The sequence below is a fragment of the Gasterosteus aculeatus genome, chromosome 16 (assembly GCF_964276395.1).
Source record: "Gasterosteus aculeatus chromosome 16, fGasAcu3.hap1.1, whole genome shotgun sequence".
Taxonomy (NCBI): domain Eukaryota; kingdom Metazoa; phylum Chordata; class Actinopteri; order Perciformes; family Gasterosteidae; genus Gasterosteus; species Gasterosteus aculeatus.
In genome coordinates, this window is record NC_135704.1 from 7,151,938 (window position 1) to 7,222,587 (window position 70,650).

At 46.1% G+C, this 70,650-nt stretch overlaps 4 protein-coding genes and 1 long non-coding RNA gene across 8 annotated transcripts; 2 read left to right on the top strand and 3 right to left on the bottom strand.

Annotated features, from left to right (window-relative positions):
* Nucleotides 1-4,482: 4,482 nt before the first annotated feature.
* On the bottom strand, nt 4,483-8,196 carry LOC144388734 (uncharacterized). Its single transcript, XR_013452955.1, has 2 exons — nt 7,804-8,196; nt 4,483-7,523 (listed from the first exon to the last, which is right to left on the bottom strand). It is a non-coding gene; the product is annotated as an uncharacterized LOC144388734 (long non-coding RNA).
* Nucleotides 7,877-22,099, top strand: dcbld2 (discoidin, CUB and LCCL domain containing 2). 4 transcript variants are annotated; one of them, XM_078090176.1, is made up of 15 exons: nt 7,877-8,318; nt 10,772-10,944; nt 11,656-11,793; nt 14,978-15,029; nt 15,115-15,187; nt 17,133-17,266; nt 17,414-17,454; nt 17,596-17,811; nt 18,115-18,239; nt 19,013-19,163; nt 19,249-19,398; nt 19,503-19,596; nt 19,684-19,733; nt 19,891-20,025; nt 20,272-22,099. In XM_078090176.1, the coding sequence occupies exons 3-15, from the start codon at nt 11,730-11,732 to the stop codon at nt 20,679-20,681; spliced, it is 1,695 nt and encodes a 564-aa protein (XP_077946302.1). In that variant the 5' UTR covers nt 7,877-8,318; nt 10,772-10,944; nt 11,656-11,729; the 3' UTR covers nt 20,682-22,099. The 4 variants fall into 4 exon arrangements, with proteins under 4 accessions (XP_077946302.1, XP_040057003.2, XP_077946301.1 ...); XM_040201069.2 differs by having other exon boundaries at nt 7,896-8,318; nt 10,772-10,996; XM_078090175.1 differs by having other exon boundaries at nt 8,313-8,542; nt 10,772-10,996.
* tmem30c (transmembrane protein 30C) lies at nt 21,301-24,823 on the bottom strand. The gene is made up of 7 exons (XM_040201070.2): nt 24,287-24,823; nt 23,953-24,069; nt 23,660-23,767; nt 23,218-23,308; nt 23,016-23,147; nt 22,731-22,943; nt 21,301-22,601 (listed from the first exon to the last, which is right to left on the bottom strand). Exons 1-7 carry the CDS (start codon nt 24,482-24,484, stop codon nt 22,414-22,416), a joined length of 1,047 nt encoding a protein of 348 aa, XP_040057004.2. The 5' UTR covers nt 24,485-24,823; the 3' UTR covers nt 21,301-22,413.
* Nucleotides 24,824-24,962: 139 nt separating this feature from the next.
* cmss1 (cms1 ribosomal small subunit homolog) lies at nt 24,963-47,934 on the bottom strand. The gene is made up of 10 exons (XM_040201072.2): nt 47,805-47,934; nt 27,229-27,359; nt 26,803-26,874; nt 26,574-26,706; nt 26,418-26,477; nt 26,248-26,350; nt 26,092-26,152; nt 25,917-26,004; nt 25,741-25,829; nt 24,963-25,294 (listed from the first exon to the last, which is right to left on the bottom strand). The coding sequence occupies exons 1-10, from the start codon at nt 47,851-47,853 to the stop codon at nt 25,211-25,213; spliced, it is 870 nt and encodes a 289-aa protein (XP_040057006.1). The 5' UTR covers nt 47,854-47,934; the 3' UTR covers nt 24,963-25,210.
* On the top strand, nt 40,898-45,138 carry LOC120833696 (filamin A-interacting protein 1-like). The gene is made up of 2 exons (XM_040201068.2): nt 40,898-41,119; nt 42,465-45,138. Exon 2 carries the CDS (start codon nt 42,740-42,742, stop codon nt 44,852-44,854), a length of 2,115 nt encoding a protein of 704 aa, XP_040057002.1. The 5' UTR covers nt 40,898-41,119; nt 42,465-42,739; the 3' UTR covers nt 44,855-45,138.
* Nucleotides 47,935-70,650: the final 22,716 nt, after the last annotated feature.

Consider the following 70,650-nt stretch of genomic DNA (forward strand, 5'->3'; position numbering starts at 1 on the left):
AAGGTATTGCACATAAAATAGCTATTTAACTTTAAACCATTTGATGTTCAAATGCAGTATAGAATGGCAGATTCCTCCTTTTTAAGGAACGTTGTTCCTTATTGCCATTTTATGCAGATCTACGGTCAATGTTTTGCATTGTTTCTCTGCACAATAAAGAGCTGTGAGATGCAACCTTTTGTGGTAACTGATTCTACTTCTCAATTCATGGCGTTTGAAAAATCTGTAATGAAAAAAAATTAGATTTGATACAGAGTAAATTATTTGTAATTATAGTGGTAAATTTCAGTGAGCAGTGTCAATGGGTGGTTAGAATTTTACACTAGCTGCAAAATGTACCGTGTAGGAAGTCCACTACCCTCTTTTATTCCAACCTTTATAACTGTTTGACATGTCAGAGCTCAAATATGGAAGAAAAAGGACGTCCAATAAGTTTAAAGATGACAGAGACGTATCATCAGCGGCGGGAAAACTTTCCGACCTTTTACCTGAAGTTGAAGACGACTTGCACTCGCTTTACCGCTCCGTTGTTCCTGCCCTCACCCGTGGTCATGAAGGATGGGTCATGACCAAAAGAACTAGGTCACAGGTACAAGCGGACAAAAATAATTGATTAGAGAAATAATCAGCAACGTTTGTCTTTTACAGACTTAAGTACCATTTTAAAAAAACTATCACCATTTTTCAAAGACCACGTTGAGTCGTTTACCGACAAACAAGAGTATTTTTACAGGTCTTCCATCAGTCTTTTTAAAGATACCATCATTCATTTCAAAAACTACAATGAGTCGCTTACAACAGTCTTTTTAGGAGACAAAGAAATAGTAGAGAGAAGAGAAGAAAAGGGAGACGTCAACATCAACGTGCCTGAGACTGGACACCAATAAGAACACCTTCCTCCATCTCCCACTGCATCCACCCCATCATTCTACCCCCGCACCCCCCTCCCTGTGTGTGTGTGTGTGTGTGTGTGTGTGTGTGTGTGTGTGGGGCAACTGGCAGCTAACTGGCAGCTAACTGGCTAACACAGATGATGGCACGGAGGTGTTTTCTCCCCATCCCCCAACATTCAACAACTCAAACATGAATTAAGAACCCTTTAGTATCTCAAAGAACCTTTTAACGTCCCAATGAGCCATATGTAAAACATGTAGAACCATCTGGTAGATAGAATGGTTCTTAAGAAGGTGCCTTCTGTGTAGTTACTTTACACCACATCTTTCTATCCTTTGCACAGTTTAAATATGTATAGTACGAGGCTATTTGCTGATTTCTTTACAGTATATCTAATACATGATGGCAGGGATAATGAACTACTTACACAATATTGCTTAGTTGTTGAGTCCAATCTCACCACCAAAACCAAACTATCCGACCCAGTCTGACTGTATTAATGGATGAACCACTGCAAATGATGTCCGTGCCTGTTCCATTCAAAAGAGTATCATCCGACATGATGTATCTTCAAAAGACTTTAAGCTCTGCGGAACATAGTTGAACACATGACGGAAATGGTCTTTGATTATCAAAGCATATAAACATGCTCAAGTCGAATCCCAAGACACAAATCAGCCTGAGAAGGTACATTAGTAGGACATACTGGATTATCTGATGTAGTAATATATACTATACATGCACATAACATGTTTCATATACTGTACAAGTATTTGTGAACAGACGGGCTTCCTAGACGTTGACCTTTGAACCTCAGACAAGTATGGATATCCGTCCAGTCTTGGAGGATGGAATAATTTCTTCTCCCATTAAAAACTGGTACCAGAACAAATAACACTATGGCATTGCCTGCCACCTCATTGTAATTGGAAAACTTTTTCCTTTTTAGTTAAGAACCTATATGTATTTCATTTTTCTTCGGAAGCTGGTTTACCAGAGTACAGTTTTAAAGAAGTAAGATGAAGGTTCCCTGAGCTGCTTTCCCAGGAAGATGAAACATTTAATCATGTGTTTGAGAAATGAGTGAATTTGGCCTGGAAAGGTTTACATGGGGTCCCTGTTCAGAAAGAAAAAGAAAATACACAGCACCTGGAAAAGGAATGTGTACTGAAAGCCAAGGAGTCCGTCCGCTCAGGTTCAAGCTCTGGGCCTTGAACCAAGACGAGACATTGCAAGGCATTTAAAAAAGTGAAACAAAAAGCAGTTAAAATACTTTGTCCCAGCTTTAAACTCAAGTCACCGTCATCTGCAATGTAATGTTATCCATTAAAGCAGCGCAAACTGCACCTCACTGCACTAACATCAGTTAACAAAATATACATAATTCACAAAGCATGTATTGTTTTGTTTCTATGTTTAATTAAGTGTTTCAATTTTTTAACATCATCATTGTCAATTCACCACAAATCAAGCTCTATAACTGATTTGAAGATAAAATTTCTTTTTAGAGTTAAAAACAGTGTGTGTGTATACAGACTACACCACAGATACACCAATTAATAGTGGGTGGCTGGGGGGCATATGAACAGTAAATTAACAAGTATCTTTCATTATTGATTGATCTTATTTAATATTAATCAATTATTTAAAATCAATTGTTAGTTTGATTGATTTACAACATGGTTGCTGTATAAAATGCCAGAAAACATTAAGAAATGTCTGTCCCAGTTCCAAATGTAAGAGCTGCAAGTTGTAATCTCCTCAAGTTCAACGGTATTTACTAACAAAGAAATAAATACAGAAAAGCAGCGACTTTTTTGGGGGAGTTTTTCCTGTGCCGATGGTGGGTTTCGGGACAGAGGATGTTGTATGTGTACAGACTGTAAAGCCCTCTGAGGCAAATTTGTAATTTGCGATTTTGGGCTATACAAAATAAAATTAATTGAAATTGAATTGAATTTAGATAAATTAGTTGTTAGAGCTGTTAACTTGAACTAAACTAACTTAACTAAAAATGATTAACTAAATGAAGCTGTGTGTGTGTGTGTGTGTGTGTGTGTGTGTGTGTGTGTGTGTGTGTGTGTGTGTGTGTGTGTGTGTGTGTGCGTGTGTGTGTGTGCGTGTGAAGGCGCGTGTGTGTATGTGAGCGGCACTGCCAACGATCCTCTTCGATCACAGTAAACAGGGTGAGACAAAAGGTCAAATCACGATGGACCGACGCGTCGCTATCATGATCTGCAGAGGCCCTGGTGTAGGTCTGTTTGTCACTTCCTAAAACTGAGGTGTTTTAAGACGTTTAAGTCTACAATGCTTTCTGGAGGCTCTCCGCGGTGACGTTTTTACCCTGTGGATGGAGCAGTGGATCTGTGTGTTTGTGCTTTGAGTGGCGGATGTACGTTCTTTAGTATTTCTTTTCTGAAAAGGCACAAGTGTGGATAACCCTGATGAACAAAGACAACTCCTCTAAGCTCACAATAGATACCATAGCTCAGACAAACATTTGGAGAATGAGAAGAAGACGCCACAAATTCTGTTGTATTTCAGCGTAAATCAATTTCAGCTTGCGTCACTGTGTGTCGTAGTCTTTGTGTTGTTGCATGCGTCTGTGGGGGCACAGAGTGAAGAATGAGCTCCTTGTCGAGGGGTTCATTGGTACGGGTTCCCAGTAAAGTCTGTCTATTTGTGTTAGGAGGTACGTAGGAAGCTGAGTGTTTGATGTGTGCGTCAACCGTCCCACTGGAGGGTGCTGTGCTGTGGACAGACACTGTGCTTAATGGTTCCAAAGCTGCGGACCACCAGCCACGATCTCCCCTCAGGCCATCAGAAGGATATTGAGGCAGAGGTGTTTGTTTAACGAAACGAAACATACAGACTGAAACCGGCAGCTCGGAAAAACCACGTTTCCTTCCTCACGGCTCAAACCGAGACGCTTAAGCTGTGCCGTCCCTCCGTCTGTGACGATGGATGGAGGATGACGTCCATCCTCACGTGCTCTTGTGTAGATGCCCAGACACACAAACACAAACAAAGTTACACGCATGGAAAACACTTGCTGATCCAGTCACCGAGACACACACACACACACACACACACACAGCTTCTGCTCCCTAAATAACCAAACCTACATTGATGGGTAAAAATAATGGCGTGCTTCACACACATTGTGTTAAATGGAATGTTGGGACTTATTTTCACTACTATTTTGTAAAATCTGTGAAACGTGTCTAAACTTTTATGTGCAGCACCATACGTTTTATGTGTAACATTCTTAGCTTCAGTCAGGCACAGAGGCCTTGGATAAATGTAATACAGTAAGATATGTATCTGAAATAGAAACAAATATAGTATATAATGACAAGCAACCATAAAATGGAAACACACACACAGTCATGTTTTTATGATTATTAGAGACATTACATTGACTTAGATTCTGACCCGAACATAAGCATTGCCAGCATAGTCCCAACCCTTGCCCTAACCGTCAACTCACTCTAACGTTGCTCTATTACCAAACAAAGTCTTCACCCTGAAGTGAAATAGTTGACGTAATGGGGATGTGTGTCCCTGAAAAGAAGGTGTGACACCACAAAGTGTAATCGAATTTATTTCACCACAGGTAAAACGCATTCACAACCACAAATGCATCACGTCAAATTTATCTTCCTTGAAGAATGATTATATCCTAAACGTTAAACCCAAACCACAATCCCAAAACACAGGAATTAGACAAACAATGATTTACATGAGTGATTTGCACTTACTGGTGCCCTATACTGGCTCCCAGTGGAGGTGGTAGTTGCTGCACACATTTCACAGGCAGGAGCAGAATTCATTATTTTTTTTAACTTACCATATAAATAAAACTGCAAAAAATGACAAATTAAATCAAACGTTTTCCTAGTCACTAATTTTGTCAATACTGAATGTGAAGATCCTCGAGTCACTTGTTGGCTATTGAACCAGCCAGAGTGCTGCTTTTCAGAGCGCCCCGCGGTCGCTGTCACCATGGAAACGCTCGACCCTTTGGTCACTGTCACAACCGTGGCTGAATTCTTTAAAGTCCGATCCTGTCTTTACAACCGAGTGTGTTGGAATAGCAATCAGCTCCCTCCTGCATCTGTTGACCTCCCCAAGCTGACTGGTCAAGAACAGCTACGTGGTGAGACTCAGAACATTTGCTGGAAATGCCGTTAATAACCTGGTGACATACGGTCTCTGGTAAGTGTTCTGCAGAGGTGTCCATCTGTGTATGAAAGAGGGAACTTTCTTTCTAATCACGTCAGTGAGCAATGGTGTTGGGGTTCAATGACATGGTCATAAAGATAAACGCATTTGCAACGATAGAGAGATAGAGAGGTCCTCAACAAGGTGACAAAACGTTCAACACTAGAGAAGGAAATGAATGAAAGTTTGAGTAATCTTTATAAGCAGTATTGGCATTGTAGTAGAAGTGGGCTGATCAACAATCATATGGTGACAATAAAACTAAGACCCGTTTTGAGTAGCAACACGCGTGTAAACGTGATGAATCCAAGAATGGAGATCGATCGATCATATTCTGCACTAATGTACTATATACTACGTTAAACATCAGTTATTGCACAGAATATTTTCAGTACCTCTCAGTTGCTGTTTGTTTTATTATTTGTATATTTCATTAACTGTTTTGGCCTCTTAATGTGCTTTTATCTGTGGCTTTTCTCATTTCTTTTTTTGTGATTAATTATGTATTTGTGTATTTATATAAGTAGCTGATGCAACACTGCAAGTCATGAAGTACTCGTGGCTTTGTGACGCCCTGCCTTTGCAGTGCAGGGGAGTTTGGTTGTGCCCATTGATTCCTGTTTCTGGATCAGCAGGTACAGACCTGACCATGGCATGTGATAACTAAGCTCCCACTAACTGACTTCTTTCCTCCCAAAAGGCCGCGCCAAGTCTCCAATGGTCTGACGTGGGAAAAGAAAGAAGACATTAGTTTAATTAAAACTGTCACTATCTAATCCACACTCAGTTTGTTTATCATGTGAGTAAAAATCCGAGGCTTATATTAATACAATAGGGAACGGATACTGCTGCATTCGGCCAGAGGGTGAATAAAACCAGTTATAACAGCGTGTGACCACCGAGGGGCACGATCTACTTTCAGCACTCCTTCCTCAGCGCACAAAGCGCTCCAGCAGAGGTCCCCACTGGAACAGTTGATCACGGTCCTGGTAACGACAACTGGTTATTATTCTGTAGACATTATCATCAAATGAACCACTTTAGAGACCCTCAGTGTAGCCCAAAAACACAGAAATGTCTTTTTACCGGAAATGATTGTGTTAAAAGTGAAGAAGACGTAGCAGAACTGAAATAATGGATGAATTTGGACTTATCTGATATAACCATTGGTTTATCCATACATAATGCAATGCATGATAGTGACCATGCAAAACTGTTTTTAAACATTTACGCTTATAATGTGTGATATTTGTTTTGACTCCAACACAACACCACCATAACTGAGACCACATATCTACAGCTGGACCAGCACCTTTCCACAACAAGAACCTTATTATGCTCCCAGAAGCAGCTCAAGAAAAACACAATTAACTGTCATGTATCCTCCTGAAGTCACAGTGAACTGCTGATGGACCCGAGGAAAACGATTCAGCTCCAGAACATGGTTCAATATAAGAGATTTTTACTTGTGAAGCCCAACTAAATAAAACTGTTCTGTCAGCCAGCCCCTTTCTTTCAACGTCCTAAATGTTTTTACATTATCATAAAGATGTTAACTCAATTATATATTTTAACATTGAGCTCATATAAGTGGCGGAGAGAAGTTTCTAAAATGACCTATGATCTGATATAAGTATTTTTACCCAGTCCTGACAAAGTCAACAAAAAGCCAACAATTAGACCCGTTGTAACTTAGTTAATGGTGGATCTTCTGCATTGAGTTCATCGATTAATGCATAATTTAATATCAAATATTTCTCTCTATTCTCGTTAAAAAAAAGCTTTGCGGTTATTAAATGTACCGGCAGGTGTGTCAACACCTTTAACCCGGGTTCTAATAAAGTAACAACCAAGAAACAAACAAAAACTAATTTGAAGAGGAAAATGAAAGGTGGAAAATCTCCAATTTGCTGCAGGGATATTTCACTGTATTCTATATTAGGTGTAATAACGGTCACCTACCTTACCGTATGTTATCCATATTGAACGTGTATGATCATTTGTAAGAAGGCTCTTCAGGGAGGTGTCCTGAGAAGCCCGTCGCGGTGATTATATCGGAGTTCCCCTTGAGCCCTCGTGCGAATGTGTCATAGCAATACAGACAATTCAAAAACAGGCCGAGGGCGTGTGAGAGAACGTAGAAGTGGACAAATTCAGCATGAGTTACTATTTGGCTGCATCTCAGAACACTTTCTAACACCCTCGTGGACATCTGCCTGAAGTAACACAAAGATCACTCTCACACACACATACACAGATGCACACATCCATAACAAAAAATAAAAACCTCTGGATGATGTGACACATTACTCACAGGCTGCAGGCTAAACGTGTGTTTGTTGCCCCGTGTTGCTATTGGTTACTTCTGGCATTTGCTTCCCGTTGAAGCTCCAATCAAGGCTGAACTGTAGAATAATAATAACACGAACATGAAGGTACCCGCAAGTTTGCCATCCAGTCACTAATTAAACAAAGTTGACTTATTCCTACGGTCTCACAGTGCATTTGGTCGCCTTTTAAAATGCATGCAGACCTTTATAAAACAAGAGAAATATTGTACTTTTAAGACCACTACATTTATTCCTTCCTTACACCTTCCTTACTCTGAAATGTCCGATTAATAACTAAAAATACAATCAACAATTAAATTAAGGTGTAAAATTTGAAAAGACTATATTTACTCACCGCTGTTGTTCACTGAGCTCAAGAGTATTTCAACACCGCGATAAAGGATCATTCACGCCGCTGGGGGGACTCGGGTGTGCCGGGGCCGGATCGGGGGGCGGGGCCTCGCTGGAGGAAGTGGCTCCTCGCGGCTCGGACGTGTGTATCTGCAGGACGTGTGTGAGCGCGTGGAGCAGTCACCTCCACCGGGGAGAGCGTCGCCAACCACTGGAGCGCCTCCTCCCACAATCCCCCCACCCCCACCCCACCCCCACCACCACCACCACAAAAAACACGACGAGCGAAACACGAAGAAGAAAAAAAGAGCAAACAACCCGACGCGCGAGCTCGCTCTCCGTGGTCTGTTCCCGTCTCGCCTCGTCCACAGGTTGAAGCGGCGCGGCGCTACGATGCATTCGGACTGCAGGCTGCTACGGGCAGAGCGGTAATGGGGGGCGCGGACCCGGCGGCGGCCGGGGTTCTCCTCCGGGCGATCCTCGTCCTGCTCGCCGCGCGGGGCGGTCGAGCCCAGAAAGGTCGGTGACAACTGGAGCGGCGACACGCGGCCACGGTCGGGTTTTTAAACGGCGTGGACGCGGAGAGAGGCGGCGGGGGGGTTAAGGGATTGTGTTTACATCGGTACTGTCTTCCCGACCTTACGAGGCCCCGCTCGGGGGAGGGCGGGGGGACCGGTGGAGAGGAACCAGGCGAACCGGTTATGGGAGGAAAAAGAAACGTAAAGTAACGACCGCTCGTCCTGGTAGGAGCTCGCTGAATGAACGTTGTGGCGTTTCGGGATTCGTTAAACGTTAAAGACACAGTCTATCACTCGTTGGCCTCCTTCTCTTTCTGTCAATAGTTTGTCTTTTTAATGGAGTCCGGCTGTGCGGCTTGGGGCCTCGTTGCTCGCGCCAGGTAGTTAATAACTTAACGTGAATGTACGTGGGTTTACTGTTGTTTAGTCGCCCTTGAGAGCTGGTTGGCAGTGGATGTGAATCTCTGTCAACACGTGGACACATTTTGTCATAACTAAGATTCGCACGGACAGAAGCGAGTGAAAGAGTCTCCTGGTGTTTTGTGTCATCGTGTGAATCCTCCTCCGACCTCTGATGACCAGAACAGCGCGATGGATTGGGATTGTTGTGATTTTGCATTTTATTTATGTATTTTTAATTTGACGAAGGTAATCCGAACTGTTGGACCTGTTCAGTATTTGCGAGTCAAGGGTTGCGAGGGAAGCAGCTTTTGTTTTTGTCCTGTTCATCTGGACAGTGTCCACCGAGGGGCTCTTGCGTAACTTTAGGCTCCCAGAACCTGCACTCGGCACCCTGAGGCGTGACCGTGTGTTATCTCAGTCCACTGCAGAGGGGACACTCTAACAGACCTCGTCCTCAACTAGTCCGCGGCCCGGTTGTTTGTCTAATGGGATCAATGACCCGCCGGGGCGTCTTCCATTCTTGCTCTTATCTTGGATTGTGTGATTCCATCAGTTTGAGGTTCCTGCAACATGGCCAGATGTTTTTGATATGTTGCCGTGATGCTGCTTTCGTTCCACGGCGGGCTGCAGGGATTTTCTCCAGTGGATTAAGTTCATTTAAAATCCAGATGTCTCCGACTGTCCCGGTTTTCGTCCTTTTTTACCCCAAAATATTGAGTTTGCTCACAAGGCAAAGTAATACTGCAGCTACTCACATTCAAGGAGCTGGAAACAGAATATTTTGGCTGTTCTTTTTTTCTTTTGATGATTCCGAATTGATCGATTGTACAAATACTTGAAGTCTACTACTTGACAAACCCTCTAATATTTTCAGCTCCAATTCAAAGCAATTTACAGTTGTTAAATGTCGTACTCGCAATCAATTTGAGGTTTTTATATCTTGTTTAATGACTCCGCAAATTGATGACAGAAGTTCATCCACCAACCATTTATGGCTGCGTCGCTCTTATCGCCTCGTCTACAGGCGCCTCAGACATCAATTACGTTCTACACTTAACAGATGGAAAGGCCCTTTTTAGTGAGGGCCGTCTCTAATTATACTGTATCCAGTGTAAAGAGACACAAACAAATCCCCAAACGCACAAAGCGGTGCATCTTTGTCTTTATTACACGGCCTGATCCCTTTGTGTGCCAAAGGAGAGCGGCGCTGCTGATTTATTGATGTACAAGAACAAACGTATGCGCTGTGAGGTAGATCCTTATCAGCCAGAGATGGTCAGCAGGAAAACACAAGGAACTGGGGGGGGGGAGAGATATTTGAGATCTAGGTGGGATGTTTCTCTTATCAGCAAATCCAGTGTAGAAAAAAATAAATACTGTTTGAAATATTCAGTATATTAGAATAATATTTCAAAATGTTTGAAGTGTATAAAAAAAATGCAATCAATAAAATCAAGTCAGTTTATGGCAAAAGCAGAAAAGCGTTTGGTTGGTGACTAGTTTTGCTTGTGGATTCCAGCACACTTCATGTAGTTGCATTTATAATATTATTATTATTCAAATTAAAATGCCATGCACAAAAAATTTGAACAGCATCTGCTTTCTATCACGCTGACTGAATGAGGGCTGAACGTTGCATTTACAGCTACGAAAAGCAAGCAGAACACCCGCGTTCTGTCTCTCTCTCCAAGTACTACGGACAACGCACGTCAGACGCCGCTGTCCTGAAGTGACCCGTACGTGAGAGTCACATGGCTTCCAGCCAACGATGATGATGTTGTTTTTTCTGTAGCTAAATTCCAAACAGGGAAAGTCTATGAGTGAAACAGAATCAATCAAACTTATTTCAGACTCAAGGGACAGATAGTAAAAAACAGTAAGTAAAAATAAAGAAATACATACACGGTCACACGTAAAGTACACAGACCTACAAATACCTCGTGAACAGACAACCGTACGGATCAGATTGGACTTTTACTCCGCTTGTGTGCTTTCTCAGTCGTGTCCATTTTTTCTCTCCCTCTCTTAACTGTGTTTTGTGTTGTCCTGCAGGTGATGGCTGTGGCCCCAGTGTGCTTGGCCCCAGCAGTGGGACTCTGTCCTCCCTGGGTTACCCGGGGACATACCCCAACAACACGGTGTGCGAGTGGGAGATCAGCGTTCCCCGCGGCGACCGGGTCCACTTTCGCTTCGCGGAGCTGGACGTCGGAGACGGCAACTGCCAGGTCAGCTACCTCCGCCTCTACAACGGCGTCGGGCCCGAGAGGAGGGAGATTGGTGAGAGACAAACGGACACTCAATGCAGTGAAGAAGGGCTTTTGGTATGGTTAAATAGAAAGAGGAAGCCAGGCTGGATCCTGGCTACAATAAAAAAAGAAAAAACGATGTATGTTTGTGCTGCCTGCAGTGATGCTTAAATCATTTTGACATTAGTGAGTTTACCGAGTTGACTCTCAGGGTTTTTAGGGTATGAAGCCCGTTACTTAACGCTTCACAGCAGGTTGTTTTTCTTTCCTTTTAGCTGTGAAGATATTGGATACGGGGCCAAAACGAACCCTTTGCACTTTTCTCACTGTGATCCTGCAAACATCAAGTATTTGTTTGCACAATTGTCAAGAAGTCAAGCTGCTGCAGAAAGCCGGGTTACTGGAGTGCGTGTAGTCTTAGACGTGATCGAGTCGCTTGTGACACAATGACTGCCGATGAACATTAAGCTTAATGGGACCAATAGATTTAGTAAGTTTTCCCCTTCGTGCCTTTAGCCACGCTACTTCCACCCACCGCTAGACAAGGGTTCTTCCAGCGCCAATACCGTTCATCGAATATATTATTATGTGTTTTGTTTTGTTAAAACTGAGACAAGCTTGTTTGACCGACCCAAATGTCTCTCTCTCTCTGTCTCTCGCTCTCGCTCTCGTTCCCTCCGCATCTCACAGTGAAATACTGCGGGCGAAGTGTGAAGGTCAAAGAGCTGATCGAGTCCACTGGAAACCAGGTCACTGTCCAGTTCATGAGTGGGAACCATCAAGGCGGACGTGGCTTCTACCTGTCCTACTCCACCACCAAACACTCGGGTAAGGCTTTTGTAGTGCGCATGTACCAACACAGTGTTTGGGTGCATTATTCTCCGGATCGCCAGGGGCTGCACGGACTGAAGATGACTGGAGAATCAAAAAAGTGTAACCGGCCCAAATCCCTAAACTGACCTCCGCTGTGCAGATGAGGGATGCTGATTATCTTATTATCTTAAGTCGTATCTCATATTCACAGAGTACTTGTTTGCCTTGTATGAGTCCCGGAGAAGGAAGTAAAGTCTTAGGCTAACATTCCAGCGATGACCACGCTAACGGGAACATGCTTATGATTTATTTCACTTAATTAGTGGGTGAACTTGTTCCACTTAGCACCGAGTATAGCTGAGGTAGACAAGTGTGTCATCTCTTTTGTTTTGTTCAAATACAGTGACCTGGGGTCCGTTTCAGGAAAACTCAATGAACGGAAAATCTGGCTTGTTTGTTTCACAAAGGGAGGTGACTAAAGCTCAGGGTCAGTCGCCATGGTAACTGAGCCTGTGAACATAACTTGGTCCATAGCAGGTTTTCTTCAACAAACCTTGAGTTTCTTTCACCGTCTCCTCCCTCTGACAGCAGCCCAGCCAATCACTAAAGTGTTTTCTCAAACATGGCGCGTCTTTTTCTGGACGATCCTGTTGATGAAGAAGCAGTTTTACTTCGCAGGGTGTTAAACACGTCGGTAGAGAATCAGGCCCCGATTAGATATATTGTCATTTCCAGATGACTACTTGTTTGAACGGTAACGTTTTTCTCCAGTCCATGAAATATGTACATGACCTCACCCGTCCTCATATAACTAACGTCACTCATCGTGGACGTGCTCTCACATACGAGCACCTGCATCAAACGCATTACAGGTTCAATACTGTTGTACCTGTTTTTACCTGCGATATTGTTCTTGTGATTAAATATGAGCACGGGTGTGTATTTCAAGCCTGTGTGTGGTGAATTCAAACAATGTAAAACATGTCATTTTCCCACTGGGAATTAGTAAAACGTATGGATCATGATTAGTGTTGACCCGAGCGTTCACACTCGCCGCACGCCTGCATTAACGACTCCAACTCAATAAGGGTGAAGTACGCCGACCAATCTTTTTGTTTTTGTAGTTGTTGCCATAGTAACTCGTAGTATCGTGGCTCCATTCATGCTGCCTTCATACCGTGGTGGTGCACGCGCTGAGTAAACCTACTCCGAGTTGATTGAACCAACTCTAAACAGCTGTTCTGAAACCCCAAACGCCGAGCTTCCCATCTCAGGGTGAACCAACTCTGAGTTTAGGGTTTGACTTTGTTAAACCTCCTACGTGAAACGGACCCCTGGGGACCATCACCATCTGTGCAGACTTTAAATACATGTTATTATTTCAGGGTAACTTGTGTTTGACTGGTTCCATTCACTCCGAGATCCCATCATGCGTCGCGTTTTAAACTGGGTCCCCTGGCTTGTCGTGCATCGGGCCCCCTGAGGATCTCTACACAATATTTCAGTAAACGCAACACTATGCATTTTGTAAAATGCGGCTCTTATTTTAGTGTCTGTGTTGTGTCGGATGGGGCCGACCTGTTTTACCGGGGCGCAGACGACGACCTTTTCCTTTGATCGTGTAGGCAAAACCCCTTCTAGTGTGAGCACAGGGCCGTGTTGAATACAGAAGAGCGGCACGAGCAGATGTGTTTATATTGCCTCCACTGTGCCGCCTGCGTTTGGCCATATTGGAGGTTTACAGCCCTCCGTGTCTAAGCGCAAAAAGATGATGAACTGCTTTATTGTTATTGCATTGGTGGTTTGCGGTTGTGACTTTCTCACACTCGGCCGCTGAAAGATGGCTATGAGGAGGAGACAGGCCTGTGGACACGGGGACATTTAAGAAAACCGGGTTATTGAGAGAAATGGAAATGATATTTAGTCATTTAAAGACCACCTGCCTGTTAGAAGCTGTTTATTCTTTCTCTAACGTGATGCCATTGCAGAAGTGTCTCTTTAACACGCGGGCCTCATGGCTGTCCCGTCCCTCAGAAGCAGCATTAAGTGGTATTAGCATTAAGTATCGAGTGATATGTTCACCCTTGATTAGTGCACAAATAACATAACGCAATATGTTATTCGTTGTTGTTTAACAGTGGTGAACGCGCTTCCGATTATCGAGGTCTGCCACTCATTATTTGTAAAAGGCTCTTTTCTTGTACGGTTGAACAATGGACGATCCCTTCTCTGAGCGAGGAGGCACGTTTTGCTGTCTGTGCCATTTGGAGCTAAAAACCAATATAGTTGATGATAATCGATGGTACAGATGTAATCCATCTGATGAACAAATACCGTGGCCACTCAGTGCTTCTGTTCCACGGGACACGGAGACCAAGTCCGAAATGCATTTTCTGCTCATTAAGGCTGTAATTGTGACTTTAGCCGGCCGCGCTTTGTGGAAAATCTTTAGATAAACGGATAATTGAAGCCACAAGAAGGTGTGCGTGTGTGTGTGCGTGTGTGTGCGCGTGTGTGCGCGTGTGTGAGTGAGTGAGAGAGAGATGGTTGTGTCTGGTCGCCCCGCTACTACAGAGTCACACAGAAAGGCAAAACAAGTCCATCACATGGACCCCGACTACACCGCCCCTTCAAAGAACCGATGCGTGTCTTTCGTGTCCTGTGGACAGTTTGCACAGCTGAGCCAATCAGTCGCCGTGGCGACTTGTGGGTGTATTTTGTCAGTCTGAGTCACTGGTTGGTTTTCCCGGATAAATGATGTTTTTCTTTTATCTGTTGGCTGGAGACTGACCACCACCGAGGGGGGTTGCGTTCCCAGAAGCCCTCAGCAGCCCGTTGAGCCGGTGTGGTGGGCGGCCTCGCTGCTAAAATACTCGTCAAACACAATTTGACATGTTTGTTGAGCTGAAACCTACTGGACGATTGGGAATATTTGATGTTTTTCTCATTCATGTTGGATGCATTAACCATAAGTTTTGAAAGAATCCTCAGGATAAAAATGGCCCGTTTCCGCTATGAAACGGGTATCGGCGAGCTTCTCTCCCCTGTGCAGTGTGAATGTGTCATGTCGGTTCTTGGAAAGGCTTCTTTGGGAGAGAAACAGGAAGAGAAAATGGGGCTGTGTGGGAGGTGAGGGGGGGGGGGGGGGGGGGCGACATGCAGAGAAACCAGTTATGACACTGTTGGTTCCTCGTTGCAGATCTAATCACCTGCGTGGACAAAGGGACGGATTTCCCCGAGGCAGAGTTCAGGTAAAGAAAGGACGTTTCTGTGTGGATATTTGTGCGCTGGTCGTGCTGTTCAATATTCACGTGCGTGTCTTTTTTTCCCTCTTAGTAAATACTGTCCGGCTGGCTGCTTGACTTCCACAGAGGAGATTTCTGGAACTATGCCTAACGGATACAGAGAGGTGAGGACTTGCACGCGTTTCTTTTGTTAATCCCCTCGTGGTCCCGCTGGCGTCGTGGGCCCAGGTGAGTCACGGTGCCCTGTGGTCCGGTGCTGTTGGGTCGCTGTTACCTCACAGAGTCCAGACTGCCGCCATCAGCTTACTCATGCTTTCGTGGCGCTTCCCAATTGTTTGTTTTTGTTGCCCACCGCTGCTGGTCTGCACATCTTTCTTGTCTTGTCCTTTGGGCCTCTGCTCCAGAAAGTGAGTTCTGCACCGATGACCTCACAGCCCGCCCCCCCACCTCCCCAGACACACACACACACACACTCCACACGGCACGTGAGGTCATGGGCGCCGAGTCTCCGGTTGATGACTTCATGCTCGTAGCTCGGGAGGGGTGTTGCTGGCTGATGGGAGGACAGGGAGGAGCATTGGCTGGGGGGGGGGGTGGGGGGTGCTTTGGGGAGTGAGGTGCCCCACAGGAACAGAGGAGGGGCCGAGGTCAGCGGGTGAAAGGGAGGTGAGATAATAGTTTGGCTGAAAATAATAAGCCTCTAATCCAGTCCAGCTGCAAGAGGGCGCTGAGCTCGGCTGAGTGTGTGTGAGACAAAAAGCCGGAGAGGGTCAGTGAGAGCGAGAGAGACCCTCCGTGTTCACGTGCACACGTCTTCCATGTGCACGGGTGATTGCCTGTGTTTCAGGTGTCATATGATAGTGACTGTGGAGGCCTGTTCCACCCTGTCCAGCGCCTGCAGCTTACTTTCTCTATTCTTTAAAAAAACAAAAAAACCTAAATCTGGAGTTTCTTACTGTGATCAGCGTGCTGCTTTCTCTAATTCCACATACTGTGTGTGTTAGCGCGGTTTCCTCTGTCGGAGGCAGGGCGCGGCGGTTCAGAGCCCAGCGCTGTGTTTGTGTTAGCGGCCTGGTATGGCGCTCTTTTAGGATGTGCCGTTTGCTTTTTGGGGAAGTTGGAGAGTCACGGGACAAGTGTTGATTGCCCGAGGCAGCATTTTACGGTGTGTGTGTGTGTGTGTGTGTGTGTGTGATTACTTCGCTGCTTAGTCGGTCGCCAATGTTTTCCCACAATCGTGTCAGCTGTGAATTCCACCGCGGGTCTTTTCCAGTAATAAAATTCCACCTCACTCGACCAGTTGTTGTTGTTGGTGGAGAAGGAGCTGGCGGAATGCAGCCAGCAGTGAATCATTGCAGCCAGCGACCCTCCGTATCCTCCACACGGAGCGGTGACATAACGCTGACTCATCAGCCTTTTATCTGCAGCGGTCTGCTGGTTGAGGGCTCGTTCTTCGTGCTCACACTCTACGGCAGGAAGCGCTGCCCGCCTTCTAGGAACTGCATCTGCACCAAAGACACAAAAAAAAAGCTTTGTTCCAGATCTTTTAACTCCCAAAGGCCCAGAAGTAGTTGTGTAAAGCGCTCAGTACCGGTAGAGCGCGATGTCTGTCATCATTTGAGCAATATTGTGTAATATATGGTGCTGCTCAGTAAACCTTTAGTTTTAGTCCGATACTGATTTGTTACAACTTACAGGCCGCGCCATTTGGCAATACATGCTTTTTATATTTCAATATTTCTGTCCCAGTCAGCTGCATGTGCGTCGGTGGGTTTCCTCTATAACATCTGGGCTAACATCTGTTCTAAAGAGAGGTGAATCTAATTGAGTTTGTTGATCATGAGGCCATGAAGCCTCCAGGAACGCTTGAGTTGGATGAAAAATGCTACTGCAACGCACGCTGATGATGAGTCCGGGTTGTCATCATTAATGACCCCAAAATATAATAAAAACAAAAACATCTGCGAATCGTATCTTTTTCCAGATCGTCTCAGTTCATCGGACGCGCTTGCTTTAGTCTCCGGCCCTTAGGCCGTCGTCCCGGAAACGGAATGGCGCGTAACCAGCTTGCCCTCATCCCGCCTCTTCTCTCCCCTCTGCCCCACGCAGTCCTCGCCTGTGTGCGTTGCCGCCGTCCACGCGGGCGTGGTGTCCAACGCCGAGGGAGGGAGGATCGACGTGGTCAGCAGCAAAGGCATCCCGCACTATGAGGCCACGCTGGCCAACAATGTCACTTCCACCGGGTAAGACGGAAGAAAAATAAAACCAAGCAAGACATGGTGGAAAATTTGGATTGTTAGAAAACAACTTGAGCGTTAACTGCTCCTATTTGATCAGCCGGTGAAGTCTGAGATGGACCCATGTCTCTTATCCTGCACTTTTCTCCTCAGAGGAACTTTGTCCAACACCCTCTTCACCTTTAAGACACACGGTGAGTTTTCTTACTTTCTTTCTATTTGTGCCTCGTGTTTGACCTTCTAAGTCCGCATCTGTTGTTTTTGAATGGAGCGGTAATGTCGTTTGTGTCGGGAGGGAAACGCCTGATGGTGTGTGTCTGTCTCTGTGCTTGCAGGCTGCTATGGAAGGCTCGGTTTAGAGTCCAGTGGTGTTGCGGACACCCAGCTGTCGGCTTCCTCAGTGTGGGAGTGGAACAACATCCTTGGTGAGGACAGTGTGTGGGCGCCGTCAGGGGCCCGGCTCAACAAGGCGGGGCTGCCGTGGGCGTCTTCTCGGATGGACTCGCAGCAGTGGCTGCAGGTCGATCTCAAGAGGGAGAAGAGGATCACAGGTACACACGCAACTACACGCCATCATGTAAAAACAAACCCTCGCTGTAATGACCCGACACTAAAAACATTTTTTATTTGACCGTGTGCCTTTGATGAGAATCCCTTTCCAACCTCCCCCCTGCGGGAAATTTTACTCATGTACATTCATAAAAAATCCTTATGATCACCTGACTTCTTCTCTACCGCCACCAGCTGGTTATTTGTGGTTAACTATGGACACAGGACGAGCAATGATCCCTCGCTTCATCACCAGGATCTCGTTAATAGTGATATTTCTCGTTCTTCCCATCTGCCTTGTTAAGGTATCGCCACCACCGGCTCCACCCTGAGAGAATACCAGTACTATGTTTCAGCATACCGGGTCCTGTACAGTAACGATGGCCAGCAGTGGTCCACCTACAGGGAAGGGAATTCTTCACAAGACAAGGTAATCCAATCACCAGATCAATGAACCCTGCTTGCTATCTGTAACGTCATGGGCTTTTAGTTTTCCTTCTCCTCCAAATGAGTGCAAATGGACAAACGTGTCACCTTAGAAGACCGCGGGGGCTACGGACTTGGACTGGTTTCCATAGCAACTGGTATTGACGAAGAGATGTTTGTGGCAGGAAGTGAGAGCCTCCGTGGTTTGAGTTAAGTGCTGTGATAGACAAGCCGGGACACTCGGGCATTAATAATGAATGGATATGGATTTAGTGGCCGGGCTGCTGGGATTCTCACAGGCTCTTTGTGCGTGCGTGCGTGCGTGCGTGTGTGTGTGTGCAGACTAATGTGCCACGATAGTCCAGGGTACGGCGATACTGTGAAATAGATATGGTTCGTATGAACGGCACATTCTGCTTGGCTATTCCCAAATAGCGGTGCATTTTCTGATGACGTGTGTGATTTATGGTCCCGGAGATGCACGCCCCAAAGAAGCCCCCCCCCCCCTCCCTGCTGCTCTGAGCTGTAGGGGAAACGTGCGTACTTTAAAAGATGAAGTGAATGACTTGGACCGGCTGCTGCCACGTCACAGATAACAGGTTTTTGGGTGTGCAGCTTTAGGACGCACATCACTGGGCATTTTAAATTATTCAGTGCATTGCTGCATGTACACGGGAGTATTAGCCACAGGAAACGGCTGTTGTTAAATTCTTTCTTCCAATGTAGTTTGGTTTAAATCTGTGGCATTAATAAGAGTTTGTTCCCGTTTATTGGAAGATTTTTCAGGGCAACATGAATTACCTGCACGAGGTGAGAAATAACTTCATCCCCCCGATCGAGGCCCGGTTTGTGAGGATCAATCCAACGCTGTGGCACCAACGAATCGCCCTCAAGTTGGAGCTGCTCGGCTGCCAAAACCCAAACGCAGGTCGGTGGGAGGTCGTCGATTCGCACCGACGCCAAAAAGGCGCGCACGCTCTCCTGCTCGATCCTAAACTCTCTGTTGCGGACAGGACGGGGCAAAGCAGAGCCGAGGTCGAGGGGGCCTCCCCCCTCCCGCCACGCACCACCTCCTGCCGGTACAAAACGACCGCCCCACCTTAACGGAACCACACACACCCCGGACATTAGAAATACCACTATGCCGCCTCACACTGGCAAAGGTGTGTCCCGGTTTTGATTAATAAAAAATAAAAAAAAAGTTATCAAGAAGCTGCTTTGGTCCCATGTGGATGTTCTGAGGTTTGCTGCTGTTCTTGTCTCTCAGATGTGGCTCTGGCAGCAGTTCTGGTGCCCGTGTTGGTCATGGTTCTGACTGCCCTCATCCTGATAGTGGTGTGTGCTTGGCACTGGAGGAACAGGTGTGTGTTCTCAACAATCACGCAAATAAGAGAAAAAAATCCATCCGATAGATTTAGCCTCACTTTATTTTTTCTCTGTCCCGTCAGGAAAAAGAGCTCTGAAGGAACGTACGATCTCCCTCACTGGGACAGCACAGGTATGTAATCTGTCCCCGGCACAAGCGGACACGTCTCCGTCTCTCTGCGCGTCTCTCTGCGCGTCTCTCTGCGCGTCTCTCTGCGCGTCTCTCTGCGCGTCTCACTGCCCGTCTCACTGCCCGTCTCTCTGCGCGTCTCACTGTGCTCCCGCTGCAGACTGGTGGAAAAGCATGAAGCAGCTGCTGCCCTCTAGGATGGTGGAGACGGAGGACGCGGTTCGGTACAGCAGCAGTGAGGCGGGCCGGCTCACGCGGGGAGGCGCTGGACCCCGACTGCACGCTGAACCTGCAGGTAAAAGCCGGTTCCGGGAACCCGGTGGGATTTTTATTGTCAAAAAGCCGCTTTGTTTTAAATCACAGAAATGCAAGTTTCCTTAAGAGTTTGGTGAGTTCTCCCCCACTTCAAATTTTCAATTTTATGGTACAAGCTTTTGTTCTTTCCCTCCTCTATTGTGTCAATTCCTCCTTTTGAATAGAATGTCAGAGCCACAGGCGCCTCACACAATGGCCTAACCATCCCGGGATGCTGTGCTTTCAGAATACGCTCAGCCCCTGGTGAGCGGCGTTACGACGCTGGGGGCCCGGTCCACCTTTAAGCCGGACGAGGGGCCCGACCCGGGGTACTTCGACCCCGACCTGTACGACGCCCCCATCTCACCGGACGTGTACCACGCCTACGCCGAGCCCCTGCCCGCCTCGGGGTCCGAGTACGCCACGCCCATCGTGGTCGACATGGGTTGCCACCAGTCCTCGCTGAACCAGCCCGCGTCGGCGTGCGGTTTCATGGGGGCGGGGCCGGCGTCCCTGCTCCCGCGCACAGACGGCGGCCAGTCGGGGCCGTCGACCTACGACACGCCCAAAACATCCACCGGACAGGTCACGCCCACCGAGGATCTGACCTATCAGGTCCCTCAGAGTAGCATTCAGAAGCCAACGGGCAAGAGCTGAAGAGTCTGGATGCACGTGGCTTTAATCTGCCCCAGAGCCCCCCGACCCCCCTCCTCTCACTTCCAACCCAACAGACGGAAGAAGAGGGTTGTTGGCGGCGGCGGCGGAGGAGTGAACCTGTGAGCTGGAGTCTTGAATGAACACTACCTTCGCCTTAGATTCATCTGGAGATGTCTGTATCGCCTAAATGTTTTTTTCTCTCCCTGCATGGCCACAACCTGCTCGCCACAACAGTCCTATCACTGAAACCACACAGATGAATGTGTTCATGCCGGCGCGAGAGGGAACGCCGACTACTGTTTGATAAAGACTTTGTCCCTGTTCTGTGATCCTAAGTAGTTGTTGCATTGTGTGAAACTGTGACTTCCATTGTTGTTCTTCTGTTACACGCGGAACCAACCGAAATGTTCCCGGTGGGTGACGGCCACCAACTCCAAAGGGTTCTTAGTGAACCAACGGCATTTTGCATTCAGGGCCCCTCGATCCACAGGAAAGGATTCCTCCTCGAGTCGTTTTTTTATTTTTTATTTTCCATGGTACGTCTTTGTCTTACTTTGTTTTAAAAAGCATGACTTGAAATTGTGTATTGTTCGAGTGATCCCATTACTGCAAACTCTCAGATGATTCACTGATATTTATTTTTTATTTCACAACCTGCTGATGCGAAGCTCTTGTTAAAAAGAGAAATAGCCCACCACTACCGTCACTGACTACACCGAGTTAGATTAAAAAAACAATTGATGTGATTCCTTGTCAGAGTATTCTAACTTGAAGAGGCTAATTAGGAAGATTCATTCAAATGGGATTCTCAAAGTGAAGATACTGTCACACGAAAGACCAAATGTTGCCCTTTCCAGTGTCTATGCAATGTTTGTTCTCGGCAGGACCACCTTTCACCGTTGTGCCAACAGCGCAAGTTTAGCCAAATGAACCATAAAGCAGTCTTAATGTGGGAAGAATGTTTTTAAAGGCCTAGTTAGTTGACGCACAGAAAAGAGTGAGATGTTAAGTCTTTTACAGCTGATCGTTTCCTAGTTCTCCGTGTGGAACGTTTCCACTTTGTGTGTGTGTGATCGTCTTGTGTCGACGTGGTGTTTTCTGAGTGATCTTTCCTTGTATCTATGTGCGTGGTAAATATCAGTGCAGTCGTTGTCTGTAGCACCAGCTAGACTGCATTCCTCTGCACCTGTGGTACCGATCTGACCAAACGCACTGTGGCAGTGAAGGAGCAGCTGCTTCAGAACTACAGAATATCCACCTCTCCTGGTGGGGGGGGGGTGCTGTTCACCGCTGTGCCACCAATCACGCTTTGATTGTGATCAATAACCGAGCTCATTTACATACAGAGTTGCGGTGCTCCCTGGAGTTTTATGTGGCTCTCACTGATTGTACAGAGAAATAAAGAGTTTTAAAAGGAACGTTGTCATAGCATTTAAGTACAATACGCCATATGAGACTGTTGCCAGCGGACACGCATACTTCATACCAAGGCTCATTTTACGCATTTCTATGTTGCACGTTAGACATTGACAGTGCATCACCAAAACGGAAGGTATTAAAAACATTGCAAAAGTTCAAGTAAAACCAGACAAAAAGCCCTGATAAAGTTCCAGATATACAACACAATTCCAAATTGGATTTTCATGCTTTTCTCCCAAACCATCACTTGCTGGCATCAAAGTCCACGTCCCTAAAAGAATTGTCTGTCGGCCACTCGTGAGCGTCTCCGCCTTCAATCCTGCATCTTCCTCCCGGTCTTCCCAAACTTGAACCACACCACCGTGAGGACGACGGCCGCCAGCAGGATCAGGCAGCTGGTCACGAGGTAAGCCACCGGCAGGAAGTGGTTCTGACCCCCGAACCAGGTCAGCGTGGTCAGCACCACTTCCTTTCTGCCACGGAAGTACTGCACGGGGAAGTCTGGAAAGCACGAGGTCAAGGCCGAAAAACGGCGGCATCGCAGAGAGAAAGAAGCTGGGCGGAAAACAAGACGAGAACCGGAGGAAAGGGAACACTTGTCCCATCAAAAGACGTGGCGCTGAAGGATACTGTAGGACACGTTGAGGCTGTAGTTCCCTGCAGGCAGACCCTTGGTGAAGGGCGTGGCGGCTCGGCGCAGGACCCCGTAGAGCTTCTTGAAGTTGGGGAAGGCCGCCTCTCTCATCCACACTATCAGGTCGTCGTTGATGAAGCCGTTGTTGTTTGGGCTGAGGGGGTCGAGCTGGTACACGGGTTTGTGCCAGTACGGAGGCGGCGCCGTACCTGTGGGGGTCGTTGCATCAGACGCGACAAATGGCGTGTCACCCAACCCCCCCCCCCCCTCACCCCACTTACCATTAAACACTTGAGCTAGCGTCATGTTGCTGTTCGACGGGTTACGGTACTTGATGTTTTTGTCCGTGTACCAGGCGATGCCCGTCCGTAACAGAGGGACCACTTGGCCCCGATAGTGCAAAGTGAAGGAGTCTGGGAGGAGGAGAGGGGGGGCGGTGAGGGGAAGCGGAGGATGCACGTGCGCCGTCGTGATGGAGCTTACCGTTGAAGATGCTGTTGGCCACGGCACCACAGGGGGCGATGGGGCGGCCCGCTTGGTCCGTATTGAACGGTATGCAGTATGTGCTCGGGTTCTGGTCAGGGAACAACGTGCATGGTGAGAATAAGTATCTAAGCACTGATGTACTATGTGCTGTTAATCAGGTACTGCACTTCTATACAAATGTTTATTTCTTTCTAAGCATTACTTCACACAGGTTTTACATAATCTTTTTACATTTTACAACATCCTTTGGTACATGAAGGAATAACTTCATGTACCTTTTATAAAACACTTTTAAATGCAGGACGTCCCTTTTAAAGATTTATTAACTGGAGTAAAACACCTGATGCTTCAAGCTATCTGAGGGACATTCATTTATGTGTTTTACTTATGTCAACACAATGTTATTGTGATAAATCAGCACAGATTATTGGGGCAGTACCATCAATTTATTCTTCCTTCCAACCATCTGCCCATCATCTCTGGAGTCCATGTATCTGCGGAGGTTCTGATGGAAATTCTGGAGGCCGTAGTAGAAGAAGACGTCTCCCTGAAATGGCAGGAGACGTGCGCTTGTTGACTTTCAGCCTGACGGCCCGCAGGAGGCATAAAAATGTCGTGGGACACGTTTGAAAGAATCATTTTAACAACTGTTCTTGCGCGCTTTTTTTGGGTGCTTGACGCCACTTGAGTAGAACCGAACGTTAAGATTTGCTGTTCGTTAAGAAATATTACCTTGAATGCTTTCTTTATTTCAAAATCCAGCCTGCATTCACAGGGTTCTGCTGCTTTGCTCGCATTTTTCCGCATGTCAAAACAGCCCTTACACGTCCCAGCCTCTGTGTAGTCCAGCTGAAAAGACAAGCAAGAGTCAATGGCGAATAAACTGTTCCTGTCAACAAAACTAGAAACAGAACCTTGGACCTTTGTCACTCCCTCTTTTTATTGCCCACGAGAGGCATTTTGTTTCTGCGTCTCTCATGCGCATTTTTAAATCAAATATTTCCACACATTAAAAGAGCTACTAAATAAAAAGAGTGCACAGTTCAAGAAAGGCCTCCTCACTCACCTTTAGTTCCTGCGTGCCCTGCACGGTGAGCAGCAGCCACACTCCCAGGAACATGCACAGCAGAGCCACCAAGTAGAAGAAGGGCAGCACGGTGTTAGCCGTTAGCATGGGGGACCAGGCAGGAAGCCTCTGCTGTTTGAAAGCAGAGTTGTCTGGTCTCTGAGCCAAAGGCCCAGACCTGCCCTTCACTTTGCCCATCAGAGCGACCGGCGGTCACGGCCAGAGAGACGAACCTCAGCGACAGCCGGAGACCCAAGGAGTGAGGGAGAGATGGCGCCGCTCGATCTTCTCTTCCTGTTCAAAAATGTTTTTTTCCCAGCAGGCTTTGCGGGGCCGGGGGGTGACTGTTGTGGGCTGTTACTCATTAACCACAATCCCTCACTACCTCTTTCGGTTTTCTCTTACTTTCATTTGTCTTTGTCTTTGTGAACACAGGTCCGTGTTTGTTCACATCTCAATGTCACAGACGTGTATTTATTGAGTAATATATCTTTATTTGAATATGAGGTCAGAGGTCAATCTTTGTTCTGGTCCGAGCCCCCCCCCCCTCGAACTACATTCAAACGCTCAAAAGGCTGTTATGATGAATGGGACTCCCTCGTGGGCACGTCAACTGATGACCTCACACTCTCAGGAGGAGGGACTTCAAGGTCAGACTAAACAAACAAAAGGATGCTGGTTCCTCTCGGTCAGTTTATTCAATCCATCACGGCGGGACGGCGCGTTGCACAACAACGGCGCACAAACACCACCACACATTTGACTCTGAAAATAGCAAAAAGGTACAGAACACATTTTACGCCGACACAAAAGGGAGAACAAACAGGATGAGGCCCCTCAGCTTGTTGTGAGGAACATCGATTCGTGGCTTTGAACATCAAGGCCTTTGGAATCATCAGCACACAGCAGGTCAACAACGGCCGGTTAGTAGAGTCCAATTTTGACTTTGTCTTCTTTGCAGCGCTGCAGGATTCCGCCGAGCAGCAGCTTCATTAAGTCCAACTTGACCTGAAAGACACGTACGAGATATCAGATGAATCAAAAACATTCTTATTCAGTCATTCACAGTTGAAGACCTATGAAAAAAATGACAGACTCCATCATGCTTTGTAAGTGGGAAAACCTGCAAAAGTCGGCAGTGTATCAAATACTGTGCATGAATATGCAAATATTGTTTGTCAAAGGTTTCACAGCTCCTACTTCACTGGCAAGTCCATTCTCAGTGTGCGTGTGGTGGAGGGGAGAAGTCTTGCATTTCTAATCTAAAGTTCATAGCCTCAAGATATATAGTCAAACCAAAAGTTACTCATTACGCAAAGTGATTTCAGATATTTTGTATTCATACTGCATTATTTCAATTGGAGATTTATTCATTGGTACACATTGAAAGCTGTTTACACTTCATAACCAGCGCGCTCATTGTCTCCTCGGTCCAGCAGGGGGCAGTAGCTCACCTCAGGAACGTCCACCATCCTTCTGAGCTTTTGGTCCCTCCAGTTCCAGTCCAGGACCACGTACTTCAACGCCTGCAGGCTCAAGCCCTCTAAGAAGGAACAAAGAGTTTGCGCGGGTCAACCGTGAAGCTGTGGGAGGTCCGGTCAAACCGGAGGCCCGGTGGGCTCGCGCTTACCCTTCTCAACGAGAGCGCTCATCCTGCCGGGCGTCCCTACTCCTATGTGGGTGACGCCCTTTTGGAGCAGCTTTATCTGCTCTTCTATCTGTGTGCAGAGAGAAACCGTCCACGTTGCTAATTTTACAAACACGGCCCTCATCATCATCATCATCATTGTCGTCGTATCTGTTACCTTGATGTGTTTAGCAAAAAGTTTCACTGCTTTGGCTTCGCCCTTGAACACCGTCATCTGCCTGGAAATAACGCGGAACAAAGAAACCGTATGAACAACATTTAGATGGTTTCAAAAGGAAGGAATCAAACCAACACCTCATGGCGTATCGCTTACTTGATGAGCTCGATGGCTCGGAGGGCGGAGCTACAGACGACGAGCAGAACCAAGGCCCTCTTCTCCGTGTGCTGCTTTTGAATCTTCGACCACTTGGGGCAAACTGAAGGGAAAACAAAGTTAGACGCTTGCTCAAAAGGCCGACATTTTTAGTTGGGAACGCCACTCACCCTGTTTGAGAAAGGAGGAGATGGTGTGCGTCAGGTCGTTACTGGACAGGAAGCTGGAGTCTGCAGGTGCGAGAGGGCAGGCGGTGACCTCAGTGAATCAATGCAGCAGCAGTATTGAGCTGATTTCCCCGTTAGAGTGGACTCGCCCCGACTCACCCTGCAGTTTGAGATCCTCCTGCTCGATAACAGAGAGCTTGTCTGAGAAGTGCTGCGTAAGCAGGTTCTGCAGGTCCGACGGACAGCCCGGTTTTGGCTCAGAAGAGGACAGCACATCTGTAATCGTCTTCTTCTGATAAAGGAACCACAGCAGTGTACAGTGTTATTCACAGACCAGTGACGGTCGTCCCACTTAAATAAAATAAAAAGCAGGTGTCACGACACTCACCTTCCTCCTTCTTTTGGGTTTTGTTGACGGTTCATCCTCAGCGGCTTTCTTCTGAGGGGTAATACACTCTTTCTGTGAAGACAATGCACAAAGAACGAACATGAGGATGAACCTGCGTGATCTTCAGGGGTCAAAGTCGAAGTTCATTATAATGTGGAAAACTATTTGCTTGTCTGACCAACGGTGACAGTGAAAGATTTTTAATTGAGTTATTTTTTCCCTGACGGCTCAAAACAGAACAGTCCAATACGTCACATTGGTATATTTACTATATCACTAATCAGGACACTTTTCATTACATGTCCTGATATCTATTAAATATAACAGACCACGTTCCTGATTATTCCCAATAGTAGTTTGCAAGACACAAGCTTGTGCTTGGTGAGCTGTAATAGTTCAAACTCAATTGGCAAAACATTACAATACCTGTTCAATCTTTTTCTTCTTCTTGGGTTTAGCGGTTGCCTCGGTCACACTCTTCCTCTTCTCTGGCTTCTTCTGTTCCTTCTCTTGCAGCTCTGTCGGTGGCGGCGCGTCCTCCTCGGCCGCAGACGCGTCTGAAAAAGGGGAGACGTTTCTTCGTTACACGTGTGAGAATATTGCTTTTACTGCAGTGCAAGATGCATGAGGATGACAATCAGCTTCACTGCCAACGTGTGAGAACAACACACACAAGGACTTTGACTTTATGTTGTCGTCAACGCACACACAGAAACGGACATCGTAGCAGTGTACTGGTGGGAGTGTGCACGTGTCTGAGGGCGCATCGGGGGCCCGAACTCCACCAGAAATGACAGATTGTTTAGTCTGCTTAATGAAATAACAGTTCAACGACTTGTGTTGTCATCTGCTGCAAAATGAAACAAAATGAACTCAACCATAAATAGGATGGTAGCGGAAACACTGCCATGGATACGGGCATATACACTTACAGAACCCGTTTCCATGGTTTTACCCGTGCAAACCCTCGTCTCCAGGTAGTGATGCATTTCAGTCACTGCAGAAAATAAAGTTTCCTTTGCGATAACAGTCACGCAGCAGGCCTCAATCAGCACGTGGTTCCATTTAGAGGCCCTGTTGCTCCCACTTCTGTCGCTACCTCTCATCTCTTGCTATGAGGTTGCACTCGGACCCTCCGGCACCACATACATGAGGGCTCGTTCAAAATACCTTAAAGACAGCTGGCGATAAATGCAAGGATTCACCGTGGTGCGCTTCCTTTTCTTTGCAGTTATCTGTCTCCATCTTCTCCAAGTGCTCACATTGTTTCAAATATCTGTGAGAACCAAAGTTTAAGTTGTAGTGCTGACTATTTAAATAATATTTCATGGAAGTTGCCAAAAACGTAACGAGAAGCACCACACACACTGGGTGTGTTCCATCAGGGGGATTTGTCCCTGAATGTTTTAACACAACCTCAAGAATTAGGTTGGAAAAACATGGTTGAATACAAGTGCTAGATGCAGGCTCATATGGAGGCTGCTGTTTTTGTCTGTTCTTAGCACTGTGTGTTACAAGGAGCTACCTGTGCGCGGAGTACGTCGCTGCCACGTGGGCACACAGCCGGAGGAGTTTTATTTAGTTTTGGGGAAATATTGTACGATGGTCTTACATTTAGACGGAGCGGATTGCCCGCCTGCAGCTCCGCTCACTTTGGAGTTACTCTCTCACTTTAGCAGGTCTTTTAATTCTATTATTACTAACCACACCCCTTCTCCACATCATCCCTCATCATCCCTGTTAGTAAGTCATCTGTCCTCCAGCTGAAAGATCAATCCCACTATTGATGGGTCAACTCTGCCAGAAGGGTGACGTAATCACAGAGGAAGACTACTGGTGGTGATATTTATGGGTCGGCATGTGTGGTTTCAGCTGGGAGTTTAAATGGGAGCAAGATATTGTAACCCGTTACCAAATATCTAAAAAGAAGCTGTGAGGCAGCTGGATAAAAAAAGCCACTTTCGACTAAACTATGGGTGCTTCTACTCACGGAGCTAAACAGACATAACGCGCATAGTATAGTACCATTTCGGACTCTTTCAGGTCGGGGTTTAAGTTTCCTGTACTATAGTATGCAGGAGAAGAGAACACTGCTGGTCATTGAGAGGTCAGGGGTTATAGAACAATTGCTTTGGTTTTCTTTATCTTTATACGTGCTGTCAAAGACACCATGTCTCTGGAGGATTCTCAATTCATGAGAGCCTGCGGGCCCAATGTATTTAAAGTCTTCCAATCTGTTTTTAATTAGCACCTGACATATTAAAGCCTGGAAATGGGTGGCGAGAGGCACGTTAGCGCTGATTAATCGCACGCAAAGAGCCCCTTTTAATGACGACCAAACTGGGCTGATGGCGACGTGCCTACCTGATCTATGAGAGTTTGAAATGAGACGCACGAGTGAACGATGCGCTTCTATTCATCACTGCTGCAGTGAATCAGCGAAGCACACATGACAATCAAAGACAATTCACTTCTCTTAGTATCAGAAGGGTCGACACCATTCTCCTTCAGTCAGCATCGACAGCGGCACCGACAGAACGGCGTTGGTCCAACTTCTCCTGCGGACATTTGGCGGGTTAACGTGTGAGGGAATCTGTTGCTGGTCGGCCAAAGAAAGTCAACTAACACTCAAAGAATGTTCCATGAATCAATTAGTGGATTCGATCGACCGATCTGTGACGCCTTCTTCACGAGGCACACTTTAAACGTTGGTTTTCAGATATGTTCTCATTAGTTTCTGGGAAATAAATTGTTCAGCGTGAAAAAGCACAACCAAATGACTGAACTTGCAGAGGGCATTATTATGCTGTAAATTTAAAAAAGAAATGTATGATTGGATGTTTCTAAACTTTTTTTTATTTGATAGCAATGGTCTGTTGAGGTTTGTGGTAGTAAAGAAAGACAGAGAGGCAGTAAGAGGGAAAACTATTTCAAAGCAATACCCAGGGAACTATAAAAAAATCAATCGGCGATCAAATGACGATTAAGGAATCCTTACACTTAGGAAGCATAAAAAGAACCGATGAATGAACAGGTTTGCCGAGAATAAAAGGAGGGTGAGTGAACGAGAGCGGCTAACCAATCTGCATACTGGATAAATGAAACAGCAGGGTTGAAGTCTGATGATGTTACAGCTCAGCTAACTTGAATCAATGCAAGTCAATGCTGCGCAGAGGAGGCTCAGTGTTGGGAAGTCCATCAATACAGGCTGCTGGTTTTAATGCATGTGGTTGACGGGGTTGACTCGGTAAAGGGAGGCTCGATGGGCCGGGAAACGGTTTATTGTTTCACTTTCAGACAAATGGCACTTGGATTTGGCTTTTACTCTTTTTTGTTTTAGGGTTGCTGTTCTGAGCACCGCGCCGCCACAACCGATCTCTTAATCGTCAACAGTCGGCTCTTAGTCTGATTAGACACCACTTTTGGGTCTTGGGAGGACCGAAGGGTTCACTTATCCCTTCCCTCAGGCCCAAACGCGTCCCATTATGTCCCATCTAGCTGCTGGGCAGTATGGCTATAAATTCATATCAGGGTATGTTTTAAGATTCTGACGGTATCCTGGTATATCACGGTATTTTGTTTTTCGAGTAAACCGAAACCGCTCGCTAGCCAACGCTAGCTCGTTACCGCGCTAGCTCGTTACCGTGCTAGCTTGTTACCGTGCTAGCTTGTTACCGTGCTAGCTGTGGTGTCGGATAGTGTTGCCAACAGAAGCAATGCCAGCGGCTCAACATACTTTGCAATAAGGTGAGGTTTAAAAATAAATAAATACATCAGTCTGTACAGTACTGTACAGTATGGCGGTTCGTAAAAGACTCGTATTGGTTCAAACCCAACTCCCTTTCCATGGAACCCATTCAGGGCCCGTTTAAACAATCAATAACTTATCTTAGACATGTGGTATTGAGTGATTTTGGGAGTGGTGCAGCAGCGATTGGCTCACCAAAGCCACATGCGTTATTGTTAAATCAATAGGGGCCGGGGGCCGCATGCACAACTTTAACAAGCAGGCTACAGCGGAGTGGCAGAGGGGAACGCCATTCTGGTTACAAATCCAACGGCTTCCATTACGTTCCTGTCCGACCCGCTCAGTCCACCTTGTATTCAATTACTTCTCTCCCTATAGATTGCAGAGTCGCTCATCCGGGGATTTGTTTTTACACTGGCTGACTGAAGTTGACAGAAAGACAGGTTTATAAATCCACAGAGTTCACGCGGTCTTGCCAAGGATGTACAAGCGTTTCCAATGAGCGATAGGAGCATGTTGTGCGATCTGTTTGGGTGTGTCAGGATATATTTTAGTTGCAACTTTGTTTACTTCCGGTGTGGGGTTGACCCTGTAAACAAAACCGCGCGTGCCTGCAGTAAGTTAGATCGGAGACGGCAGTTAAAGATGGAGAGAGGTTGTATTAGACGTAAAAACAAACACGACATACAGCGTAAAACTGTGCAGAGAAGTTCCACCATGTGTCAAACAGAAGGGTGGCAAACGGACCATTTACGGACCGCTAGGCTAAGCTAGCTGCTAGGCTACTTCCGCCTCAACATCTACCCTGCGCGGCACACAGTCTGCAGAGGACCACCACTGTGTCTCTAAAAGACGGGGGTTTGGAAACGTCCTCGCCAAATGTAGGGAGATTGTTGGCACTTCAAACACAGCCGTCAAATGATGGAGAGTTGAGAGCACAGATGAGCAAATGTTTCTAGTTTTGTGTTTAAAAAGAACACAATTAAAACTAAAATACACAATTTAAAACATTAATCGCATTTAATTAATTTCAAAATGTGGAATTAATTACTTCATTTTTAGATATATTTTTTAATATATTGACAGCCCTATTACATAGATATATCCAATGCCTGGGTACATGTGGGTTTGTGAGTATTGTCTCACATCCGCTGTTCCCCGCTCTGCTCCGGCTAAAGCAAACATCGGATCACATGATCTATGACCCGACCTGATCCTCTCAGGAATTCTCTCTCAGGAGTGGTTACTCGGGGAAGACATCCGCTACATTGACTCTCTTCATGTTCTGTGCAGCATTTGTTTTCTAATACGGTTAAGCCCCCTCCACCCACACGTTTGATTCGAGTGTTAGAGGAGCTCCTGATGATGTAGCAGAGGAGCCGCTAATCAGACACATGAGGGGATGTAAGAAACCCAAAGCTCTTAAGCTTCCACAACAACCAAATGAGAAAAGCCTTTCCTCCACTTGCCTTGTCAGCATATCGAACGTATGCACGGCCATATTGTGGTCTGCCAAAGATTATTTAAGACTTCTGACTCTTCTCTTCCTCCTTTTACCAACGGAACTTTCCCACATATTTTGCTTTCACGCCTCCCGTACTATTTCCCTGACAGACATCGGAGGATGCCGTCTTTCATTCACGATCAATCATCGACAAAAGACTGATGCATTAAATGAGGGAACCAACATCCGGTGTCGGAGTGAGGATAGGGTTAATTGTGTTGGGAGTACTATTGTTCCATGAGCTCAACATGAATGACTTCTACTGGACCAACATTACATCATGAAAAAGCTGCGTTGACCATATTTACTGACGTCACTGCTATCACAATGGCTGTTTGCTTTCCACAGCTATGCTTTTGATTTATAGGCCTCAGTCACTGTGATGCAGCGGAGACCACCTACGTGCACACAAGTCATTCAAAACATATGAGCGAATGCAAGACAACAGGAATAACTATTGTTTATGAGTGTAATGTCAACTGTAGAGTTGCTGTGAATACAACTTAAATATTACTCTATTTTCAAAATATGTTAACAGCACTCCAAGAACGTATGCAGTTAAAACAGGTTTTTCCCAACCACACTTTTATTTTAATTCAGCAACAACCACCACCATTATCTAGACTTCAAAGACAACTTGAAGACCGACAGCGAGGAGGAAACTATTGCTGTAGCCCAGGGTTCAGATCATAGGAATCCAAATGAAAGAAACATTGAAAGTTTGTGCTCTTTCATCAACTGCACACGCACCATTCAGCAGTCGGGTAAACCTTGCGCACTTTAAACCGCGCTGACGGCAGGAACACCGCCACATCGGGCTCTTAAGACTTATTGAAGGCAATAAAAGGGGAGCAGGAGCCGTACTCAAATATTCAACATCTCCTGTCATACAAAGCACACCCAAATAATAAAAGGGAATATTTAAGGTGGAAAATAACTGTTTGCAAGTCGTCCTTTCACTTTGTCAGACGTGCACAGTTGCTGCTAAAGCTGACACATTTCCCGGAGCATTTTTAGTTTCTTAATCCGTCTCTTGCGGCGCTAACAAACTGTGTCAACAGTCCCGTCAAAACTAGCTGGCTGGAGACTTGTAAATTCCCTCAAACACAAAAGCTTGAACCAGCGCAACTACATCTGCTCGTCACCTACTGCGCTCCTGCTGCGCTGCAACTCCTCAGTCCCAACGTGGTCATAAAGCCCGTCAGCAGCCACCCGACTAGCTGCGGCGCCTCTCGCTGTGCTCGCGCCACAGCGGACATCCGGCGTCCAGGGCGCACGTTAGCTGGAGCCTGGAAACCAGAAGCCAGAGGGGACTCCAGGGCATAGACTGAGCCGCTGAGCCTTGTGTGAAGTGGGTGTGAGCAGCTCACTGAGAATAAATTGTCCGTAGCAGGGATTTCAAACCAAAGAGCTCCCCTGGGTTGACGGGCGGGATGCTGCTTGCTCGTCGAGCGCAGAAGTCCCCAACCGCCGGGCCACGGACCGGTACCGGGTCGCACCACAGAAAGACAAAAAAATTTTGGTTTTTGTCATGCTTTTTTTTTTTCATGAAAAATGTTTTATTTTGAAAATTGACTGTTTCCTAATTACGTGCGCTCGTCCCTCTTGACATATTTCCCAAGCGTCACTTAGCGTTTTTTTCACGTTCACAATTGCCCTCCACTTACGGCAGTTCCGCCCACCTGCGGACAGAGAGCGCGCCACTACACCCCCCACACCACCCACGTTAGCCGGTTATTTCGACGTGCACATGCTCGTCCAGACACCGTGAGCACAGTGTGACTAATGGCGTCCGTCCAGTTACGACCCGGAGGCCTGGGTCTGGGCTTGGCCGCTCATATTAAACGGCACCATCAGACGGGAGATAAGATACAAACTGGCCGAGGGCTTTTTATAGAGAATACAGCACCAAAGGCTGCCAGCTCCCCGTCCTCTCCACCGCACGTCAGCCATCTTGATCCGTAGCAACCAGGGGATGAACCCGTTTAAGCTGACCGATTGTGGCCCCTCATGTTATAAATCGTGTCAGCGAACTACGATTCCTGTGTGGCGCAGCCAGTTTAGATCATTTTTAAACAGTGACCTCATGAAAACTCCCCAACAATTGTGTTTAGAGCTTTCATCATCCCTTCCAGTCGCTGAGAACAAGTGGAGCTAAAGGAGCGAAGGGACAGCTGAGACAGCTTCATCCGTCTCCCTGATTGATACCGAGGGGGTCGAGAAGAAGGGAGGGAGGCCGGAATCGTTGCTCTCCTTCCTGCGCAGGAGCCCGAGACAAAATGCCTTAACGCAAACACAATCTATTAAGTGAGCCGACGCTCTGGGGGGATTCTGTACAGAGGGACGGCTGCGGTTTGAGACCGCTCAAAAAGACTCGGGGTCCATTTTCTTACACAATATTTGTCCGTCACGCACACGCATTATGTCGTCTTGTTTAGAGAGACACGTGGTCGCTCTCCAACCGTGTTGACAACAAGCAGATGCGGCCCTCTTGTGTGTGTGTGTGTGTAGACAAGTAGAAGGAGGAAAGTGACTGAGACAAATGGCGACGAGGAAACGGTCACATTGCTTTCCAGTCCGGTAACAGAATTTCTGAGGAGGTCTCACTCAGGGACCCCTCCACCCCCCCGTTCGCCCGCCCCCAGAAGTTGTGAACCCAGGTGAAACGCTGAAACTAATTGCTTTTTCCGTAATATCTAAAATAGGTGGGAAACCCAAGGACCCACGTTGTCCAGACGAGCCAAAAACAAGGGAATAAGAGGGAGTCCTCAGACACGCTGAGAGCCTGGACTGGAGAAGCAGAGCGGAACAGCAGGGAGATTACATCACCCTCCGCTAATACGAACCTGCTTGCTTTTTGTCTCTAAATATGGAATGAGAACAAGTCGGAGAAGGCTGGCTAGCGAACACTGTTCAGCTCATATGATTTGCTTCGAGGACGGAGGGACGCACAGTCCAGCTTTCTGGCAACCTTCGGTCCGTCCCGTCTGCCAAACTGACAGGGATTGTTGTAAATGTGCTAAGTGAGTGAGACCATGACATAAGCCTCGGGTAAAGCAATGGATAACACTAACAGTAATGATAGGACGCCTTCTGATTTGGAAGAACCCACAAGGGGATTACATCATCTGCATCAGACGGCCATTTACGAAAGCCTCAAAATAACCACATGTACTGTGAAGACGCCGCACATTCTCTACATGACATGTAATGTTGCGCAAGGTGCTTTAAATTATCAAAATAAAAAAGGAACAGATCTAAACAAGGGCAGATGGTATGAGATGATAAAGAGACAGTCGGGGCTCGAACCCGATTCTTTGATCTGAAGCACACGCTTGTTTGCGTCCTTCAGCTGCTGCTTCCAATAAACGCATCCCTTCACTCCCTCGTAGACAGACTCAAAGCCGTGCACCCACTTGGTAAAAACATCAAAGCGGGTTCTTGGAATCGACATGATCAACAGTCACACAAGTCAAAGACTCCCTCCCGCCCCGTGCAGCCCCCCTACAACCCCAATGCAGAGGGGAGGAGCGAGGGGGGAGGCGGAGGCACGGTGGAAGAGCCGTCCCGGGATGACTTGTTGTTCCTGCTCAGTATTCTGGAGGAAGAACTACAAGTGGGCCCCTTTTCGTCCCGTCCCAGGACACGACAAAGCCAGTGTTCTCCTTGGATGTTTGTCACTCCAAGCCAGAGACGAGGTAATCGGCACGGTTCCAGCGGACCGGAGAAGGTGCTCCGCGCCCTGCAGAGGGACGCGCACAGAAAACCTGCTGCTGAGGTGGAGCGAGTGATCAGATTTAATGAGGGAGGGAATGCATTACTGTCTGACGGACAGGAGCATCCATTTCGCATGCACCGTTGTCACACACACACACACACACACACACACACACACACACGTGTTGTTCTGCACAACAGGTGTTACGTGCGCTGGATCTATTCTTCTGCAGTAACTTGAGTCAAAAGCCCTGAAAAGTTATATTCCAATACTGCACAGAAATAATCTGAAAGACATACTGGTCGGTGCACGGGACCCTGGAGGTTCAGATGGGCGCTAAAGCCAACGTTAATATTCCCACTGAACCGGTCGCCCGATTCTTAGAAACACCCATGGAGGATTAGACTCGAGGCTCAGGGATTAAAGTACTTCGGGGCACTGGAACAAGGCACATCTGAACTCTGTACACTTGTGCCGGCTTAAATTCTCGTAGTCTATAATGGTCTTCACGGCTGAGTGGGAGAGCAAAGGCTCTCTTGGCTGTGTGTGTGTGCGTCAAGACTGAACTAGTCCCCTTTAGATTCTGGAGTCTGTTGGGCCTTGCGGTCAGCCTGGCTCGGTTCACTCTCCCTTGTAAACGCATAAACATACACTCGTATGCAATTACATATTGAGTCTAAATTGGCAGCCTCCTGCCCAATTCTACAATACCACACAATACAGGCCTTGCATCTGAAACCCAAAGTAGAAGGGCCGACAGCTCGCTTGTGGGTGAAAACATTCCCTTCAGAAATAGAGAGGCCCAGTCAGATGTGGCTCCGGGCGCAGCGTGGTCCGACGTGAAGGAGGCCACCGGTTCTCCCTGTGCAATTTGCGGCCCACAACGCGGCCCGTCGTGTCGAGGTCCCGGGGCTTGTCTCGGCCAACGTACCATCGGAGTGCGCTCTGTAATCTGGCTCAGCGCTGGCCGAGCCGTTCGGCGACTACTACCGAGGGGAAACGCTGCAGCCATGTGGAGACTGGACGCGCACTGGGCCTGCAGCCTCGGGAGGAGACTAGTTGTCTGCTTTCAGTGTGCCAAAGTGAAAGAAAAAAAAAAGGTTTACTCATCCACCACAGGCACGTACACACAATTGAAGAGCAAAAAATAGCCAGGCTAGTGGAGTGATTAAGTTTACTACAGCTCTGTCTATTCAAATACAATGTGGAAACCCTAAGCATGCACACATGAAGGCTGTGTGGTTGATCTCGCCCTAATGATGATTAATACATGAGTGGACAGCATGTCTGTGGTGCAGTATGAGCCCTGCAGATGAGCGTTCTCGTCTGCTTTGACACTAAATTGTACAAAGAGGCACACTTGAATTTGTTGCGTATAAAACAGACCAAAAACAGTACAGACAATGTAACTACTTGATTATAATTGGGAGAATCGTCTGCAGATTAATTAATAAATAAAAGTAATTGTTGCATGCCTGATAAAACTTTAGCTACCCCTCACTGCATATTCACAATCAACCTACAGCTCTTTCGCCTGTTGATGCCCATTTGGGTTCTACGGCACGTTTACATTCCCTTTCTCCGTGTTCCCAACTGAATTTCAGCTTCTTTTGAGCTTGGCACAAAAACATTTGAGCTGAATCAATGCTTGCATTTATCCACAGGGTAAACAAGACGAGGCACATGGCGATACAGCCGGCGCCTTTCATCTCCCTCTTCATCTGGTCTTTCTCACAATTTAGCTCTGCAGTAGCCTAAATATTTAACTGAAAGGATTTCCACTCCTACTCCAAATCCACTTGAACTATCTTTCAATCTCCCTCCCTGTTACTTTTCAAAGAGTGTGCTCTGAGCTAAGAGAGCCACTCAGCCTGGCTTCAAAACAAAATTGGCGCCCCTCTTTTCCGTTTCATTTTCCTACTAAAAAGGAGTCCCACAAGATGCCATGTGCACAGCAGATGACCTGTTTTAGCAATGAACTACACGGCGAGATTCCAGTTACGGCATATAATCACTTTATGCCATAGCATGATCCCCGTTGCATGTCAGAGGGTGATTACATGGTAGACATCAGAATGCAGCGATGTGGTCCTTCCAACCTCAAGAGATCAGAACAAGCTCAAAGTGTGTACGTGTGTTTCCGATGGTCTGTCAACGGAGTGACAGCATCACAGCGCTAACCGCGCACATGTGTTCAACACACAAAGACATACGTGCTCTCATCTCCTGTTCACTCCAGCTCTGAATCACAGTTTTTACAGGCTCTGCCCGTAAGACACTTTTAAAACTAGTTCTTGTTTTTCACCTGTTTGGGTGCAGTAGTTCTTTGGGCTGAATGCTACGGGTCACAGTGACAATGCTAACATGCCAATCCATGTAGTGTGTATTGGCGAGCTAAAACTTGATCATTTACTGAAAAACACCAAGTACAGGCGGGACTGATGAAAAGTATTTAGTCATAAACATGTGTTTGACAAATGTCTCCCCGGTAATGAAAAGCAAGGCGGGGGGGGGGGGGATCAGCAAAGTTATTGCAATTCATCCTAAAGAGACGATGAATGTCTGGGGCAAATTTCATGGCAATCCATCCAACAGTTACAGATATCGCTCAACTCATCGTGCGGCGAAAGGAACGTCAACATCATTCAAGTTCAACCTCGGTGAACCATGAATGAACAACAAGCCTTTGCAATGTCACGGCTATTGATACAATAACGGCTGTTACGTTTCACTGAAGCGTCAACCTGCTGGCGGCGCTGGAGGACCGACAGATTGACATGCGGACAGACCGGCGTCACTGCCCCTTCAGCTGCTCCGTTAACGTGCTACCGATAAAAGGAGAAAAGCTCTCTGGGGAGCTTCAGCATTAAACATGGTGTAGGAAACATTTTGGAAAAGGAGAGTAAGTAAACTTGGCCGCGTCGCAGCGGAAACAGACAGCTGTTCTGAATCCGTCCCTCCGCGCCGCACACTCGACGCGAACCCGCCATCTGCCGGCCCGGCCAATAATGTGTCAGAAGAAGAGGTGCATAATCTAGCATAAGAGTCTGGCAGAGCGGCTCCTCGGAGCAGAACCGCTGTGCTGATCACAAGCTGCTGGGCCTCTTTATTAGCTACAAGAAGGATATGAGGTTGTTTTAGTCATCGCTTTGGTTTTTACTAAACCGTGTCCCGGTAAATGAAGAGATGGTGGTCCAGGGCCAGTGCTTTTCATTTTGCATCTTAAACATGACTTGTGTGACCTTCTGCACATTATAATAAGTACATCTGGAGGATTGTACAAAACTCGACATTCCCCAAACTACACTGCTGTATCCAAATAGAAGGCCATGACAACAGATCAGGGTGCTACTCTCAAATAAAAAGAGAAATGTTTGAGGGTTTTTCTTGAAAATGCCTTTGAGGGATCAGATTGTTCTTGTAATTGAAGAGAAGCGCTGGGGATTCCAAACCCCTCCTCTCGGCAAAAACAAGACATCGTGAACTCTCAGTTTGGGAGCTGGTCCGTGCGGACAGGAACGCTCACAAATGAGGCGGATTTCTCACTCACATTCCACAACCAGAGATTACAGCATTGGCTTCGGTGTCAAAGCGGATCAATCGAGTCGGACGATTTATTAAAAACACGCTGTTGTCTGATCGGCAGCTACCCAGCGCTAATAATCAATCTCCTAAATGATTCAACGACACGTAATGCCCATCCCCGACGATAGCCTCGCTGTACACAACAACCAGAACCATTCATCATCACGTTATCGCCGTTACAAACAAAAAACAAGTCACGGGGACTTGCTATGCACGTCACCAGAGATCTCGGACTTTGAAACAGGCGGCCGCGGTTGCAATCAATCCATTAAGAGGTTAAGGAGAATGCGAACGAGGAGTAGAATATAGGTCCGACATCATTAACTCACAGAACAGCCTGTGATGGTAACAATTCATGGTAGACTACAACGCACATGGCGTAGGGTTCATGCTGCACACCTACGCTCTACTTTGCTGTTGACTGAAACAACAAAGGGCTTTGGCGTGAGTGTAAATGCAGTGAGGGATGACATCATGGGTCAAGTGTTGGATGTGGAGCTGACAAAAAAAAAATCCTTCAAAAGCCGCAAAAGCCTCTTATTGATAAACTACAATCTGACTTTTCTGAAACACAAACGCTGGTCAGTGTTGCGCAACCTCCCGTTGTTTTCTCCGAACACGCGAGCTATCTAACGCTTGATAAAATGAACTAAAGAAAAGTTTGAATCCGCCTTTTAAGAAGTCCTGTACATTTTTGTGTGACGACATCATGATACGGAGTAACTGTCTTTCTGTAGGAATATTTCCGGTGAACACTAACTGGGAGCTCTCCGCACCAGGAGGGGGACACGCACACATTCGTATCTATGTTTGTTATTCTGCTGCAGCGCTGGTGGTCGTGTCGTCCAGTGAGAGGAAATGGCATTCATTTCACCATCACAACTTTTGGTATTCATGTCGGGACCAGCAGGGGGAATGAGGACGATATAATAGTTCATCCCTCCTGACTGAAGAGAGTCAACAGATGATTATTGTATACACATTTGTATTGTGATGCTTTGGCAAAGTTTACGCCAATAAAGCCCTTTTGAATTTGAAAAAAAGGAGACAGATCTAATTAATTCTTTATAATCTCAAGTATCAATCTTTGACAAGACTGTCCTCAATAGATAAATGCCAATGAAGCACAGCGAAAGGGAAACATATGGATGGAATTATAGGCCTATGAACTGATGATGTCATCTCACAGTCAGGTTATCAGGCCCGAGGCAAAGCCAAACACACAAAACATGTCTCTTCTTAAAAGCGCACACACGCATGAGCTTCAGTCGAGTTTGGCCTCGCAGCACTAAAGCGGGACAGTTAACACGTTTGCTCAGGCTAATCCTGCACACAGAGTTAGCCGTCCTAGTTTGAATGTGATTGAAGCTTCAGGTTTCCACACACACACACACACACACACACACACACACACACACACACACACTCTGTCCTTCCCATTAGCCTCTTTGGCATTGCTACGCAATGACTTCATCTAGAATGGGCTGAACTCCAGTAAAAAATAAAAAACACACACACACACACACACACGAACGCACACCAGTAGAGCTGCACAGTCCCATATAAGGACTTGCTGATGATGTAATGGGCGCCAAGGACTGAGTGAGACTCAGTGTGCAGCGCACTTCTCATAATGTTTGGTTTTCCGGATGGAATGTCCACATCACTGGGATCTCCGGGAAAGGGAGAGGTGAAAGAGTAGCGGCGATTTATTTTCTGAGGATTGTTTTTAAACAGGACAGAGGCCAACGGCACAGCACAGGTAGGAACAGACCAGTAACCAGCGGAAAAGTTAGAATGTGTATTTAACAAGGTCTTGACCGACAAACAAAGTAACTGCAAGACAAGTCACAGGCTAAATACGTTCTCCATAGTCCCGGAGTCTCAATAGAACATCTTTCACTGTGAGGTTGAGGAGAATTTACAAAGCATTACAAACTGTCTAAAAAGTGTCTAAGCCGTATATTTAAAACAACAAATGAAGTTTCTGCGATTTAAATAAGGACAATCCTCATATCTCAGTAAGACCATTAAAAACTAATCTTGGGGTAAGGTACTTTAACCTAATACTTTATGTATTAGAGCAATGAAACATCAACTTTCCGACCAATGATCAATTCCATGCGGAACATTAAATATAAATCTTACCCTTTAATCCCACGCATGCACATTGTTGCTGTATAGAGATGATATGAATCATCAAACATAAGAGTACAGATGCTGAAAATGTCAAAATGCTTGAACACAATTGCAAACTCACATTTCAAATCACATTAGTTTCCCAAAATATCCTATCAAAACCCTCTTCACATGCTTCTCTTCAAATGTTGAACCGGGGCAGTTTCTGCACAGACAGGTGGTAAGAGATGTACCGGTAAGGTCCTCCGGGACTCGACACCTGCACCAACAGTCCCGGCACTCGCACGGGATTGATTTTGATTCCAACGGGTTAAAATGGACCGGGTGGGAGATCTCTTTGAAGAGCGCCTCGCTCGCAGTAGCACTCGACAAAGAGAATGTGCAGTGTGTATTAAAATGCATTTGTACATTGCTGGCATGCGTCTGGGGAAATGCAGGGGAGTGACAGCACTTGTAAATGTAGCCGGGCTGTAATTACTTATGGAACGGGGGGAGATTCCTGCCTCTGCTCGCTGAAAGCGGGGCAGTGCTGAAAGGGGCACAGAAGGGGGGCGATTGGGTGCAGCGCTGAGGGTACTCAAGGGTAGAGAAACTTCTTAATTAACAAACACTTCCTGCCAAGGGACCATCTGCCAGAATTGTCTAAACATCCTAGAGATTGCGTGCTGCCTGGAGAGAAGCGCACAACGACATGGAGTTACATGTACTCCATGTTTTGGGCTCACCCTCACAAGGACGGAGGCAAGAATAGGTGTAAAAAAAAAAATTAAAAAAAAGATTTGGATTCCATTGAAAAGTAGAAATAAATATTTATGTTGCGAATACACAATTTAGAGAAAATATTTGTGTTTCACAGAGATTAAGTATAAACAATACACAGTGTACTTGGAGGTTGAGAAAACAATATTACACAACGTAAAACCATTTCAAATAAGTTTGACATCAGCATTGTTTGTTTCTCTCTGCAGACTCAAGTTCCTCATTGTGAAGGAGCGAGAATACCAGCAGATTAAGACAAAGAAAAGTGGAAAATTATTGACTGAAGGATGAGCTCACCAAGCTGAAACTGGTCGTGGTGGAGCAGCTGCTTCTGGGCGAGGAGCCGCGGCGCTGCGTCCAAGAACTGACCGTCGCCACTGACCACATCGAGCCGGGGGTCGGCGCCGCTCTCCCTGGCCCAAAGGGGAAGGAGGCGCTCGAATACCCACATCGCAATCTAGTCCCCCGCCAGAGCCAGGACGCCATGACGGCGCCGGGCCTGCTGTCAGAGGTGGAGCTACTGAGGCGGCGGGTTGTGGAGATGGAGGGAAAGGACGAGGAGCTGATACGCGTGTGGGACCAGTGTCGGGACCTGGACCGCAGCCTGTCCAGGGAGAGCAGCCACTGCCGGAGCTTGAAAGTGGAGGTGGACAAACTCAACAGCCGGATCAGCGAGCTCGACCGGGTGGAGGAGAATCTGGGGCAGAGCAGGCAGGACTGCAGCATCCTGAAGGGCAACTTGGAGCGAGAGAGAGAGGTCGCCAAGGGGCTGGCGAACGAGCTCGACGCCCTGAGAGCCAGGGTGAGAGAGCTCGAGGCCGCCGAAGGCCAACTGGAGAGGAGCGAGGCGGCGATCAGACAGGACCTGGCCCAGCTGAGGTCACTGACCGCGGCGCTGGTGGAGGACAGGAAGGCCATGGCCGAGAGGCTCCGACAGGCCGAGGAGAGACTCAACAAGAAGGAGGGCCGGACAAACGAGCACAGCAACACGGCGTCGACGGCGGAGAGGCAGCAGGCGCTGAGGTCTAGGGCCGATCTGGAGGAGAGGATTACGGTCATCACGAAGGAAAAGTACGAGCTCCAGGACAGACTGAAAGCCGAAGGGGAGAAGAACGGAGAGCTGCAGAGCAAAGTCGCCTTGATGAAGAAAAGGCTGCAGATCCTGGAAAACAGGAGGGAGAAAGAGAAGTACACCCACGGCTCCATCCCAAACAACGTCGAACACCGCAGCCACACTGAGGACAACAAGGTCAAAGAGCTGACCCTGGAGCTGGAGAGGTTGCAGAAGAGACTACGGGAGAAGGAGGTGCTGGAGGAAGAGCTAACAAAGGTGGAAACCGACTTTGAGGCACTGCAGAAGCGCTTCGAGAAGGAGCAAGAGAGCTGCTGGGCTCTGACGGGGGAGCTAGAGTCGGCGAAAAGGGAGCTAGCCAGGTACGAGCAGGCGGAGAAACAGGAGGTCAACCAGGAGCACCTGCTCCTCTGCCGCCTTCAGAAGGAGCAGGTCAAGTCCAGGCTGCTGGGCCGAGAGGTCGACGCCCTGAAGCAGAAGCTCCAGAAGCTGACGGGAACCGAGGAGTCCATCTGCAGGGTGCGGACGGACCACTCGGCGCTGCAGAGGAAGCTCAGCCAGCAGGAGGCCAGCAACCGAGAGCTGGCCCGGGAGATGGAGGAGCTGTGCGGCGAGCTGCACCGCCACGGGCAGACCAAGAGGCTTGCGCCCGGCGCAGACACAGAGCGCCCCCGCCGGACCTCCCGGGAGGTTCAGACCGAGCGCGGGGAGGACGAGGAAGCGAGCAGCGTCAGAAGGAGATCCCTGGTCAACAGCCTGAACAGCGGCAGCAACATCAGCCCGTACAGCGGCCGGGCCGATCCGAACCCGGCGGCCAACGGAGAGGTGATGATGCTCGCGCACACGCCGGGGCAGCCCTTGCAGATCAAAGTGACGCCGCATCACGTCCTCAACACAGCCACCCTGGAGATCAGCAGCCCCAACGGCGACGCGGCGGCGTCCTACACCAGCACCGCCGTCATTCCGACGAGCGGGGCCTCGCCGAAACAGAGAATCACCATCATCCAAAACGCCGCTTTGTCCACGGTGGGCGGCAGGACGCCGCCTACGAGCCCCGACCGCACCGCCGTTGCCCCACTCGACGGCGGGCCCTTCTCCCGGGCACTACGGCCAAACTCGCCGGGCTCAACCGCGCACGACCACGGCGGCTCCCCCATTCAGGTTGTGACCGTCAGGACCTGCTCTCCGGAGACGCCGGAATGCTGCGAGACGCCGGAGCGGCACAACAGCTGGCAACGCGGGCGGTCCGGCAGCGGCGACGCGGGTCCCGGTGTCATCGCCGCAGAGGACAAGAAGATCCACATCCACCTGGGGAGCCCGTACGGCCCGGCTCTGAGCGGGGGGACTCCCGGCGCCCCGCAGCCCGTCGGGCCGTACTACCTCCGACACGAGCAGAGGACTCAGGTGCTCGCCAATGGCTGCCACGTCAAAGGCGTGGGCACAATTACGAGCAGCATCACCATATCCCCCGCTGCCTCGTCAGCGGCACATTCCTCCAACATTACAGTGAGTGGCCTCTTCGATTAGGAGAGAATGTGCTCGACGTGCTGCGCCGTGTCTTCGGCCACACTGCAGGACCAGACGATTGAAAACAATTCATGATGGGAACCCGCAAAGGTTTCTGTGTTTTATAACATTTATGAAATAAATGCTTTGCATTTTTCCCATAAGGGCCTCTCCTATTAGATCTCGTTAGTGTCTACGTGACAACCATTTATTGACTGTACGAGCAAATGCGTGATGGGTGTTTTCCATCTTCTGTTTCAGCGATGCTTATATGCCGTTTATTAAAAATGCTTGTGTTGATTATAGTCATTCTCTTTTTAAATACTTCAGCGAGCGTGTTGGCATCAAAATAGGTTGCCAGTCGGTTTACCTTGAACATTTAAGACTTTCTTCTAAAACTTCAATATAAGCTTTTAATGTTAAAAAACAGAACACATTCTGAACAGCGCTAGGAAATGTTTATGTGTTTGCTATGTTTGATTAAACAATTGAGTCACCAGCTATTTCAACCACAGCCGAATTCCTCATAAGCGTGCGTGTGTTTGAGTTCAAAAACCTCCTTTAAATGTGCACTGGAAAACTCTGCTCATGTTTTAAACAATTACCGTTGGAACACCTAGTGGAGGTGGGTCTGTTAACATTTATGGTGGTTGAGCTATTAAAAAGCCCATTTCTATTTGTGGCAAAACAAAATTAAAAAGGTCATAGTCTTAAATGTTTTGAATGGATAACACATATTTGGATACCTTTTCAACTTTTGCACAACGCTGCAAAACATCATCTCATAATTTACTGCTATAAAAATGGGTTCAGGATGTGTATGAGGTGCAGCCATTATCATGCCAATGCTGCTTTGTTAGCCGCACGTTTCCACAGCAGTAAAAGCACTCTGCACACTGGTCATTACAGACCAATAATGCAGTTAACTTCATGGTTCTGTTGATTCGCCTACGTTTTAAAGTATCTAGTCGGAGTGTCACTTAAAAACGATGATCCACTACTAGACTTAAACAGATTTTACAGCTTCGCTGTTGCACAAAAAAAAAAAAGCCTTTGATTGCTCCTTCGCCGGCACACGACGGCATGCAGGGGAAGCAGACCGATCCAGAGTATTAAAAAAGTCAAGATGGATTTGGCAAAAGCCTGCGTGCACAGCACACTAATGAGCAACATAACTCATTTAATTTTTGAGAAATAAATTATCATGAAACCCAAATTCCAGAATATCGCAGGTATAATCAGAAGCTGTGTGGGTTTCTATTGAACAACAATTAAAAACCACACAATATATGATTAAATAGAGTGACAGAAATAAATGACCAGTCATTTGGCTTTTTATAAAACTTGCGCGAGCTGCGTCCTCTAGCTGAGACATTAGCTGAGCAGTTTGGGGGACACAGTGGGGCTCACTTTGGCGAGAGAGGCCGGCAGGGCAGCAATGCGATGACAAACATCAACCACAGTGACATCACCCGTTGGCGAGGGAGAAGCCAGGTGAGGCATTTGAAGAGACTCCAGGGCAGAACCGGGGCGTGACAGAAGCCTCATGGGACGTGTGTCATCACTCGGAGCATTTAGCCACAAGAATCCCCACCACGAAAGTCATCCCGCTTCCTACGAATCTCCTCTCCATTCCTATGACTTCAAAGTCCGTCCCACGCGCTGAAAACCTTCTACGTCTTGTCAATATTCAGTCGGCCTCACAGCGCTTTCTGTCAAGCAGCTCTGTGAGACAGATGGAAAGCCTTAACGAGATGTCAAGTCAATGGGCCAGGACGAAGACACATCTCCATAGAGTCCAAAGATATGAAGTATGCGTTGTTTTTCAGGAGGGGGAAATGCATACGACCGTGGCTCATTCCAGAGATGTAAGGCGTATGGGTCTATGCTGACAACGAAAGGCAAAACATTTATACATCTTCACACACACACATTAAAAAAATGCTTCCTAAAAAAGCAAATGATCCAACTTGGTGAAATCCAGCATGAGCATGTCGTCAATTGCCTCAACACAGCTCTTAGTTAATAATGCCGCTATAGATCCCTCTGGTAAATAACCTGTTTCATGTTCTATTAACCCAAAATTGCTTCCTCCTCTGAATAAACGTAAGTAAATACTATTTAGTAGTGCAGCCTGGAACACAACATTTACCGGTGAAATTTAAGAATTATAAAGTCAAGTGGTTTAAAAAAAAAACAATCAAGCAAAGGTCAAGTACGTCAAGATTTTACTTTAGCATGCAACAGCACTGGAATTAAAGTTGGTAAATTCCCACCACTGGCTTTACTAACTCATGCAAACGTTCCATTTGGGAAACGTTTTCCGTCGGAAGTAACCCGTGACTCCGTCGCAGTGTACTCTGTGACGTCACCCGCGGGCCCCGGCCCGTCACGTGACTGCCCTCTGTTGGTGGTGTGCGCGGTGCGCGGAGCTACGGAACAAACCCTCGAAGGTGAACCGCCTCTCGTGCCGCATCAAGATGAAGATGGGCAGCGCGGAATAAAGAGTTATTGGTACAGACGCGCCATGTATACGGTTCAAGGCAACAGTGCATGACGGAACACCGAATTATTGCCTGCGATGACTCTCGCTAAAATAACCGAGAACCAGCACACGTGTTTGCACACACCCACACACACACACTCTTCTCGTAACAAGCCCCAACGCTAACTTTCCCTGTCCTGACAAATCGCGTGTAAGCTAAACAGAAACCTGCCGGTGCTTTGTTTGATACACTCTTTACTTTAAATGAGGTTACTGTTCTCTTACTCTTTAAATGGAAACGTAGTCCCAAGTTTCACATGCAGACTGCTGGTAAGCTAACGTTAGCATGGAGTTAGCAACTGAAATGCGTCGCAACGGCTTCAAAGATAACGTTAAGGAGTTCGCCTATCGGGGTGAACATACCAACCGTGCGTTTCAGAGACACAAGAACAAATAAAGACGTTTAATTAAGTGAAGAAATATAACCTGAGTTGCCCTCGTGTGTCCACCACTCTTCACCCAGGTCGTCTCCCATTTTCCTCGTAGCAGAAGTCCGTCCAATCAGAGTCCGCCGCTGAGAGCGCGTGCGAGGGGTGCGTTCACAAGCAGCACGTTCAAAACACGGAGCGAAAAACTCGTACGGGACACCATGGAAACTAAACCAGGTTATCCCATGACATCATTCACGTTAGTAACGACTTTAAAAAGCCGATGCACAAAAACAACTGCTCAAATAACACCAGAACGCTACTTTTACTCACACATTTGAATGCTGCAAGGATTGTTTTCAATAGAGCATTGAAAGCAGGGCATCTTGGTATCATTTTTTCTAAATTAAAAAAATAAAAAACAAACACGGAAATTCCTCAAAAATAGAACATGTTGTTTGGTTGATGTAGATGATTCGTCTGTTATCTGTGTTTAGGTATATATACATGATTGATGACACCAATGACTATATTAGCAAACCGTGAGACCGTAGAAACATCGTGTATGGCGCGTCTGGGGTGGGCCTACTCTTCAGCCGCATTTTTGTCCAAAATAATTCAAATGTAACAATTATTACTCAATTCACCACCCTGCTGTGAACTTGTGTGAATCTCTGGCACAGGCTAATATTCTTCAGTTTGAATTCACTAATGAAAAATGCCACCGATTTAGTATTAATGAGCGCCAGTAACTCGACATTGGCACCACTGTGCTGAAACATCAAACACATCATTTTCTCGACAGATTAATGAGGAATAAAGGCAGATCATTTTTGTTGAGTTACTTCTATTGTCTCTGTCGCTTAATTACACGTCAAATACACAATCTCTAATATTATATTTAGCTTATGAAACACCAATGTTAACCTTTTCACTAATGACACATTACAGTCTAAATCCTCATTATTTACCATAAGGGGATTTTTCCATAAAGGATGAGAGCAGTGAACAACTATTCTACTGATTGTTTTCTCAATGGAGTACATTACAGAAAAACATCCTTCACATCTTCCGCCATTATGGTTTGGCCTAACACACAGAAGAAAGGAAAGCGAGGAGGAGGAGGAGGACGTGTTTGGAATAGTGCCCTCTCCTCTGCAGCTGTAGCGGAGAGGAGGGACAGGTCCTGTGAGAGTAATTGCATGCTTTTGTCAGTTTCTGTCGGAACAACACATTTCTGGCCGGCGGAGGCCGTGAGATGTCTGATTAAAGCTTTGCCGCGCAAAAAAAAAGAACGCACTGATTACTGGGGAAGTTATAAAGGGCTCAGGATGGCTATGGTGTATGACCCTCGAAATGGAGGGGAGAAAACAAATCAAGACCGAGAGAAAGGAAGGACGTCGTCAACACACTGCGCCGAGCCTGCCAACATTCAGGGAGGACAATGGATTCTAAATGGCAGCTTTGTATGCAATTAAGCACGATTCCCGTAAAAACACAGGCCTCTTCCTCATTTTTCATTCTTTCTCTGTTCCTTTGGCTGCATTTTCACAGGGAACAGTGTGCCGCACAAAAGCGCATTCCTTTACTCCCGACCCCGTGGGGCGGGGGGGTGAGGGGGGGCTTGTGAAACTTTAAAATCAGCATGCCCCGCGTTAATCATGACGAGAAAGAGCTCGGTAATAAACGTAAACTGCAGAAGGAGGTTCACCATCCATACGAGAAACGAGTAAAATAATCCCAGAGGAACATTTGTACTTGTTAAAACAAAAGTGGAAATGACCCTCATTCTCATTCAAGATGAGATAACTTTATATGCATCCAAAGGGAAATTGGTGTGTAGCAGGATGGGTCGAGGTAAAGGCGATGATGGAGAGCGCTCTGACTGAAAAACCACCACTTGTTACTTGGACACCAACCCGGGGGGTTCTGAACCTTCTGTGACTTAATAGCCCACTTACCACAGGTTGCTTCACCCAATATGAAGATATCTGAGAAAAAACATGATAGGGAAAAAAGGGACAATAAATGAACCACGTTATATATAAATGGTATTCCTCTGTTAACAAGTGTAACACTTCTGCGTACCTTCACCTCACATCACTGTCTGACACTTAAAATGAACCCAAATAAAATGTCTTCACGGTCACATTTCCTTAACGTATGCTTTGAAGCCACATATTTGTTTGTTAAGCCCATCCATGTTGTGTTAACCAACACTAGCAAAACATCTCTACCTCATAACGTCTTAAAATATTATAGAAGGATTTTTGAAAGTTTTGCAAAGCTTTCTCCTGTTTCCAGTTTGTATGCTGCTGTCTGCAGCTGCCAATCTAGCAGACCGCTTTTGAGAGTGTTAATCATCTTCACAGTTTGAGTGCTAATCCAACACAGGATAAAAAAAAAATCTAGATCCAAAGTGAGACAACGAAGAAAGTTGTGAGAATGCAGAAAAAGAGTGAAAGGGAAGATGCGCATCGCTGTAATTAAAGGCGGACAGCTGTCTCCTCCGGCCTCTGTGATTGCACACTGTGGCGCATTGGTGTTAATGTGTTTGTTTTGTTGTAAGCAGCTGTTCCTCCATTCTTTTTTCTTCATTCTCCTTTTTTTGTGTTTTTCCTTTTACACGCTGAATGTAGAGCAAGGGAGGGAGGAAAACAAAGTGAAAACGGAAACAGTTTAATTACATCTTTGAAAGTTCAGCGCTGATTGCCATAATGATACCAAGGAGGCGAACCAACTGCATTGCTTTTTGTTGTCTAGATGTGCAAAATGATGCGTTAGATGACAATAGATTATTTGATTACCTGCCTGATTGGTGTAACCTGTTCCGATTACTAAATGACGATCCAAGAATATCTACATTTACTAAAATACCCCTCTGCGTTTCAAGGAGCATTGGAAAACAAAAATGAGGATTCGAATAAATATAGAATGAAATACAGCAACTGCTGTGTTGATAAGCAACAACGGGTCAGCGGGTATTCAGCGGCCTGACAGCAAGTATGCGACCGGGTGCAAATAAACAGGAAGTGACCTTGAGCCTTCCGAAACTTCTCCACAGATAAAAGCTTCCCATGCAGGTCTCCAACTTGCAACTGTATTCATGAGCATCTGGCCGAGCCTGACCCGCATGGAGACGTGCTGCATTCTAAACACCAGCATCTATCTGTTGCAGTGTCTCTCCGTCATTTCTTTTTAAAGGCATATTGACACCACTTTGATACAATATATAGGAACATACATGGTATTCATCAGAGTGGCATGTATATATAGAAGGAATGTGTCTGTCCCTCATATGAGATCAACCCGCCTTCCTGCAGATGTGTCAGAGGGGGTTAGAGGTAAGACGGACGCTATCTGGTCTTTATGGCGAAGGTCCCAGTTACTGTCAACCTCGCCAACCGTCCGACCACATCGGTCGGGCACCTGACGGAGGTTTTGAGGCCACACGCCGCAAAGTGAGCCGGAGAAGGAACGACAGCTCAGAAGTTGCATCACGCTGTCCGGTCCAATCTTCTAGTTACGGGAAGCACAACGGGGTCAGTGAGTTGTACTTCTTTTCAAACGCATAAAGCCACCACTGATGAGTCGGTGAGGTCGTGTTTTACTGCCAGTGGATCAGAAATGCGGATGCAAATAACAGTGTGTAGGATATATTGGCTAAAATGCGATATAGTGTGTGTTTTATTTTTTGTATCACCTGAATCTGAAGAGTAGACGTGTTTTTGTTACCTGAGGATCAGACCTGGAATGGTTGGTTATCTAGGTGCCAGAGAATACTGGGTGAATCAGGTTTTTCATTTTGTATATCCCCAGAAACCTGTTGAACATTTTAAATGTACTCATTAATTGAACAGCTCATTTATATTTTCTGTAAATAATATCCTACCAAATTGTATTGTAAGGCCATTCCAAAACCTCCTCCGGTCTGTATAATATCAGTCAGCTTTAAAAGGCCCAACATGTGCAAGTTGATATGACTGATAGCAAAGGACCAAATTGTAAACCTACACTTTGATTCAAAGCGTTTCAGAGAAAAGAGTGCTGCTAAAACCTCCAGCACAATTTTCCGCATTCAAATGACTTAAGTTCTCTAGAGATCGCATATTTGAATGCCAAATTTGTGTCCTGACTCATACCTTTTGTTTCCAGCAGATGGACCGCAGTAGAAGTTCCCCCCCGTGCGAGACCTCTGAATGTATGGACACGGCTTGTTGACGCTGCAGCCAGCAGAGACTCGGCAGCGTGCGTCCGGTGACATGACATCTTGCCCCGTCTCTAATTATGGTAAGTGATGAAAGTGATTGTTGTTAGCTGCAGAAGTGACAGCGTTAAAGGGCGGAGGGCCACCCACACAGCTGGCAGCTTAGCGACACGTACATATTTGGCCTCAACACGCACGTCACCGGAGGGACACAGTGGCACGAAACAAGGTGAGGGGGGGTTTCTGGGTAACGCACCTGTCAGATAGGACCTTGCTGGCCGTGTGCAGTTATGTGACCCAGCAGAACGAGGCCAGTTGGATAAATAAATAAAAAATCCTGTGTTGTTGGCCTAATGAGATGTGACTTGTAGCAAACAGCCTTAGTGTGAATTGGCTACTTTTTTGCATTTGCAGAAAAGTGTGTTATTTGCATCTCATTTCATGACATGCCGTGTATCGTCTCACCCTAAAACACAACATTATTTGGATCTTCTGATTCATCAATATAACTAAAGATTCAAATGAATTGAATATAAGCCTCATTTCATTATCACTTTGAGAAGTACGATACGTTTGTGTGTTTTTCTACTGAAAGTTTAGGGAACTTAATACACACAAATCAACTCCACATTCACATCATTGACGATTCAGAAGCAGCAAATCTAAAGAACATACTGTGCAAGCTCATTGTCAGGCCATCACTATACCAATTGCTCAGGAACTCAGTGTGAAGATTATTGAATTTGATGTCAAATGTTAGGTCAAATGTCTGCCATCATTGATTGTTAGCCTACGGCGGAGAGTTGGCATTTATATGGTTCTGATCCATGCCGTGGTTACAATCTACCTTAGAATCCCTGTTCTCAGAATTCTAGCAGGATAGATACACTATAAAAAAAACACATTTAATAACAACGGTTTGTGCCGCTGCATCGGAAAGGATAGCTGGAGTTTTTTTTTAATTCATGCTAATTCTTCAGCACATTTAAATGTGAAATAACTTTATAATAATTATAACAAATAGTTATATTAAATACAAGATCGTATCCACGCTCAACTAACGGTGTTAGCAGCGCTGTGGCAACCAAGCAAGGAGAAGCTTGGGTACCAAAAGAGTTCAGTCTCTTCTCAGTTAGACGCTGTTCCACGGTATCTTCACATAGCACATGGTAGTTTGGTGTTTTATTACTGATCCGATTGTTTTAATTTGGCAGCACTCTTTCGGCCCACTGGGTGGTGCTTATGTTGATCTATAGAATGGTGCACAGCAGTAAAGCGGTTCTGGTTTAAAGTCATTTATTTATCGGAAGCTGGATCTGGTCTGTGGTCAAAAGCCTTCTTCCACATCAAAGTCTGGACAGAGAACAGCACGATCACATCTGGCTCTCAGATTATGACGGGGAAAACAGTCTTCTTCTATCTGAAACTAAGAAGGATATTTTCCTCTAACCAAGCCAGGAGAATCTGAGCAGAACTTATGCAACACACTGCAGACAGGTTTTTTTTTTAATAGAGAACTCGTTAAAATGCCCAAGTACTGAATTAATGCTCTCTATAGTCTCTAGAGTGTCAGGACATTTACAAAAGCATTCCTCTGTCCTCGCTTGCACAAAATACATGAAAAGGTTTTATGTTTCAGCAACCTTAAGAAGAAATACAGTCTGAACTAATTGCACTTATGCAATGTAATGTTAGCAACCCGTTTACTCCGAATCTCTGCATATTTCATTTCTCACAGGCACATTACTGACATAAATGTATAATAACCGGTAATCCTAATCATAGAAAAATATACATGCTAATGCTCTTAGGGTTTCCACTGTACCCCCCAATGCCGTGTTCATGCTTAATGTAAATCACTCATGAATGCTTGAGCTTAGTGAGATATCATACATGTGCGTGATCAGACGTGCAATGAAAGAATGAGGAGAAGGGAAGAGAGAGGGAGAGGCAGGGGGAGAGGGAGGGAGAGAGGGAGATGGATGGGGAGGGAGAGGGAGAGGCAGGGGGAGAGGGAGGGAGGGCGAGGGAGAGAAGGGCTGGAGGTTGGGTTTAACTTCAGAGCAAAGCAGTAAGAGGGTAAGTCAGGAGGTCCCGCAGGTCATGAATAAAAGACGAAAAGAATAATTTGGGAAATTCTCAGCCTGATACAGAACGTCACAGTGTGGATATCAAAGAGATTAGTGGCATTGAATCACATCTCTTCTCCTTTCCCTTTGTTCTCCTTTTTCATATCACTTCCATTTCTCGCTCTCGATTCCTTCCATCCTCAAAAGCAACACACACACACACACACACACAGCGTGCAGGGACACCGCAGGCGCTCGCTGAGGGTTGTTATGCTTCTCCTGTAGGTGCTGTCCCCACGGGGAATTTGCATGGTGCAAATTAGGTCGGATCCCATCCTTGGAGAAGCTATTAGCCCCTCACTACCGCCCCCTGTAACTGTGTGTGTGTGTGTGTGACGTTACGAAGGAAGTATCTGTTCCACCAGAACACCATGTTCTCCTCATTAATAAAAGAGAAACACTGACTCTCATATGCTAATGGATGAACTAACTTTCTTGACTGCAACAAAATGCTGGCAACGATAACTTTATTAGAGCGTCACGCATTATTACTCTGACAAAGACGCCCACGTGCCGCTGATTGACTGCAGGAGGAAGGAGGAAGTCCTTCACACCTTCAGCGGTAATTCGTTTTCTCATCTAGGTGGAGGAAGGGACTGTGAGGGACCACGCTGGGGTTTCTGAAACCATGTTCCCCAGAGAAAAGATTTGTCTTGTGTTCTCTGCGGGCCCTCGCTGCTCATTACCATTTTACACGCAGTTCTTGAGCAGCTGTTCCCATTGATAACAAACCGATGTGTCTGTCTGTAATAGTCCGGATGAGCGAGCCTTAAACTAATGCAGACATCCACGGACTCAGAGAGACATTTATCCAGTCCCTGCTTTACCTGTGGATATATTTGTCACCGGGGGACATTGTGGTTTCTGTAAATTATTCGTTTATTATATTTTAGCATGGTTTGGTTTTACATTTTAGCATAACTTGTTTTATTACAGTTTAGCATGGTTCGTTTTATTACATTTTTACGTATTAACCCACCTTTCAGTAAGCTACATGCACCTGGAGGGACTAATCAATTACAGAGAGCCCTGGCCAACCACATTACACAATGAAAGGACCTCCCCTCTCCAATTAACACAACTGCTATAAAGGACACTAAGCACGGCAGAAAGGAGAAGCCACCGGAGAGCAGAAGACACAGTGAAATCAAGCGAGAGGACGGCAAGACAGCATGCGGGGTGCAAACGAGGAGAGGAACGAGACGGACGGGACACCTCACTCAGGAAAGGAACGGAACCGGAAACTAGAAGAAAGGGCAGGACGGATCAGCAGCAGTGGCTGGTCAACTAGGTGGCATTGCTGGTACCTTTTTTTTTTAATAAATGTATCTTAATTTTTTATTAGATTTTAAGTCCCCCGCCTCACACGGCTGACAAATTTTCCGCCAATGTTATCAGAAACCACCAACCGGCATCGAAAGGCTGAGCGTCATCTAATATTCTTATACGTCAACTAAAGCGTTAACCTGAGGAAGCGTGCCGAGCTCTTGCTGTTGGGAGGAGCGTTCCACAAGCAGCTACACAATAGATTTGATTATTCTTTGCTCTTCCGCTGTCGGCTGTGATAGGAATAGAGAAACACTGCCAGAGCAGCACTGCATCGACATTGTGTTTCTTCAAAACAATGGGAATACCAGCTTCATGCTCACCCCCCCCCCCCCCCCGTGACTGCCTTGTTTTGTCAGATGTGCATTCACAGCACAAATCTCCCACAAGTCGGTCATTTCTTCATGTGTCCTGAGGTGGCGTTTAAAGATCTCTTCGACTACCACCATCAGGGAAGGAAATGCATTTTGGGATGTCAAGGTGTCACGTTAACAAACATTAGGAACTTGGGCGGAAGTAACTGAATTCATTGCACAGCAAACGCTGTGATGTTGACTTATTGGTGATGGCGGTTGCATTAGTGTGGCTCTGCGCCAATTTCATCCATCAGATTGTGTTTACCGCGTCACAGCGTGCACCAGTGCGACTCTCGTGTCCCGCTGTGCCTGCAAAGCACCACATGGCAGACCAGCAACCGGTGAACAAAACGGAGCATTCAGCAGCTAAAGAGCCAGATATTTCATTCAGGAGTTGGTGGAGGCCAATCACAGAGTGAGGATGTTAGTTACGTTAAGCATTTATGCCCTTTCAGCCTAAAAGTTGATCATGTGTCCACTTGTTTGTCATTACACGTTTAGCTTTTCTACCAGCATTTTGTGCTGGTATCAAATTTTGCATCAAATCAAATTGGAAACTACCTTCCTCCTCCTTTGATATAAAAGAAGGTCTTTGTGAATGATACAAGATACCATACTGCTGCACTGGCAAGTGTAACTAATCACGTCAGATTAGTTTCTTGGCTCCAAGGAGGTGTAAATACAAAGAGGGGAGCTTGGCAAAAGGCGGTGGAGAAAATGATTAGAGGGAACTGAGTTAGTGTTTATTTCCCCTCGGCCGCAGCGGAACAGCTTATTCACTGCGCCACCAGTAGATGGTGCTGAGATCCTCCCGATGCTGCAGGGGCAGCTGCAGCATGTGCACAAGGCATCGGTGACGGGGTAGATGGGCATTTCGATATGAGGATGTTTGTTGTGTGTGGAGTTGCTCTCTGGTGAGGTCACACCGGACCTCTGGCCTGGGGGCCGACCTTTGTCCTCTGGTGAGCTGTTTACTTTAGCTGAAGGTCAGAGGAGGAACGCACCTGGTGCTCATAGGTGAACTTCTTGAAGCAGCGTCACCACTTGAGCTGCCGGTTGTGACCAGACTTTTGGGAGGGGGGGTTGGTTCTGCACAGCGGGACCAGAGTTGACTTTTGACGCGAGGTATAAGCGCGCCATTTTCTCTCTGCTCCCGTCTCATATTCCGCCTTCCTCTCTCGTGTTCGCCCCGGCGTCTCCTCCCTCCTCTCCCCTCTCAGTGCCCCTCTTGAGTTTGCTTACCAGCCCTCTGGCCCTGAGGAGCATCTGCGCCCCTCCTCATTCCCCATATGCCCCGTGCCTTTAAGCCTGGCCCCCAACGCCGGAGCCGATCGCATATTCATCAGCGACATGAATTAGCAAATTCTGTATTTTCCATCACACCAACAGCCTGATTGGTTGATTTCGTTGCTGACCTGCTTCTGCTCGTACTTGTACATCACGCAAACACACAGATGGCACATGGCAAGTTGGAGGGAGAAGGAAGTTCGCAACAGGCAACACAATGAGCTGTGCAACCCAGGTCGCAACATGTCACGATCTTCTTCTACAATTCAACCTGATGCCCCCAACTAAGGGTTGGAACGTAATTAGTGGCATAAACACCGGCACTAATCAAAAGTCTGGCAATGGGGTCAAATATTGATTTCCGTCAAACTTCAACACCGCTCTTGATCTATGTGATTTGATAGGAACCAGCCGACCGCTGGGTCCATCCAGCTTATCAGAAATCCCGGTCAAATCCACCCCGATTTTCAGCCATCCTTCTCCACTCCGCCACACATGTCTTTACTTCTCTCCTTCACAGCCCTGTGAAACGATGATGTCTCAGGGGAGGTATACTGACAAAGACTCTGTCCTGCTGTGCACCTAATGTCAAATGTTTGTTTCATTTTCAATTCCAGATTTTTGTCAGTTAATATGTCCTGTTTCGAATGAAATGACTTGATTGGGTTTGGTGTGTTGCTTCAGTGGAAGAGGAAAAATAAGTTGGATGTTAAAAGTACTACATACATACTACTAGTTGGCAGATTTAGCTGACTTTGGACAAAGTCAGGCAAGCCGTGTGCCCATATTCTCCGTCCTTGTGATAGCTTTTAATTTATACTGACAAGCGAATGACCACATTTCCCAAAATAATGAACTACTCTCAAAAAAGGTTTTGATTGAATGAACTCTGTCAGAGATCAGTGAACGCTACGAGGAAGCGAGCGGCTGACATTCATTTGACACATACAGTACGGCCATCTCTGGCTTGCACGAGACAGACGCGGTGGAGTTTCATGCGTCCCACAAATAAAATGTGCTAATTGGCTGATTTGTCCTCCTTTGCACCTCAATGATTGATTGTGTAGCTGCACACGTGGAGGGAGGTAAACTCCTTGTTCCTGCCGTCAGTCCCTCACTGTAGCTGAAGGAGGGAATGCTTGTTGTGTGTGTACTGTGTGTACATGTGTGAGAGGCCCAGCGTGTTGAGATGCCTTTGCTATCGTTGTACGTGTCTTGATACATGACGTTTGCAGGTGGGTGATTAAAGGGAGCGTATGTCTTTCCAGGTGACAGTCCAAGGACACGGTTCAAAGCCGTGCCGGGTGTCGACGGAGGCCTTTGAAGCCTCCTCTCTCACTCTCCTCAAAGGGTGCAGGAAGGAGAATAGGAGCCAGCTTGAGCGTTTTCACATTTTTCCGCGTGTCGAGCCGCATTCACCTGGCTGGGAACTAAACTGTTCTCGTCTGTGAGAGGAACTTCACAGCCTCTAAAACATCCTCCTTACATTCACCTCCACGGCGACAAAGCCCTGCCGCGCATTGTGCTACTCAGCCCCGCCGAGCAACACTCCACACGCCTCCATCGCAGTATTTGGAGTGCGGGCTAGCGGAGCGCCCGGAGCCACATTAGCAGGGAAAACTCGGCGTGACAGCAGTTTTTTTTTTGCAACAGCGCTGTCATGACGGAGTGAATATGCTCATGGTTTGGGCTGCTCCGGGGTAAAGCGCTGTGTTATCATGTAGCCCAGAGAGGAGCTGGAGGGGAGGGAGAATAAGGGATTGGGAGGAGGAGAGTGATGGGACGGGAGAGTGGATATGGGCTGTGGGCAAGAGACTGCAGGTGAGCTAAATTCAAGTTCAAAGCCGCAGAGCAGGAGGCCCAGAGTGAGCCGGGGAGGAGCTGCGAGGCGGACGGAGCGCAGGGAGTTTGGGTGGGCTGTGCGCCGGCGTGAGTGGGCCACAGAGCGGCCGGCGTATTGACAAAGACAAGGGAGAACACGGCAAATCAGCTCTGTCCCGCCTGTGAGGAAGGAGTGCAAATCACATGAAATAACGGGAGACTAAACAGAGCGCTGCTTCCTCGGTGAGACATTCAGATGTCCTCCTGTTAGGCTCAGTAGTAGGTAAAGATTTATCGACTGCAAAAATACTCATGCATAATAAACACAGAGCATGAGATTATGAATGAAAAAAAGTGTAATTTCGATTCTTCAGCTTAGTTACATATAAATGTGATCTTAGAAGATGGCTGGATTCAATCTGTAAAATTATTCAGAATAAATATGCAGTACAATTATTATTAAAGTACCGTAATAAGTAAATACATAAATATACAATACAAAATTTCACTCAAATAGAGTATACGAGTACTTGGTTACATTTTACTGATGTGCATCTAGAAAATATTCTTCTCTGACATTTCCCCATTTTCACTCTGAAGTTAATTAAATATTCCACCGTTCAAATGATATCTTTCTGTCCGTTATAACCTTTTAACGGTCACCAAAATCATGGGCCAAATTTAATCTCCTACAGGCCCAGACGTCTATATACAAAACACATAAACGTAATCTAAGTACAAATACAATTCATCGTAACCTTTTAATTTCCTCATTTTGTTATCTATTTCCCCTCCAAATGTGATCCACCGTGTCTCAAGCCATCGTAGAAATATGTCATGGTTGTAATTGCCACCTTGAATTACTTCTGCTGCTTCCTTAATTATGACGTAATACAATATCGTGCAGCAGATTTAGATGAGCAGGTAATAATGAAGCATCATATTCTAACCAATGTGATCTAGTCCCATGTACTGTAGTTAACTGCTAATCTGTTCATATTCTCTCCCATCTAGCATTCATTTTGTTTTCTCATCACGCTGTTCTATAATCGTATTCTCATAAAATGGCATCTTCTTGCAAATGGGAGAGCAGGAGAAAGACACAAACGATCAAATGTTAAATCAACTTCAGCCAGTAAAGGCACTGTCGAAAATATTTATCAATTTGCGGGCTGACTGCAGCTCTAGCGAAGCTGTGTTCCTTTTCCCTCCTTGATTATTACTAGAGCAACACGCCAGCAGGCAGGTGTTCATTCTGGCAGGGAGATGAAGTAGAAGTCTTACCAACAATTACGAGCAGCTCCACTCCACTTCAAAGTTACCTCTACATCATTAGAAACAGGTTCTGGAACCTGTTTCTAATATTGTTACATTGCTGCACAGCTGGAGATGAGCCTCATTTTACTCACAGTTTACGCCAGTCAGCTACATTAACAGTAAAGCCCTCTGACTTTAGTCAAAGGGTGGCACACAAGGTCCGGTGCTCTTTCTGACTGATTGACCGTGATGCTGAGCTCAATGTTTGTCTTTCGACAGGCACATTCGCTACATGTAAAACAGCAAGGATGCCCCCCCCCCCCCCCCACACACACACTAACTGAGACTGAATCCCACTTGTTTCCATAGCAGCACACAATGAAGCTCCAGCAGGTCCTGGAGGGTTCACTTAGCCCACATCTGAAATAATTCACCTTTCCAATAATGTGCCACGTGGAGTATCTATTTCATAGAGTTGTCAAATTCTCTGGAATCATTTAGCATACCCTGTGCGGTGGAATCAAATTATCTCACACCGTAATATGAAAAGGAGCAAGCTGCAGCAAATTACGCATTGCAAATAATCTGAATCTGTAACAAAATTGAATCTGGTCCATAGACTAAAGTGTGATTTATGCTTTCCACGTCCACAGTTTTCTATGGAGTTCCTTGCAACTGGTTCTTCCTGTCCATGCGCATCCATTATTGTATATTTTAAATAACCATGAACACTTGGATGGACGGAGGAAACTTGTACAAAAAGATCCAGATGTGTTCTCGTCACGAATCCAGGTCAAATCATGACCTTGCAGAAAGTAGACCGCATCGGGCAATTTTATTATTGTACAATAAACCCTTCACACAGGCGTTCACCTTCAAAACAATTGGCATGTGTTTGCTGGCTTGTTTCTGAGGGATACAAATAGTGGTGCTGATGAGACATGAAAAGATAATGAAGGATTATTGATGGCGATCGATGGTGTCTGCATACCGTCTCTCTGTACCCCAACCTGCGTCCCCCCATGGACCCACAAACACACACAATCACTCCTCTACCGTTACAAAATAGCCTTTGGGGCGGTGGGTGGGGGGGGGGTCACATCATCTGTCCTTCAACATAGCGTATTAGTTTAATGCAGCCATTGATGTGAAAAATAAAAATCAATTTGTAAAGTGCCTGACCGACGGATGGAAAGAGAAATATAAAGTTCAGATTGGCTCAAATCTAGATCATCGTAGACCTTTTTTTTTTTTCTCTTGTCTCTCTTTTCTCTTGCCGGATTTAATGAAGCCCTCTCAGAAGGGAGCAAGCAGTGAGACTCTTTATTAAGGCATCGCCACCAAGGGCCCCCTATGGACCCACATAACAAAGTGTGTCATTAAAAATTAACTCTGGGTGGAAGCGTCTTAGTCACAGAGGAGCAAAGCAGCACTGGCTGAGACCAGCCGGGCCCGTGGCTCTGAAGCGGAGGGGTGACCCCCACGGCGGCGCCAGCACAACTCTGGGTTCACGGCTCGCGGTGGCGCCGCTCTCCCTCTGGGACCCTCGCGTGTCCAAGATGACCCTGGACGCCGGGAACAAAAAGTGGCGACTGTCAAAATCTATTTAGCCGACAATATTCTGTTGTTCGCGGACGGACCAAAAAAGGTCGTGGTCATAATTTTGTGATGCACGTAGCGGTATCAGCACGCCGAGCCTCGAGACGGAGCGCATGTTGCGGGAGCGCAGACACGGGCGGGTTCGTGAGTTGCTGTCAGTTCCATCACAACATCTCACGTTGGCGTCCGTGTGAGATCCACCGGGCTTTCAACCGACTCCAATGAAAACATCCACGTCGTTATTAGACTGTAAGAGCAACTGTTGAAACCAAGACAATATTGATTTTACCGTAGTTTAATTACGTGTTGCCACTTACCTATGAAACATCCTTTTTTGAATGTCAAGCTGTTTTGTTTCGTTCATTAAAAATACACTAACAACAACAAAAAATACAATGAATCCAAATTTTATAAAGATTACAACTTGCACATAATTGTGCCATATTTTGTGTGTGTGTACTTTGAAAGGCACTCACCTTGGAGGAAGGCATATCGGAGTGTTCATTTAGCCACGTTTCTGTACTGTGACCAGTGGCGTCCTTCTGTTCCGTACTATTCACTAACTAATCAGACTCATTCCCGCTCAACACGTCACAAAGGATTCTTTTATGTCTGAAGCAAAGCAGGTCAAGAGAACAGGACAAAACACCTCATTGGAGGATGAAAACGTTTCTCCAGATTTAAGTGTCGTTTGAGGTGAGAAACAAGGATACATCTCACACTTATGAACAACCAGCATCTCTGCGTTTACGACCCCAGAACACAAATATGCAGGAATGTGAGGCGATAAACACAGATGGATAAAGAGCAAGAAACGAGCACGCACAACTATTTGCCACATAAATTTATATTTCACTAGTATTGACTATACATACATGGTCTACTCACACTCTAATTAAGCTGTCAGAAAAATCTTATATTTGTCTAAATCTGACAAATTACAGAAAGAAGAAGACGGAGTGTGAACATTTAAAATAAATGGTAAAGCAGCAACAAGACTCATCTGGTATCAGTTGAACTACACTCACTTCGCAAATCTTGTGAAGCTCCTCTGCCGTCTGTTCCTTCCCAGACTCAGGTGCTTTTACACGTTCTCATATCCATCACTTTAAGACATCCCTTTCAACTAAAGGTGCCCGACCCGAGGCAGAAACGTGTCCCGCCGTGGATCACTCGCTGTAAGCGCCACGTTACCTCCAACCGCAGATCCGGAATCGGCTCTTTCTGATACACCTGTAAGATGTGCGGCGATGTGTAAGACATGACTCGACAGGGGAGAGACACTGTGCAGGGTGACGTACTCGGAACGAATGAAGTGGCTGAGCCGGTTGCAGGCAGACATACATTCTGGTGTGAATGCACAGACTTTTGTTCAGTTGATTTCTTTTCATGGACACAAGCCCGGAGGATCAGACTTACAGTAATTGAAGCTTTGTTTCACTTTATTCATTCAGCATGTGTTCAAGCAGGCAGCTTTTGTGTTGGGAGGACGGCTTCTCCGTTTTGTCTTTCTCTAATCAGTAACAAGGCATGTATCCATCCCGCCTACTTCATTGCCAGTTGATACAGTTGCTCCGGTTGCAATTAGGAGAAGTGAAAGCGTAAATAAAAACTATTTATTTAGTTATGACTAAATAGCAAATGATTACTTTTATGGGAATTGTTTTTAAGCGTAGATTTGTGCAACCTTTTTATATTTACAAAAAAAACATTGCTGATATGCATTTACAATGTCTCCTGATATCCATTATAGGGAGATGCAGGAAGGGGAAGTGACCATTTTCAATTCTGTCAACAAAGCGAAAGAGAAAAGGCATCAATCAGCTGCAGACGCAAGAGTCATTTGAATTATTATTCGTATGTTGATTGGGGTTCATAGGTCATAACTGAGCTATTAATATATTAATGACCCTGTGGGGCATAATCACTGGTGAATTATCTGCCCTTCTGTTTATATATGGGCTGAGACAGTCCTCCGGCTGGTAAACATGTCACCTCCAACAAATCAAATTCAGTCATGGCTTCTTCTCCCGCCCCCTCAGACGGACCGCCGACGTCAGCAGAGGACTGGAGAGGAGCCGCTCCGCTGGCTGGAGGCCGCACTGAGGTAAAGGATGATTATAATCTGCTTGCTCTCTCAGCTGTCATCTTCTAACATTCCTCTTCCACACAATGACCACGAGGAGAACACCCGTCACCCTAATGTCTCCCTGCCTTATCGTGAGGAGCTCGTAAAGAGCCACTCTCCTCCCTTCAAGTAGGCCAATCTCTGTCAGCCACATGAGGGAAAAGGTACAGCACACACACACACACACACACACACACACACACACACACACACACACACACACACAGTGCCGGCCTCGCTGGTGGATCCCCAAAACTGATGTTACAAAGGGCTCCAGCCCCTAAATAATTCCACTGGGATGCCTGAAAATTGTGCTGCCATTTTTCAAAGGCAGTCGCATGCGTATTCACTGACATTTTATCGTATTTTTTATTTGGTATGGATTTTCACTCTCCTCCCCAGTAAAGCCGTCTGGGCATTTGGGAAAGATTAAGTGAGTGGAATGGATGATGCAGTGATTTATTTTCTAAACAAATGGCTATTAGGATTAAAATGATCCTTTTTCCTCTGTGGTTTTAAAAGTCTAGAGTTGAAGTCCATTTAACCCTTTGCTGACCTGTAACCTCTGCCGTCTAACTCACAGGGATTATCGTGTCATCACCAGACCAATGATCACAGTAACATGGCATTTTCTATCCTCCCTTTTCTCATTAGTTTTTATCAGATGCACTCTTCTGGATCTTTGCATTTTTTCAACTGCAGTCACATAAATACCTGATTTTATGTGCAAAGTACAGGCCAACGAAGCAGGAAACCATAAACCTAACGTTTCCTAGATGTTGCCTCTGGGATCCATCTGTGAAGAGTATTAATATGTTTCTTCTGTATGGCTTTCTGCTCTTTAACAGACAGAGACAGCATTGGTTTGTCCCAAATACAGGATGTGAACGGGAGAAAAAGAGGCAATTTGGATCCTCATTAAATTTTCAAAAGTCCTGATGGTCCTCTGAAAATTGGACCAACTGTTCAAACGCAACCTCAATTTTATGCTACAGCAAGTGCAAATTAGTTTCACAAAAATTATTTTTAATCACATTCTGCCGAGTTAATTTGCTGTGGGGTAATTTTCCATGCTGCCTCTCTTAGCATCACACTTAGTCATGAACCACGATGGCTTGTACGATCTGGGCTCAACCGGAGGCAGCACCCCTCCTCCACAGCAGTGGCTCCCAAACCGGGGGTTGAAAATATGTTTACAAAATGTAATAAAACAGCAGAGTGATATGTACTTGTTTTAATTAAAAAGTTTGTTAATATATTGTAATGCAATTAATTCAAAACAAAGAAGGAACAACCCTGTTTGGGGGTCTTACAATGTCCCTATATTCTCAAAGGGGACCCTGACTGCGAACCACTGCTCTGATTCATAAACGCAGGATAAATCTGTGCTTGAGCAACACTACAAGCCAGAGAAAGCACATCAATTACTTCTGGTTTTCTGGTAATTTCATGTTATGACGGCAGTGACCCGAGAGAAATGTTTGCCGTCTCTTATTAGATTACATTCATTTGAATGCTTTAGTACAAACAACTTTGTTTCGGAATGTGTTTTTTTGATGAAGATGCATCCACCACATTGTGGTGTTTAAAGGGTACATATCTGTATTGGTTTCCTCACACAGTATTTACACATTTCAAACCAAAATTTACCTGAAGGCCTTTGTCTTTACTCTGAAAAGCTTTTGCTCTGTTTCTTTTTAAACCACTGTAGATTCACACACTATAGAGATTAACATTCACACTATGACTATAATTACATATTTATCTTAATATGCAGTTAATTTTGTCACATAGTTATGTGGCCTACACACATAGAGATATGCAATCCACATCTGTCTTAAATATATACGATGCATACAAGATAATTGAATTCACAATCACATTATGTTGTGTTCCAGCAAACTGCATATTATATTGCATTGTAATTGTTGAACAAGCCTCGTGTATTAGTGTGTGTCAGTCTCCTCTGTCATCACTTATGCAGATTTATTTACAAGTATGTCTGAATGTTAATTGTGATAAGTACCACCATATGTATCAGCAACATGGACACATGGACAAGATGATTCGTTGAATGCCGACAGTAATGCCTTGAAGATCTATTAATATCGATCTACTATGCATCTGATGCAATGCATTTAAATGCATGAGGAACCATCTTGCCGTGACATTTTAAGAAAATGTTAACAATTGACGTTTCTGTGGCTCAAAGTCCTCAAGAGAATCCTTTTCAATATGACTGCTGACTAGGGTCTATATAAATGGTAATGCACTTAATTACAGAGGAATTTGTTGCAGTGAAATGCAACAAAAAAATCTTTGGTTTTTGAAGTTTATTTTTCTACAACACATAATTAACTCTTAAATGCTCCCTTGGCTCATAGCAAGCAGCTACAGTGCACATTACATTTAATAAGTGAAGGCAAGGTTCAGCTGTTGTTGTGACATGTCTCTCATTCCTCCAGGGCTTCTTTTTTCTCCTTATTGGTTGGAACAGGAAGCTACGCAACAGCAGACGTGCGAGAGTCACAGAGGAACATAAATTATACAACTTCAACATTCACCGATTTTCTGCCCTTTATGAACCTCAGCCAAGTGCCAGATTGACCTATATATAACGAACATTATAGGGCTCCTATTTCATATTTAACCAGTTTAACCTAGTAAAGTACATATATATTGGCCATACGGTATAAACATTCTGGATTGTTGAATAATAACATTTAAATGTCAGGCTTCCAGTTGTTTTTAATAATTACTGAACAAAAGCTTGCGGGATATTTACTCCTTACTGAATTGAAAAGCACATATGTACAACTGTAAAGCATTTGTCTGTGAAGTCTCTCTGATTTTGTCCTCTGGATTGATGGACACTAAACTGAACTGAACTAAGCTGACACTTACATCCTGTCGTCCTCTGAAAGCTTTTGTCATTTTCCAGTTGTTGTGGTCATACGATCTCAACTTGCTCAATAGGTTTGCAAACTGAGTTAAATGGAGTCTCACTGCTGTAGTGAAGACTAAAAAGTCCATCGTAGTTTGCTGACGTGTGTGAAAAGCTGCCTCTATGACACAAGGCCATTTATTTTAGGGAGTTTAGGAGTTTCCGAAAGAAAGAAGAAGGCACAAAGACAGTGATAATACATTGACATTCAGGTATTATCACCCAAATGTCAATGCTAGGTTAACTTCATTATTACCTTTGGAAGTACAACATAGTAATCTTACTTGTTCAGTTCTTTATTCGTCTTTAGAAAAATTAAATGAAGAGCTGATAGAAGAGGGACGACGGTGGAACCATTTAATAGTCCACTCCCTGGGTGGAAATTGCATTCAATCATCCTCAGCCATTCAAAAAGTAAAAGGAATATTAGAGGAGGTAATTGGCTTTCAACAGCCACCCGAAAGGGCCAACAACTCACATGATACTCACCCGGGCTCAACAATTTAGCCTCATCTGCTGACAGACAAGCACCTCAGCTGCCTTTTCACTGCGCTAATCCTCCAGTGTGCGGTGCAAGACGGTGCCCACGTTAACTTCCCTCGAAGTCTGGCGCCACAGAAGAGGTCGCTGTGTAGCTCCGTGTTACGCGGGCCCTCAGTCCAAGCCTGTCCATCAAAACAGAAGGTCCAACCGAACAATAAAAAGCCCCTCGGGAAATATGCCAGATCTGAAATTTGGCCCGCACATGAGATTCTGCACCTCCTCCCAGAAGCAGCGCATATGTTCCCGGGGGCAGGATGAACGGCTCCGCCTGGGAGAATAGAGGGAGGAGGGGGAGGAGGAGAGACGAGGGCCTCCATCTGTGTGTGGATCTGGGGGGCTTACAGAAGGTTAGGGAGTCTTGGGGCGGATCTCACCAAAGACGGACTTAGACGCGACGTTTTCCAAGCGACGGAATGGACAGCTCAACTGCGTCCGCGCCACAGGAAACACATACGGCGTGAACATCTCGCTTGTATAGAGCTTTAACTGACATGGAAGATTCAATCTGCAGCAGTGCTGACAAAACTCTCAAAGCATTGAGGAATGTCAGTATGCACACGTCTGTGGGACTGTATACCTTTTGCGTTGAACAGCATTATATCGCTAATTTGATCAGACAGATGGTTTGTTCCTCAGTACTGAGACGTCATCATTGGGAAACTGGTAAGAAAAGGCCAGGCACTTTAAAATAATACTTGGCAGGTCATTGGATGAACCATCTGTCAATCAAACCCATGCCAGGGCCTGTCGGGAGAAGAGCGAAAACCTTTTTTTCCATGGAGAAAATCCAGAGTGCGTTTTTCAGCGCGTCAGTGAATTTTTGAACTGGACAATGTGTCTCCTTCGTTTGAAGAAGACACATTATCGAGTTCTCCACTAACCTCTGGCATTGTTGATTTTGAACATACAGTGTGTTTTGATGTGAGTGTGAATTTGGATCGGTGTACCTGGGGGATTGGCCATCTCCCTGGCAGACAGCGGCCATCTGGCCTCAGAGTTTAGAGACAGACTGTCTGTTGAGCACTATAACCCTTATCTCCATGTCACGTCCCAGATGCCCCTGCCACTCTCTCGGGTCTCCTTCTACACCAGAAGAGGCGCTCTGAAATGGATGAGAGAAGACAGATGGGAGATGTGGCTTGGTTGGGACTAAAGACGGAGTGCAAGAGAGGAGTTAAAGAAATCCAAAAATAAAAATGCTTCTGTCAGCTGGCCAAACTAAGCGGACACATATCATCATTCTATTTGGCAAGGATCCAAATCAATATCTTGTTACTGACAAAGCTACTAGGTTTGATCCATGCTGCTGTTGTGCCTCAGGTTCATCACTCCTGAGGTGTGAGCATCTCCACAAACATCAGTTGTGATGGTGTGAGGCGCTGGCTCATCAACACGTTTCCATATCCGTCCCCTCGCGGATGAAAGGCCTTTCAACTATAAATCAGGGCCGGTGTGGTTTCCTCTCTGGGTTCGAAACTTGTGTTAAAGACGTGAGTGTATGAGACACCAATAGAGACAATCGAGAAACAACCGAGGCCGCACTAAAGACATGCAAAACCCAAAGTGTCCTCAGATAATTGTCGGAACTACCAAGGGTATTGGAGCATATAGTAATGATGTGCGAAAGAAAGTGCTCATAAAAGCCATAAAGAGGTTTTGCGATTAAAATAAATTCCGTCTAACAGAGATGATGTTGCGTATTTTCAAAGGTAAACCTTGGAGCTTTAGGACGACTACTCAAGTCACACTGCTACACTGATTTGCCCAGATTGTAACGTTGTTGGCGAAGGCGGACGACGGCATTAGATCAGGTTTGACTTTTTTTGTCGCCAGGTTGGAAACCAGGAATCCTGACTGCATGATGTGTGTAGGTTAAGCCCCCCGGGATGGCTAGAACCAGCACGGGTTGCATACATGTGGATTAGCACGTCGTTATTTCAACGCTCCATCCCAATGGTCCCCTCCAAGGGTGTAGTTTGTTCCTAACTGGCGAGCTATGCAGTCACAGGCAAGCATTCAACTCGCCTGCGTCTGGCTCAGAGTGTGAACTCTGGCTTGTGGTCTCTCCATTTACAAATCTATTTTATGCCGAGTAGTAGAATCATATAAGGCTAACAATTTCTAAACACAGAGTGAGCATAAAAGGAGAATTGTGAAGAGGGGCAAGCGGAAAGTATTAAAGTAGATGCGTGATGACTCAGGAAATAATACGAACGCACTCTCCTTCCTTTTGAAACACATTTTATTTCATCTGGGTTGGACGTGATTTCCTGGCCCTGCGACAGAACTCATAAACCTCAGGTATTGCACACAAATAAGACATAGTGCAGCTGCGTTGTTGGCCGAGCCAAATGCGTGAGCATCCCAAGCAGGCTGTTATTAATAACTCATGTGGCGGAGAGGGAAGGGCCGGTCTCGCCTCTATCAGAGGGTTGGCGGTTGGATCCTGGGCCACTAAACACATGGAGTGGTCCATTTTGGTTTGTCCTTGAGAAAAGCACCTAACCCAATTTTTTTTCCCCAAAAGTGAGGCATCTGTGTATAAATGGGTATAAGTGTTTGGTTAATCCTGAAGGGCAGAGGTCACCTTGCAAGGTAGCACCTGTCATCAGTGTACGAATGGAGGTGATTGCTTGTCATCGAAGTGGTTGGAAAACTAGAGAGGATCTATAGAATTATGTTTAGTATTTCCCATGTGCACAAGGATGGTGCTATTGAGATCGGCCACTCCAAAACAGTGACTGTCAATCACTCTTAACAGATAAGAGGAGGTAGACATTGATTCAGACCTTTATCTTTGTGAATAACTCTGAATAAGGCTCAGGTCGATCCTCTCAAATTGAACACGACTGTGTAATGAGATATTATATATGGAGATTTCCATCTAATTAACACACATGCTTTGTTGATATAGTATTGTGAGATACTTGCTCTAGTATCACTCACTGATGAGTTTATTCAATCTGTGTGTGTTGTGTCCCCCCTCCTACACACACACACACACACGTACACATACACACACAGAGGTCTATGTGTGTGTGTACGTGTGTGTGTGTGAAGGGCGGTGTGTGAGTGTCTCTGTGAAGTGATTGGTCTATTTCTGTGTGCTCTATCTACAGTAAAGATCATTCGGTGTGGGTGGAGAACAAGCAAAGCTGTACACAGCGCTGTTGAGGTGGTCTGGAGGCTTGAGTCTATGGAAACTGAATCTTCATATTATAAATATAACTGCGAATCAGAGAGGAAGAAAAACAGAAAGCGTTTTTTTTGGGGTAATTTATGAAATGTAGTAGGCCGTTTCTTCACC

What these genes read in the sequence shown, in the direction of transcription:
- dcbld2 (XM_040201069.2), top strand. Translation starts at nt 8,231, where the DNA reads ATGGGGGGCGCGGACCCGGCGGCGGCCGGGGTTCTCCTCCGGGCGATC. An exon ending in GCCCGAGAGGAGGGAGATTG is followed by an intron (nt 10,997 to 11,655) that starts GTGAGAGACAAA and finishes CGCATCTCACAG; the next exon opens with TGAAATACTGCGGGCGAAGT. An exon ending in AACAATGTCACTTCCACCGG is followed by an intron (nt 17,267 to 17,413) that starts GTAAGACGGAAG and finishes TTTTCTCCTCAG; the next exon opens with AGGAACTTTGTCCAACACCC.
- tmem30c (XM_040201070.2), bottom strand. Translation starts at nt 24,484, where the DNA reads ATGGGCAAAGTGAAGGGCAGGTCTGGGCCTTTGGCTCAGAGACCAGAC. An exon ending in GGCCAACAGCATCTTCAACG is followed by an intron (nt 23,148 to 23,217) that starts GTAAGCTCCATC and finishes TCCTCCTCCCAG; the next exon opens with ACTCCTTCACTTTGCACTAT. An exon ending in GCTAGCTCAAGTGTTTAATG is followed by an intron (nt 22,944 to 23,015) that starts GTAAGTGGGGTG and finishes CGACCCCCACAG; the next exon opens with GTACGGCGCCGCCTCCGTAC.
- LOC120833696 (XM_040201068.2), top strand. Translation starts at nt 42,740, where the DNA reads ATGACGGCGCCGGGCCTGCTGTCAGAGGTGGAGCTACTGAGGCGGCGG.
- cmss1 (XM_040201072.2), bottom strand. Translation starts at nt 47,853, where the DNA reads ATGGGAGACGACCTGGGTGAAGAGTGGTGGACACACGAGGGCAACTCA. An exon ending in AGAAGAAAAAGATTGAACAG is followed by an intron (nt 26,875 to 27,228) that starts GTATTGTAATGT and finishes TTGTCTTCACAG; the next exon opens with AAAGAGTGTATTACCCCTCA. An exon ending in GGATGGTGGACGTTCCTGAG is followed by an intron (nt 25,295 to 25,740) that starts GTGAGCTACTGC and finishes CGTGTCTTTCAG; the next exon opens with GTCAAGTTGGACTTAATGAA.